At 44.4% G+C, this 71,625-nt stretch overlaps 2 protein-coding genes across 3 annotated transcripts; both read right to left on the bottom strand.

The window, feature by feature from the left end:
• Positions 1-13,686: 13,686 nt before the first annotated feature.
• On the bottom strand, positions 13,687-19,121 carry IL22RA2 (interleukin 22 receptor subunit alpha 2). The gene is made up of 6 exons (XM_009931989.2): positions 19,025-19,121; positions 17,967-18,117; positions 16,961-17,139; positions 15,506-15,675; positions 14,927-15,105; positions 13,687-13,838 (listed from the first exon to the last, which is right to left on the bottom strand). Exons 1-5 carry the CDS (start codon positions 19,119-19,121, stop codon positions 14,950-14,952), a joined length of 753 nt encoding a protein of 250 aa, XP_009930291.2. The 3' UTR covers positions 13,687-13,838; positions 14,927-14,949.
• An 8,607-nt stretch (positions 19,122-27,728) lies between these two features.
• On the bottom strand, positions 27,729-55,100 carry IFNGR1 (interferon gamma receptor 1). Of its 2 annotated transcripts, none has more exons than XM_075413958.1 (7): positions 54,985-55,100; positions 43,868-43,982; positions 43,285-43,457; positions 41,641-41,801; positions 40,730-40,907; positions 39,606-39,721; positions 27,729-31,754 (listed from the first exon to the last, which is right to left on the bottom strand). In XM_075413958.1, the coding sequence occupies exons 1-7, from the start codon at positions 55,070-55,072 to the stop codon at positions 31,260-31,262; spliced, it is 1,326 nt and encodes a 441-aa protein (XP_075270073.1). In that variant the 5' UTR covers positions 55,073-55,100; the 3' UTR covers positions 27,729-31,259. The 2 variants fall into 2 exon arrangements, with proteins under 2 accessions (XP_075270073.1, XP_075270074.1); XM_075413959.1 differs by having other exon boundaries at positions 41,641-41,792.
• Positions 55,101-71,625: the final 16,525 nt, after the last annotated feature.

Genomic DNA, 71,625 nt, shown 5'->3' with positions numbered 1-71,625 from the left:
CAATTTGTGCCCATTGCCCCTTGTCCTGTCGCTGGGCACCACTGAAAAGAGCTTGGCCCCATCCTCCTGACACCCACTCTTCAGATATTTATAAGCATTTATTAGGTCCCCTCGCAGCCTTCTCTTCTTCAGGCTGAACAAGCCCAGCTCCCTCAGCCTCTCCTTGTAGGGGAGATGTTCCAGTCCCCTCATCATCCTTGTAGCCCTCCGCTGGACTCTCTCCAGTAGCTCTTCATCTTTCTTGAACTGGGGAGCCCAGAACTGGACACAGTACTCCAGATGAGGCCTCACCAGGGCAGTGTAGAGGGGAAGGAGAACCTCCCTTGTCCTGCTGGCCACACTCTTCTTGATGTACCCCAGGATGCCATTGGCTTTCTTGGCAGCCTGGGCACATTGCTGGCTCATGGTTAACCTGTCGTCCACCAGGACACCCAGGTCCCTCTCCGCAGAGCTGCTCGCCAGCAGGTCCACCCCAAGCCTGTACTGATGCATGGGGTTGATCCTCCCCAGGTGCAGGACCCTGCACTTGCCTTTGTTGAACCTCATCAGGTTCCTCTCTGCCCAACTTTCTAGCCTGTCCAGGTCATGCTGAAAGGCAGCACAGCCTTCTGGTGTATCTACTACTCCTCCCAGTTTGGTGTCATCAGCAAACTTGCTGAGGGTCCATTCTAACTCTTCATCCATGTCATTGATGAAGAAGTTAAACAAGACTGGGCCCAGTACTGACCCCTGGGGGACACCACTTGTTACCAGCCTCCAACTAGACTCAGCGCCGCTGATGACAACCCTCTGAGTTCTGCCATTCAGCCAGTTCTCTATCCACTTCACCGACCACTCATCCAGCCCACACTTCCTGAGCTTCCATAGGAGGATATCATGGGAGACTGTGCCGAAAGCCTTGCTGAAGTCGAGGTAAACAACATCCACGGCTCTCCCTTCGTCTACCCAGCCAGTCATGTCATCGTAGAAAGCTATTAGATTGGTCAGGCATGATTTGCCCTTGGTGAATCTATGCTGACTACTCCTGATAACCTTCTTTTCTTCCACTTGCTTGATGATGGCCTCCAGGATAAGCTGCTCCATCACCTTTCCTGGGATGGAGGTGAGGCTGACCGGCCTGTAGTTCCCTGGGTCCTCCTTCTTGCCCTTTTTGAAGATTGGAGTGACTTTGGCCTTTCTCCAGTCCTCGAGCACCTCTCCTGTCCTCCAGGACCTCTCAAAGATGATGGAGAGTGGCTCAGCAATGACATCCGCCAGCTCCCTCAGCATTCGTGGGTGCATTCCATCGGGGCCCATGGATTTGTGGACGTCCAGATCGCTTAAGAGATCCCTCACACAGTCCTCCTTGACCAAGGGAAAGTTGTCCTCTTTGTAGGCTTCTTCTCTTACATCCGGGGCCTGGGATTCCTGAGGGCCAGTCTTAGCACTGAAGACTGAAGCAAAGGAGGCATTCAGTAGCTCTGCCTTCTCCGCATCCTCCGTCACCAGGACACCCGCCTCATTCAGCAGCGGCCCCACATTGTCCCTAGCCTTCCTTTTGCTGCTGATGTAGTTGAAGAAGCCCTTCTTGTTGTTTTTGACATTCCTTGCCAGCTTCAATTCCAGGTGGGCCTTGGCCTTCCTCGTCGCATCCCTGCATGCTCTCACCACGTTTCTGTACTCTTCCCAAGTGGTCTGCCCCTCTTTCCACATTCCATGGACCTTTCTCTTCTGCCTGATCTCTGATAGAAGCTCCTTGTTTAACCATGCGGGTCTCCTGCCTCCTTTGCTCGATTTCTTTCTCAGGGGGATGCATTGCTCCTGTGCATGGAAGAAGTGTGGTTTAAAGAGCGACCAGCACTCATGGACCCCCCTGCCTTCGAGAGCCCTGGCCCACGGGATTCCTCCCAGTAGCTCCTTGAAGAGGGCAAAGTCAGCCCTCCTGAGGTCCAGGGTTTTGATCCTGCTTATCGCCCTGCTTCCTCCACGCAGGATCCTGAACTCGACCATTTCATGGTCACTGCAGCCAAGTCTACCTCCAGCCTTCACATCCTCCACCAGTCCCTCCTTGTTTGTTAACACAAGGTCCAGCAGCACGCCTTTCCTTGTTGGTTCCTCCACTACTTGCATCAGAAAGTTATCGTCGATGCTCTGTAGGAACCTCCTGGATTGCACCTGCCTAGCTGTATGGTCTTCCCAGCTGATGTCAGGGTGGTTGAAGTCCCCCATGAGAACCAGGGCCTGTGACTGTGAGGCTGCTTGCAGCTGCCTGTAGAAGGCCTCATCAACCTCCTCCTCCTGGTCAGGTGGCTTGTAGTACACACCCACCGTAATGTCACCCTTATGAGTCTGTCCCTTAATTCTAACCCACAAGCTTTCAACTTGTTCCTCATTTGCCCCCAGGCCAAGCTCAATGCATTCTACTTGCTCCCTCACATATAGAGCAACTCCCCCACCTCTCCTTGTTGGTCTGTCTTTCCTAAAGAGTCTGTAGCCATCTATGACAGCATGCCAGTCATGCGAGTTGTCCCACCACGTTTCTGTGATGGCGACCAAGTCGTAGCCGTCCTGCTGTATAATGGCTTCCAGCTCCTCCTGTTTATTGCCCATGCTACGTGCATTGGTGTAAACACACTTGAGCTGGGCTGTCAATCTCACCCCTGGCCTTGGCACTCCAAGCCTAGGCTCATCCCTAGCGAGCTGGGCAATATCCCCTTCCCCCTTCGAACCTGGTTTAAAGCCCTCTCAATGAGCCCCACCAGCTCGTGGCCAAGAATCCTTTTTCCCCTTTGAGATCCAGCCTGTCCAGATCCCTCTGCAGAGCCTTCCTACTCTCGAGCAGATCAATACTCCCACCCAATATAGTGTCATCTGCAAACTTACTGAGGGAGAACTCAATCTCAGTCTCAATGCCCTCATCCTGATCATTGATAAAGACATAAAACAAGACTGGCCCCAGAACTGAGCCCTGGGGAACACCACTCGTGACTGGCCACCAACGGAATTTGACTCCATTCACCACAACTCTCTGGGCTTGGCCATCCAGCCAGTTTTTTGCCCAGTGAAGCGTACACCCATCCAAGCCATGAGCGGCTAGTTTCTGCAGGAGGATGCTGTTTGCAGGCCAACGTCCATGGACGCTGGGGGGATGCTGCTGCTCCCCTACATGCAGCCTTCAGCACAGCCTGAGAGCAGCTGCTGCCCTGCTGACTGCTCATCCCTGCACGGCTGCTTGGGAGCTAAGGATGAGTGTCATCGAAATCAGGCTACCAGTGCTGCGGCATGTGCTGGGTGGGCTGTCCCAGTCCCTGCTGGGCCCCCCGCCTCCCCGGGAGCAGCTCATACCCGCAGCAACTGGGACGGGAGCAGTGACTGGTACAGAGCAGGAGGGTTAAATGGGGCTGTGCTAACCAGGGAGCCATGTGGTGCCTGGGAGGGCTTTCTCTAGTCTCTGCAGTACATAAAACACAAAAATAATTACCAGTGCAAAGGAGCACAGTACTACATGAGCAGCAGAAGCATCAGTCTGAGAAATATTTTTTTTCAACTTTCTCATCTCTGGCCAAGGCAGTTGCAAGTAGCTTAAAGAAATGCTTATTTAAACCTTCTTACCTCAGGTGTACTTTGAGTGTTTTACAGGTACTGCTTTTTATTCTTCTTGTGAGTAAGCTTCAAGACATTTGGTATTTGTATCTGTATTTATTCTGACAACTGACATTTATGTCATGACAGAATGGAGAGTTGTGCACAAGGCAGTGGCAGAGATGTGGAACAATTTTGTCAGATGCCAGAAGCTGTAAAAAAATTATTCTTTTTATTGTAGTTAATAATACCTCATGTGGTTCACTTCCAGAAAACATTTCCTCAGTAGGCAGAACAGGCATTGTCTACTCGTTTCTGTAGACCACAGGTTTCCTACAGAAGTAGTCACAGCTCTTCTGTAGCCGTATGCTCCTCTGTGCCTGATGAGCCAAGTACTGTGTGAAGTAGCAACGAATCACAAAGCTAAATTCACCTAGACATAAAGTTCATCAGAGTCAAAACTGCTGCTGCTTCATGCAATTCCCTTCGTATGTAATAGTGTCATTGATAGGAATCTGGTTTTGATTACAACAGAAGTTAAAAATTCAGGACATAGCTGTGGTTAAAACATCTCAAGCTGTAGATTGAGGGTCCACATTTTTGCTGGCCTGAGAAGTAAACGAGTGGGTGTTTTTTTCTGAAGCAGAGAGCATAGTTTTTGTTCAGTGAAAGCATCTACTCCTTTTTTGGTGTTTTATTCCAAGTAGCAAAAAAAGGGATGCGTCTTTTTGGTCATTCTAAGGTGGACTCAGAGAAGGGAGCGTCATTTCTGCTCTAAGCCAGTTGTCCTGTAACTTCCTGCGTCTCTTGAAACGCAGCACGCCAGAATGGACATTCCCCCTTCAAAAGACCTGGCACTTGTGCTTCAGGCTGACCTTTAACCACTCAGCCTATTGACTGTGATATAAACTCCATCATTATCTCTACTGCAAATTTGGCATTCATGTCTTACTTTGATAATTATTTTTGAGTGATAGGCAGTGTCACAGCAGGTTAGCATTTGAGGTCCCCAGCGCAGAGAAAACAAGGTCCAGTTCCCTGCACTGCCCATAGTCTTTCCATGTAATCTTAGCAACTCAGTTCAAAGGTGATTGGATGCCTGTGTATCTTTACAAACAACTCTGAACATCTTTGTAGACCGGATTAGAGCCCTTCCCTATTTCACATGGCTACTGCAAAGGTAAACACATTAAGGATTTTAAGGCACTCTGAAACTAGGGGTATTCAGATGACTAACTAGGATTGAAGTCAATATTTTCTGAATGCTGTGTTCTTCATGGGAATATGTTTCATCTCACCTAGGAAATATGAGCTCTGCTAGCTGGCTTGCTGTTTAAATGACTGAGGTCTTTGTGGTCGTACAAAGATGCTTCATGTTTCAAACTTTCCTCATAGCCCAGAAAGAAGTTGCATCAAATAACTCTGCAGAAGTCTTCCAGCTTGTGCAACTGATGGCGTGGTGGAACTTTGGTTGGTCACCCTTGGTTCACATCACCCTTTACCACCCTACCACAACTATTCTCTCATTATTATGAGTTGTAGCTCTTTGGTACTAAGTCTGATTCTTGTGACTCCACGGACTGAAAGGCCTTCTAAGTCCATGCTAGGGGAAAAATTAGTACCAGAAGTCATTAGAGGGAGCTGACTCTATTTTATTATGAATGTCCTAGGGCATCTGCTGGGCAGACAAAGGAGGGGTTCTACCCAATGACCAAATTACATTGGGAAAGAGAGGTACACAGTGACCATGCTCATAATATATTTTCTAGCTGTCATTTCTAAAATGGCTGAAACTGTTAAAACTGCGATTCTGAGCTCTTCAGGCTGGGGAGGTCCTGCCTGCCTGTCACCATGGCTGAAGGGACTTTCAGTCCAGATGGCTTATTCATTGCCGCGGTTCTGGGAATTCTTTTTTCTGCGTGTTCTTTGTCCTCTGAAAATGTCGTGTCTCAGGGCACAGCTTATGCCTGAACTTTTTTCCAGAGCATCAGCGATATGGGAAAGATTATTCAGCTGAGTCATTCAGGGATAATGTTTTGGAAGAAAAAGAGCTTTCCGGCTGGCTGAAAGCTCAGAGGTTGGAGGCCTCCAAATGCACAGATGCAGCTGTGTGGGGTGTAGGGTTTTCAGCTCTGGGTTCAAAGACAGTGATGCAATCTGCTCTACCTCTCCATAACTAGACGAGACTTTGCACTATGCTAAGATGTGGAAATGACTCAGTTGTTCCAGATACCATGGCTGGAAGCATTGGAAGGATCCAGTCATGAAGTCTTGCTTATATATGTTCTCAGGTTCGTTGTCCCTGTCAGTCTGGGACCGAGGACCCTGGACTTCTTTCTGCTCATCAACCAGAGGGAGGAGAGTAGCAGAGTAGTTTATGGTCACCGAAGACATTAAGGCATTGCATTGCTACTGTCTTGCCACAATATGTCAGTATAATCCCATATAAGGTTCAGCTAAACTGTTCTCTTCACAGTTCCCTGGTTTATTTAGAAAATCGTGCCTTGGGATTTGCGATTTTCCTGTTGTTCTTTTCAGCTTTATTTTTTCCATCTGTGGAGAAACAGCTTTGTGCATTGAGTAGAAACACACCCCCTCCAAGACAATAAAACCAGATCTGTTTCAGGAACAAAAAACCTACCTGAATTTGTTTAATTTTCAGTTTTTTAATGCTTTTCTTTAAACAAATAAAGGGAGTGCAAACATTTATTAAAACCTCAGTCCTGAAATGCACGTTTCCAGGCACAGCTCATGCCAAGCAAGATAAACTTAGCAAATTCAAAGAAATTATATCTATAACTGTGGTTTGATATTTTTTCCTTGTATTTTTGGAATTGGATTCTCCATACCAAGCAATTCTGATTTTTCTGTGGCAGTGAAACATTTACATCTGGTGTTTTTATGCACACCATGGCTAAGATGCGGTCTCTAAGCAAGTGAATACAGATGGTCTGTGTCATGGCGTTAGCCATCACATTGTGAAAGCTGGTTCAAATTTTGGCACAGTCTACACCAAGCAAAGAGTCTATCCCTACTTGTGCTGCACTGCCTCTCTGCAGTAGCTGCGACGTGACCCCAGACTTACCACAGAATCACAGAATGGTAGGGGTTGGAAGGGACCTCTGAGGGTCATCTAGTCCAACCCTCCTGCCAAAGCAGGGTCACCTAGAGCAGGCTGTACGGGACCTTGTCCAGGCGGGGCTTGAATATGTCCAGAGAAGGAGACTCTACAACCCCTCTGGGCAGCCTGTTCCAGTGCTCCGTCACCCTCAGGGTGAAAAAGTTCTTCCTCATGTTCAGTGGGAACTTCCTATGCTTCAGTTTGTGCCTGTTGCCCCTTATGGTCATCCACACCAATTATGTCCATTACCGCTGACTAGTACCTGCTCGGTCCTTACCTAGAAGCTGTTCTTGCCACATGACTAAATTGCTCGTGAGGGTTAAGTATGCAGCCCCCTGAGTAACAGCAACTAATGCAAGATGGCCAAGAGGGAAGAGTGAACCTCTCACTCTGTTCTCCTATTTGGCCATTAAGAAACTGTAACTAGCTCTGGGGAATTCTGTATTCTCCATATCGCAAGGATGTCCCAGGACTAGCACTCACAGGACTGGCTGACCTTCTCTCAGTGAGTCTGTCCATGTTGTCCTCCATCTAACCGAGATGCTTTAAGGCTGGTAGGGACATAATGTGCAGAAGGTCTTGGTAAGTGTCTCAAAACCCATTTCTACTGACGAAATGTTACTATTAATATAGTATATTCATTAATTCAAGCAGCTAGTTTCTGTGTTCTGTTGTGCCTGCTTGCGGGTTGCCAGCTGGGTAACGTGGGTGTAATGTCTTCCAGTCCCTTCTTTTGGCCCACTGTTTGGTCACATTTCAGTCTTCAGCCTGCTCAAGTCTTAAAAGTCATTAGAAATACAAGCAGTGGCATTTGGATTGTAAACATCAAACAGATTATTTTAATCTTGATTGTTTATGGATGTACACCCTGTTCTGCACCATTCACCACCTAAAATGAAATGCAGAGTGGGGAGTTAATACTCGGTTTGCTACACGTAAATCTCAGCAAGCTGCCTGGACCCCCATGACTACATAGAAAACATTTCTTGGGTGTTGTTTCTGTTGTTCTTTTCTAGCCAGCACAGCAAGGAAATGAAGCGTTGTGAGGTGTAATTTGTGAAACTTGCATGGAGTGAGCAGGAGCAGAGCACCTGCAGTAGGGAAGAGGCCTGACCCAAGGCAGCGGTGGTTCTTTGGTTTCATGTCAATGTAATGCTGACACATCAGTCTTTGTTAGCGAAATCATGGGGGTGTGATTAATAAGAAGGAGAAGGTGACCAGAGCAACCTCAACTTCTGACGTGAGCATCCCTCTTAGGATTGAAGGCTGTGCAGAGTAATGTCCTCTTTCTTACCTCCTCAGATCACGGGAGTTGGCTGCGTTCCAGGAAGGGTTATCGAATTACTCTGTTTTCAGAGAAACGACACCTCACTGAAAGCATTCCCAAAGGTTACTGACTGCAGTATGAGCTCTGACTGGATGTATTAGATAAAGATTGATCAGAGTTGTCACAGCAAATTTCCATTCCTGTCCTACTCCAGGAAGTGTAGACATGGCATTGGACATCTTACAGCCTAGAAAATGAAGGACATGGGGTTTTGGCCACAGACAAAAGAAACTTGCTTGTTTTTTTCACTTGAAATACATAATGTATGAAAGATATTTTAGTAAGTGTTTTTTTTCTTTCAGTAAAATTCCAGTTTTCCATTAGAAATATTTGTCTAGAAGTGTTTTGGTTGATCCTATTGATATGCAGTGCGGGGGCTTAAGGAAAACCAGCCAAAGCTTGTCTGCTATTCATTTTGCCCTCCTCTGTTTGGCTCATTTCCCCACTTTATCCCATAACATGACTGGCTGTCATTGGACCGTGAGAGGTCATGTTTCTGGCCTCAGCCCACCAGGTAATGGGTTCACCAATGCAAGGCTCTTTCCTTTGAACGCATTCATGGATTAGCTCTACAATATTACTTTTCTGACTTTATCTGGAAGTAGCAGGATGTTTTTTGTTGTAATGGTCAGCCATGGGAAAATGAACAACATAATGTTCATTTAGATGGCTGCTGGTAATAAGATTCAGTGCTTTCAGCTGTCTGTAATATACAGCACGTACAAAAATTAGGGAAAAAAATCTATTCCGGTCTAAGCCATTTTGGCCAGCTTTACTCCAATGCATCACAGGTACTGTGTTTGCACACACTAAAGGAGTGCACAGCCACAGTGCTCTTGCTTGTTTGTGGCTCTGCTTCCTTTTTGAGGTGGCAGCACAACTTGCAGAGCAAGGAGGTGCATGCCTGGAACATACACAGTAAGAGATCTCCCTGTGTCTCCCAGCTGGACTTCCCAGTCTTGCGGATGTCCTGCTCAGTTCTTCCCATTGCTTCTGCTTGATCTCAGGCTCTTTTGTTTCAAAACTTGAGGACTCGAAGTACATTACACTTTATGTCATTGTGTCTTCTGTTATTTCTAGAAATCTATCTTTTTGTGGCAAACACCATTAAGGAGCAACTTGGCCAGAGATGGTGGCCTTGTGTAGGCAGGGATTATGATACGTCTTGTTGTGCACCCGAAAGGATTTAACTTCTTTAATCCTTTTATGTACTTTTGGCATCATTTTTCATGGTATTTATCAGAGTGGAGCAATAGTTCAGCAAGTGAGAGAGTCAGCTTCAAGAAGGTGTTCAGAATGAAAGTGCCGTAAAGCAGTACCAAACTGGGATCTCACTCAATTTCTGAAGTCTCTTCACATTTGCTTTTCAGAGTTTCACTCTTCCTACTCCATTTTCCACAAGATCACTCAAATGTAAAAGTAATCATTCAAATGCAAAACGAAGGCCCTTGGCATTAGCAAGGCTAATGCATCCGAGGCACCCTGCAACTCCAATGTACACATCAAGATTTTCTCATCTATGTTTCATCCCCATAACCAGGTTTTCTGTTCAGATTTGTTAGTGTGACTCTACAAATCACATAGACATTACTTCAGAGCCCGGCTTATAGCTAGTAACTACTCCCTTATTACGTTACAGTAGCATTGCAGTAACTGGAGCAGAGCTTCAGTCACCCAAGCATAGATGTCTGGCGCATGTCTGTGGGATGTACCCTCATGACTTCAGCTGCCACCCCGGGGAAGTGAGGGTCTCCCACAGATCCTTTGCTCTATCTGCCAACCATGTGCAAACATTCTGGAAACTCAAAAGTATCTTAAATGGCACTAGGCACCTATGTTGAGGTGGTGGAGTCCCAGTGTGTGTCTATGCTTTTTTTGAACAGTTGCGATGAATAAGTCAGTACTTGGTGCTGCTTCTTCCACTGACAAATTTCTCTCTCCAGCTTTTGAAATCCTGTTGGTAATGGCTGTTTGCCCTCTAAGATTGCTACTGAAATAGCTGAAATTGCCTCTCTGAGCAGAACGCATAAACATTGCGTCCTTATAGGTATATGCTCTCCTTGGCTATGCACAAGTATAAAATGGTTTTGCTCCACAGATACATAGCAGTCCTTTTCCGAGGCAGAAACTGCTTAGTGTTTGTGCCAGCAGCTATACTGTGCTGCTGGCTAAATTGCTTTGCTTGTATTTTGTAAGCTTGTTGAAATGCACATTTCTGCTCCGATGCTGCAGGGTCTTTGCTTCCCAGCCCCTCTCTGAGCGTACTTTGTCTTCTCTCCTTGTATTAGTTGCTGTGCAGCTCTTTCTAATTCATCAGAGTTTAAATCAGACTTTTCAAGCAATTTCTCCTCCAGGTTTGTCTCTCTGATTCTCATTCCACCCAGGTTATGAATAGTGACACCACAGAACCTCTAAAAGTGTTTAAGTTTGGTTTAATGGAGACAACCCTATTGGTTTTCTTTTTGCCGGTATCTTTTAGGAGCTTTATTCTTTCCAGCAGAAGAATTGTAGTGAGAATTCAGCCCAGAAATACGAGCTTAAGCCAGTCCTATAAAAGTCATGTGCTTGTCAGCTATTAAACAAACCCTTTTCAGGAATTCCTTTTCCTTGTAAGTGTCAGGGCTTGAGCTTCCCATTTTTCCCCATCACAAGCCAAAATTCTGGCAGCAACGACTGCTTGAGCTGGGCCTTCAGCCGACTCAATACCTAAGACTTGCAATAAAACAGCCAGTGATTTCATCATGTGGGGAATTAAATTTTCAAGTGCTTTTTTCCTTGGAAGCACTTTATAAAAGATTCTGAAAGCAAGTTGCAAAGGAGACTGTAGCTTTTACTGGTGAACATTGGTGTAATTTCTTTCCCTCTGTTCCTCTTCAGAAGTACCCTTGTTTTGTTCCCTGCATCCTTTGTGGCAAACTAACTCTCAGGGGCTTTAGTTTTATCTTCTTCTTTCTTCTTTTTTTCTTCTCAGAGAGACTTCACTGATTAGCATCTTTGATCATTGTAGTAAACATTGAAACCCATAGAAAATCCACAGAAAACCCACATATTTATGATTAATTCCCTGCAGTGTGGAATACTGGATAACATCTGACAGATCTGTGGCAAAAGCCAATGCCATTTCACAACAGCACCCCACCTCCGTGCCATGAGAGCAGTTCTTAGCTGAGATCAAGTCATGCAAGTAACTAAACCCCAAGTCCACATGTGGTTAGAGCAGATATATGGGACATATGAACAGGACTGGCCAGATGCTAGACCATATGATAAACACCGAGGATCATGGCATCATATAAAACTGGGCATTTATGTGGTACAGCTGGCTATGCATAATCTCCTCCTAATTTATAAGGCTGGAGCATCTGGTCCATTGCTGTTGCTCTATCAGCTTTTCCTGAGCCCTGTTCTTGAATTTCTGGTAGCTGGATACTGCTCTTCTGAGTGCCAGTGGAACGGGAAATTAAGACCATTTACAGTGGGAGATCAGCTCTTACTCCATCTGACAGATGAGATCATGTTCAGCCATGGTCATGAAAGAAAGCAGGGCAGGCCCTTGTGGGATGGTCTCCTCTTCACACGGAGATCAGTAACTGCAAACTCTAAAAGACAATATCTGTTTCTCATCGGCAGGGCCCTGTAGGGACACAGGGGCTTGGCTGGACGAGGCCACTGCGACAGGCCATGTCTGTGACTGCAGACATCCCGTGGTGACACTGCAGGCAAGGGCTTACAGAACTGGTTGCCAACGTCTTGTTTTGTCACACTTTTGCTTAATCTTCCCCACCCTATGCCACAGCCCTAGACGCCAGCATTTATTTCTCTCTTTCCTGAAACAGAAGCTGGCATTTGTCACATTGGTAGAAGATGCTCTGTATGTGACTGGAAAACCTAGAGGAGGGTGTTTTCAGCTGGGCCTTGCGAAATTATGGTCAGAAGGGGTCCAGCTGAGGACTTAGGAGTGTCCAGTGCTGGGCGGCGTGCAGGAGCACTGACCACCGCTGAGCCACGTGCCGCCTGGGCAGCTCTGGGAAGGTGGACACACAGCAGATGCTGTCTTCGTGCCCATGAGGAGGAAGGGGAATGAGGGCCAGAGCTCACCTTCCCAGGTATTTCCAAACTGCAGAAAAGCCCCAACTGTAGTTTAGAGCCTGGTAGAGCTTTTCGTCCTTACCCCCTTCATGGAGATGTAAACAGCAAAGCAGCATACAGGCTAAGGAACAAACAAAGTTGTTTTTGGAACCTACAACATTTCCAACGCTATCTAGAAGCTGTGGGTGCAGATCACCCAGCTGCTATGTGCTGCAGCAAAGTACCTCTCGCTGCAGGAGCCCCATCCTGCGAACCCAGTGGAGCATGTCTTGGGAACATGCCACTGCCACTGATTGCCGAGAAAAAAATACAGCACCAGTCATTTCACCAAACCCTTCCCCAGTAAAATTGCATGTCAGAACAGAGCTGGCAGGAAATTTGCATTTCAAATGGAAAGAGAAAATTGGCTTTTGCAAAATGTCGAGGGACTGGCAATAATAAATTCTGTTGCTGTCAGAATGTAGGTGGGCTGTTCCCGCAACTCGTGTGCTGCTTTCTGTAAGCCTGCGTTGTTGCTGAGGAAGTGAAAACTGGTTAGCAAACATCATAGCACAAGATGTCTTCAGACCTTTTATTGTGTTTTGCAGTAAAAGTGCTGCACATCTTGTATTATTTTATCAAACTGAAAAACTTCCAGGTTTCCAGCATCTCCATAGCTCCATAGCATGGCAGCAGCTATGTTTCTAGCCAAGTCTGAATGCTTCAGGAACCCTTATGGCTCTGCTGCTTCTTTTCTTTTTTAATGTATTCTGGAAGATTTGAGAGCCCTAAACAGTTTCATCCTCGGCAGCTGGCATAGGTACAGTATCAGGCATTGTCAGAGTCTGTTCCTTGACCAGGGTTAGTAGATGTTACCTTAATAAATGTTTATCTTCGTGTAACAATAGCAACGTGAGCTGCCCTAAGGAAAGAAGTGAACTTGAGAAAGAGCTTGAATTACTACAGATGCTGTTTTCCAGCTGTGATAACCCATGAGTGGATGAAGTCACCACTGCTGCAATGTATTGCAAGCTATTTCTTAATAGTTTGCCTGGACGGTTTTATTGTGGTTCTGCCCAGCACAAGAGGGGTGGCAGGGTGTGCCGGATCTGAGACTTGTTATGGTGCTAGGTACTGTACAGAGATTTAGTATCATTTACTGTGCGATGGTTGAAATAGAGGTCTCTTTAACTGTGTGTCATTGAGTGAAAGTGAGCATCTTACCTGTTTCAGTTTAAATGAGCTCCTGCTGAATCCCAGACTGTTTTCACCATAAGAAATGTTATGTTGATGGCACTAAGAAGACATTGTGAGTATGGGGTATGCTCCTGGACTACACAGTACTTATTTTAAAGAAAGGATGCTTTTTTCATCTTCTGTTGCAATCTTTGTTGTAGAAGAAATAAAATATCTGAAACTTTTATTTTATAAATTGTATTTTAATTCCAAGGCTTAAAATAGAAAATCCCTAGAAACAATCTTCAGGATATTTTCACAAGTGCTTTTTGTCTTCTTTTTTTATCACAGTACATGACTATTTCCTTTCTAAATGCAAATATATACCATTTTACATCGTAATATAGAACATAAAAAGTATCCTTGGCCTTTATGTAACATCAAACGATTATAATGAATCAGATCATTGAATGCAGCAAACGTTAATTTGAAAAGTATCCAAGTATGTATTCCAGGCATAGACCACAGATGTTGATCTACAGCTGGATCTGTGATGGGAGGCATCTTCTGCCATTATTCCTGTTACTGGGAATAGAAAGAGAATTGCCGCTGGAGTGTGCATTTAAGCTGGGTGGTATTCAATTTAACTGCAAATGCAACACATGTCATTTGCCTGCATCTCTCCTGTACCTCTGCAGGCTGTTCAGTAGTTCAGCTCTAACCTGAGCTTCCAGCCTTTTACAATACTGACAAAGCACGCAAAAATGCAGAAAAATCACCTGGAAACCCGCTCCCTCCTTAGCCTAAACCTACCGACTGTGTCTTAAGAAAGACCAACATTATGCATCATATTATGAAGCAGAAGAAAGAAAGTCTTTTGTAGTTCGGGTACCAAGCTGAGAACAAAAGCACAGGTTCAAACTTTGATGCTTTTCCTGTTTTCCTGTTCCCCTGAGAAAGGACCCAAACCTGAGCTTGCTGAGGCCAATGACACTGAAGTCAGCTTTGGCTTAGGTCTTTCTACACTCTGCCTTGGCACCCGCAAGGCAGGATTGATGGTAAATCTCTCTGCTGGGCATGTGATACATGAAGATAGTCTGGTCACTGAGGTAAGCAAACAAACAGCTTTTTCAGACCAGCTAATTGAGATAACTCTTGCATTTCGGCCCATGGAAACTCGTGAAATTCAACAACTCATTTACTTTTAGAGACGTTACACCTGAAGAATGGCCATGAAAAGAGGACAGGCTCATTTGAATTACAGACATCAGATAAATCCCTGGACAGAATTGCAGAACTTGCAGCAGAACTGCGTATTAACAAAGCTGGAGGTCACTCATTTTCCTAGTTAATTATTACTTGACAGCAATAAAAAATGATGACAGCAATACTATGTATAACTGTTTAAAGAAAGGGAAGAGGAAGGTGTTTCTGAGGAGTGTGCGAGCATGCAGATAATTACCCATGCCATTCCTCTAATCTCCTTAGCTGTATCATTCTCACCCGGTGTGAAACCAGCTGAGGTGATATAAGAATTCTGCCTAATACTGTTGGATGGGATGGCAGTGTTTAGGCCACACCTTTTTTTCTCCTCTTGGCGAGTATCTGATGCCTTTGGTGAGCGGATAGCCCTTGACTTCCAGAGTCATCTCCAGTTCCAGGTGGCGACTTACCTGTCGCAGAGGTGCCAGCCCAGTCACTGCAGCACAGTGCACTGCCTGCTGCTGTAGGCACTGCTGCGGTCCAGCATCGGCACGTACGTTTTAGCCATGACGCAGTAGCTGACTCCGGGCCTCAAATCTTCTATTTTAATAACCTTGTCTTTTCCTTCGTACACCAGGGCTCTGTGTTGCTTCAGACCAAGCAGAGTAAAAACAGCCAGTCAAGTACATTACCCTAGCAAGTCTGTCTGTGAGCAAAGTTTGATAAGAACAGAGGATGCAGAGCAGCAGGTGGACTTGCACAAAGTCAATAGCATTAATAATGTATTTATGATCTTTGAAGAAAATTCGCCTCCCAGATTCCCCTCCTGTCCCAACTAAGTTGATGGGAAAGAATTAAACAAGGAATTACAACTCAATTCAATCAAATTCCACTCCTGAAAAATAAGCCTACTTGGTTTTCAAATACTTGCACAGTCATCGATGCTCTCACAATCCCAGAACACTATTTCAACTGTAAATCAAGAATGCTGTGCTCATACTTTCCTGGCGTTTCAATGGTAAATGGTTCATATTTAAATATGCACTTACCTCATCTAGCAAGTTGTTAATTATGAAGACCTGATATAGCAGATCGTAATAATTTGTCATTGGTATCTTGCTGCCTGTCTTCCTCTTATAAGGAGAACGTGGAGCCTGTAGCTTTAGTATTATGGATTTGTTGCTATGAACCACTGTTACCGTTGGAGGTCCTATCATAGCTAAGGAAAAAAAAACAAAGCTATGAACATAATTATAGTTTATTAATAATGTTTCACAGAATGCAATTTGAATCCATTCAACAATTTAATGTTCTTGTTACCAACAATATATTATGCTACATTTACTGTTACAGTGCCACTTTGTAAATCCTTACTTCTAGGTGGTTATTGCTTAGGGCATTTGGGGGCTGACACTTCTTGTGTTTGTAAATCTATCTTTGAACCAGACTTTTTGAAATCTCTCAGAGCTACATGTTGCAGACTGCAGGCTGGTCAAGCAAAATGCTTTGGATTCTTTGCCCTGATTTCCTCCCTCCTCCCATTTTTATCTGCGTGCTTGAACTGGATAAAATACCTATTTGAACCATTTCAGTTATGCCAAGGATGCAGCTTCAGTCATTACTTTCAAGTTTTTTCTGCAATCTGCTTGGTTAAACACAGGTAGAGGTTCAAGCGAGTGCCTGCATACCTGTGCGTGCAGCCCCAGAGATGTGGGGAGACAGGACAGCCGCAGCCCCATGCGTCTCTCCAGGAGGAGGAGGTGGCACAGGGCAAGATGGGCTGTTGCTGCTGCAAGGTACTGCTTTATGTCAAAGCCCGTGGTTGCATCCCTACAGGAGGCTCAAGGCAGTTTGCACTTCAGGGATGTGAAGTGACCTGCATTGACATTCACAATTCAATTTTGCATTGACCAGTGAGGGAAAACTGATTAATTCACTGGCAGCTTACTGGTAGGTGCACTGGTACTGTGCAGTGTTTTGGCAGTCCTCCAATTTCTAACATGCTATGGCATTATAACAACTGTACTAACGAACAGCTTTGCGCACGTCCTTTCTAAATACACTGCAGTCAGGAAAACAGATAAATGTGAGGATGGTGGTCACACAGCTCTCAGCACTCTTCTCCCTTATCCTCCCAAGCAGAGAACATTTCCTTCTTTTTTCCACCTTGCGTCCAGTCCTTCCAGCAGCTCTGAAAACAGCTGAAAATGATTTGTGTAGTTTCATGCCTTGAGGAAGAGGTTGAATTAAAGGGACCCAGCACTTCTGATCCCCTAATTATTGATAAGTGGCTACTTATCCACAACCGATTGGCTTTCAAGTGTGGGGAAAATCATTTTATTACAACACTTCACCTGAGAGCTATTGACTTGCAGCTTCTTTCGGTACGGCTTTGTAGCTGGAAAAGGACTACTCATGTTTGCAGATTGGGAGCAGGAATGATGTATTCTGTGCCACAGAAAATCCAGTTCCTTTCTCAGAGAGACCCATATGTTTGCACTTACTTTCTCGCCAGGGAGTGAATCTGCAGCTGAGGCTCCAGTCGGAATAGATGCCAGCTGACGCGGCTTTCACTCTGCCGTAGTAAGGCTCTTGGATGTCAGAGGTCTCTCTTGTTAGGTCACAGACATGATTTTGAATCCCCCAGCAGTCATCTTTATTTTGCCATGTGGTCTGCCCGTACCTATGGAGAAAGAGGAGGAAGGATGTAAGCTTTAGCTATCGCCGACTGGGTCCGTACAAATTTTTAACCGTCTGTTTTAACTCGGAGGTACTGACAAGCCTTCTGCCATGGAAATTAACTCCCTTCGATTTGATGATGGGGAAGATAGATTCCACAGGTGTTTGGGAGCTGCAGGTTTCTGTCTTTTCTGAAATAAACCTGAAGCACAGATGTGGGTCACCAGCCCTGCAGGAAGCCACCGCATACTGGCCCCTTGGGAGAGGTGGGTGAGTTTTAGCTTAGCCAGTGTGTTCAATGCTGGGCAGAATGTCGGTTTCCACCAGCTAATTTCTCAAAGACAGTAGCTATTTCAGATGCTCACCAGGTGTGGCAGGGACGGAAGCATACCTCCTCGGAGGACCAGCTCCTAGCACTGCCTCAATTTTGCCAATTCAGGCATCCTGCAGCACTGTTGTGGGCAAGCTGGGCCACCAAAATACCTTGAATGTCCTAGCACAGAAGTACCTGACTTGGCTAGCCCTGCTTCAGACAGGAGGTTGGACCTCCAGAGGTCCCCTGCAAACCACATTTTTTTTGCAACTCTATGGAGCAACGAAGGTTCAGAGCGTATTGCTGGAGGCACTTGTTCCCTGCCTGCCTCGGGCTGCCAGCTGCACCCTATGGGCTATCAATAAGCACAGCAACAGCAGAGAACCGGCAGCTGAGCATGATGTGGCTGTTCCTCGGGCAAGGGGAGAATATCCCTTGTCACCTGAGAAATCCCTTTGACGTGCCAAGCAGGGATGGGACCCAGCCCGGTGGGAGGCTGGAGTTTCCCTGGTACTTACACTTTGTACTGCACAAAGTAGACCGTGTCTCTCGCCTCTCTGGCCCTCCCAGGCTGCCACTGCAAAGTGCTGTTGAAGTTTAACGAACGAAACTCTACCTTCTGCGGCTTAATCGAATCTTGCAGGTCTCGGTTTTCCAAAACTAAAATCGCTGCAAATAATGAGGAATGACAACATAACGTACTTGTCACAAACACGCTCCTCCGTATCGAAACTGGGGGATATCACTGCAGCTCGTTTGGTTTCATGATGAGCAGACTGCAGGGAAATTAAATTTCCTGGATCACATGTTCAAAATTTCCAAGTCAGAGTGACTAGATCTAGCAGCTACACAACAAACACATTCGGTATTATGAAAGGAACACTTCTCTGTGGTTTGGTTTTGTTTTTTTTTTTTTCATTTTTCCTTTGTGAGTTCAGTGCTATGAAAGATGCCTGATGGACATCCCAGGAAACAAACCCTTCGGATCAATTCACAGAGCCTGCAGCAAGCAGCCCCTTCAGCAGTTAAAGCTGAGTGGTCTTTCCTCCACATCTCAGCTTTAACCTGCAGGGTTTATAACTGTTTTAACTGTTGCCACAGCTGTGTTTATTAGCTGTTGCCTAATAAAAAATAACCTGAGATTCACTGCTTTTCCAGTCTGTACTACAGGAAAAAACTGCCTGAAAACTTTCCAGATAATCTTTTTTCAAACTGTGATGCTTACTGATGACAGAATCAGTTAACAACCTCTCTGAACCATCCAAATCCTAACATTTTTCTGGGTTTTGTGACCCCGATGACTGCAGCTTTATCCCTGGCATATCACAGAATTGGGTAAGACTTGTACTAGTTGAACTTAAACTGGTAATACAGCCATGAATAAACTGAATGAATAACACGCTTGTTTTATCTGCATTTCAGAACCTTGAAAAACAAAATAGCAGACTAATTCGGAAGTGACAGGAGTTTTGAAACCCACCAAAAGATCCAGAGGTTTCCTGACTCCTCCAGAGATTCAGTAACAGACCCAGCACCCCCTCCCCACATAGGAGAAGAGAGGAAAGCCTTTACTTACTTGTTATCTCATCCTGAAGCAGGTGCATGAGTAAGCAGAGGGAGGAAAGCGTGATCCCCTTCATGCTTAGGAGGGCAACTCCATGACTGAAGAGCATCTCTCTTCCTCTTGGGCATGTCTTACAAGGAAGTAATTGTTAAGCACACCAAAGTTCCCCTTATTTTAAGCTCTTTCCAAAATCCCCGGTTTGGCTTTGGTTTAATTTAGCTGAAAAACATATGAGTTACTCTAAATTAAACACAAGCAGTTGTTCTTACTTGGCAGCTGTGGTCGCTCTGAAATTTGGAACTAATTATGAAGTAAACCAGCATGAAAAAGGTCCTTTTTTTTTTAGGCACTAATTCCCAAATAATGTCTGGCAATATTGCTTTATCCCATAAACTTGTCACACAAGCTTGCTTGTTTGCCATGCTAAGATTTTTATTTGTTTATTTATGTATTCACTCATTCATTCATTCATTCATTCATTTATTTGTTTTCAGCTTACTAGTCCTTCAGAGCTGAAGAACACAAGAAATTTTGCTGCAAACAGGTAAAAGACCTACCCATGGGATGTCATCTGATTTGGCAGCCTGTCTCTGGGTTGAAAGCAAGCAGATAGAGTTTGCGGGGGTGCTCGCGGCAGGACGTCATCTAGGAATATCGCATCGGAGGAAGGGGGTCTGGTGGGCAGCGCGTCCACGCCACACTGGCTACTGGGGAGATGCTGGGAGGCCGGGGCAGGCGCCGGACTGCCAGCCTTGAGCAGGGAACGAGGAGGCGAGCCCAGCCCATCAGGCCAAAGTGCCGCTCTGCGTTGGACTTTCAGACTGCCAGGAGTCCTACGCCCCGGCCGATGCGGGTGTGCCACCACGCTGCCTGCACGAGTATCGGTGTTTGTCACCGCTGCCCTCTGAATCCTGCCTTTCTTCCATGTGCATCCCTGCGAGCCTGACCGCAGGGCTGGGGGTGCCGGGGGTCCCCGGAGAAAGCCATCTCACTTTGTGTTTGTAAATGATTTAATGCCACGTGTGCGCCCGCCTGGTGGGAGCCAGGTTTTGTGCTTCTGGGATGTACGGAAAGCTCAGCCGAGTCGGTCACTGGCAGCGAACGTGGTGCGGCGGGAGGCAGCTGGGAGCCTGCCGGCCTTCCTGCCCAGCCCTGCCCCACATTCTTCCCTCCCCAAAAGCTCCCCGACATCCATGTGGACTTTGCCGCTCACGCACCAGTGCATCTGGGCAAAAGTCAGGATGCATTCTCCTTTTGCACATTCATGTTGACAAGCAAGAAGAGCAAACCCAAATTTCGTGTGACTTAGCACAGCACTACGCCATGACGCCAACCAAAGAAATACGGGACATGAAGACTATCTGTCTGCAGAAACAAAAATTTGCCTAACAATCATCTTTACTTTGGGAAGAGGCGGAAGTAAAACCTCTGTCATGTCAAAAAAGTGCAAGTTCAAATGAAAGGTATTTTTTTATTTAAAGGCAATCGGTTATACTCAGGAAACTGGCCAACACCTAACCGAGAAGCTGGCCTCGGTCAGATTCATGGGCACAGGCTCTCGGTTCAACTGATCACCCATACCTCATTATCCAAGCACCAAACCTGCAGCAGATATATTAAAACACTAGATTTGTAGCTTTTAATAATTAATCAAGAGAATTACAGACCTGAGAAGAAACGCAGACAAAAAAAACCCCACCCAAAATGGAGGTAGAAGGCAGAAAGGCCACCCTGTCACCACCAGCTGGGAATTTTTTATCTGTCCGTTTCCCAAACACATTTTCAAAATCCAATGACCTTCACGTAGTTCCCCACACCAGACACAATTAGTATTTCATGCTGTTATATGAGCTCAAGTGCGGGAATAGGGAACTTCTATAACCCAGTCACCAGACTGAAATGTCATCAAAGTTTAGTCACAGGTCGTGTATTTGCTTACTCGAATTGTACCAACACACCTTCCTGTACCCTGCGGAACAGCCCATTGCCGGGAGCTGAAGCATGGAGCTTTGCCAACAGGGCTTTTGATGGCCGGTCGTCCTACGAGCGCAGAGCTGAGGGTCAGCCCGCCCGGCGCTGGTGGGTTTCGCTCCGAAAAGGCTGCTCTGCTGCATGGTGAAACGGGGAAAGAAACGCCTACCCTGTGGAAAAACTCGGGGTTTCCTGCGTGCTGCACTCTGATAGCGTTTAATCTGCGACTGGGCTTGGCACTCTGAAGTAATCGGTAACTCTTCACGTAATTTTTGTGATTATTGAAACAGCCGCTGGTAATCCCCAGGTTATTAGCATCCGTAACATTGCCCTGTTCATCGCCTTCAGTCATGCTTCTTCAGTGCTTTGTGTGGTAAAAATGGCTACAAACAAGTACCAGCTACACACACACACACATACAGACATGTACATACAGACATGTCTTGAGTTTCACAGAATACATATATAATGCTTTTAAAAACATAAACAATTGAGGAACACTATATGATGAGGTGCACTGCAATGCTATTTAAAATACGAATGAGAACTTTTAAAAAACAATATCGTTTAAGAATACTCTGAACAGGACTTTGTGAAGAAATGGAAAACGAAAATGCGTTACTTTCCCCAGCAGAGTGCATGTCAGCAGCGATGCTGCTAGCTCGTCCTGGCTTACACTGAAGCATCTTTTTGATCCAACCCTTTGTGAAACAGAAGTACTGATGCTTCTGCGAACTGACACAGAACCGTGGGCATAAGAACTTTTTCCATTCCTGGAATAAAAACCTATCCAAATGCTGGGTAAACAGATTTCTTGCTGTTGAGGATTGGATATTGCTACACTGAGGTAAAAGTCAAGAACATTCTTGCTGGAAGCTGCCTGACTCATCCAATCCAACAGCACCACCGCACTGGTTTGGGGTTTTGTTTTTCACTGAAGTGAGTTGTTGCCCACCCATAAAAGGAGAAAATTTAATTTTAATGGAACTGCTTCTGCGGTACCACCTTATGCTTTTCAGATGTGAGTCTCTGATATTTGCAGTGGATGGGAGCGTGGGTTTCGCTTAAACGCCTGGATGAGGGTATGAGGGTGCGGGAAGATGAAGGAAGGGTAGAAACTCCTGAAGCATACAGAGAATGCTGCCAGTACCTGGCAGAGGCCAGGCAAGCCTCTCTCTTGCGTGCCATTTCACACAAACTGACACTAAAAAACGAGTGGTTCAGATTATTCTGGACCCAAAGACTACGCTCAGCTGGAGCTGCAGTTTTCAGTCTTTTACCCCTCTAAGCAGCCAGCACAGACTCGCAGACAAATCTGTCTTATGAGGGGACCCTGGGTCATCCATTCCAGCCCAATGCTCAGAGCAGGGCTAAGGGCAGCGTTAGCCCACCATCAACCACTTTCAGTGTGAGCTATTCCCCCATGTATCCACGTGAGACTCCCCCACTGCAACTTATGAGGGCTGCTTTTTGCATTTTGATTGGAGGCCTCGGAGAAAAGTCTGTCGTTTCTGGAAATGTTTACGCAGTTGGCAGCTGCAATTAGGTCCCATCCCCAGCCACCACCTCTCCCAGCTGAAGGGACCCAGTCCCTCAGATTCTTCTGGTGTCCCACGTGCAGCAGGGCACTGGGAAAATGAATGAACACACACACGCACAAAGAAAAACCAAACCAAAACCTCACAGTCAGGCAGGGGGGACTTTCTGGATTTTTTTTCCCCTGCACTTCAGGGAAGAGGCATTGCATCACACGGGTGCTTACAGAGAAGTTCTGAGGAAGCAAGGCGGACTTTCACTGCGCCGTGCGTGCCTTCACTGCTTCCTGCCCACAGGTACGAACCGTTCGGCTCTCACTGCCGAGGGGCTTGGCTCAACAGTTTAATAAGATTGCGGTTAGCAATGCCCAATGCCACAGCTGCACCTCGATACTGAGACATTTGAACATATCAAAGACAAACGTCTGCTGAAAGCTCGCTGTGTAGCAAGTCATTATTTGCACATGATATTTATTTAACGATCTGCAAGTCACCGGATTGCACCAGAAAGTCAGTAACCAGCACTCACTACAGTTCATTAGGAACCGTAGGTAATACTAAACACCAAAATAGCTCAAAGCCTTTTATTTATATGATGAGTTTCTTTAGAATTATCAGTTTTTCTCCTTTGCAAAGCCATATGATTTTTTTTTCCCTCTACTGCTAAGAAGTGCTGTAGCCTGTTTAAGCCAACTGAGGAAAGACCCACTTTTGGTAGGTCCCTCACCAAGTCATCTACAGACAAAAACCCACCAGCTTAGAGACAGGTGGAATAAATATTCCACAGTTTGTTGGTTTCGTTTAGGTAATCTTAACAGTACAGCAAAGGTGCCAGGTGATCACACAGCCAGCAGAAACCACAGATAAGCCTGGAAAGGTACAACACGAGCATTGCTCATGCTTTCTTGGTCCACCTGCTAAAGTAAAGCAAGGAAGGCGTAAAGCCTGGTCGTGCCGATGCTTGCTCTCTCTGACACGCCGCCACCAGAGGCAGCTGAGGCAACGCCTGAAATATTACCAGTGTGGGCACGATATGACCCATGTGCTCATTTTTTTGCGGGCAGTGATTGGCAGTCTCCGTGCCTGCCCACCGAAGCCCCGTCCGTGCCGGGCTGAGTCGCTGTGCAGCACGAGCAGGGCGAGAGGTTGGCAGGCGCACATTGTGGGAAGAGACGGAGGGAACTGGGATGACTGTCTCCACATCTGTAATCAAGGCTTGGGCTGCAGGAGGAGCGAATGGTTCTGGTAGCTACTTGGTGATAAAACTTGGAAAGATGCAAGCTCCAGGGGTTTCCCTGGCCAAGGCAAAAAAACAAAAAGAAGGAAAAAAAAAATACACTGCCTTTCACTCATCTCTTCTGCAAGTGGAAGTCTGTAAGCATGCCACTTTCCAGCTGGTGGCTCTCTTCTGCGGTTGTCTTTCGAATTCTCAGTATCATCTCTTTTTCATCCAAGGAATGAGAACTCTAGAAAAGGACTCTGTTCTAAAAATCTTCTCAACTACCTCCAAACTCCTACTGCATTTGCAAGCATACTGTCATTTTACAAGCTTGTTTTTTTAAATGCAATGTCTCAGACCCTGTGTGGATGCAGTCCCCTGCCATTCAGGAATCGGCGTGCTGAGCTTTTCAGGACAGAAGCCTCCACACGCAGCGTAACTCGTTTTCACACTTCTCAGAGGTGTTAGTTTCGAGTTTACTGCAATGTGACCATTTAACCAGGAAATTTAGATCACCATGATACTTACTTGCCAACAAGCTTTGTTCTATATTCTTTTCCTTGCAGGAAATGAAATTCGGCGTCTCTCGAATAAAATTGCTAGTTTTGCTGCACGTCTTGGAAGCAGTTGATAAAGTCACTCAGCAATTAATCACCCAAATTCACAGTGTTTTGTTACAATTGCCATTCAGACTGGGGTGGGGCAGAACAGGTACTATACTACTGCCCGACATAAGGCCAGACTGATTCCCGGGATGAACCCAGTGGAATAAGGGACTGAGGGAGGGCGAAGGCGCTCTCTGCCTCTTTGCCTTGATTCAGGTGCTGGCACCACCCTCTACCCATTCAGGCAAGCTTTTGAGACTTTTCCTTACCTGTTATAATTTATCTCACATTTAATCACATTTGCAGCAGGTTGCTGCTGCTATCACAGGCCTCAGCTCTACCAAATCTGGTAGCAGAAAGCACACAACACTCCATACCGTTCCTGTCTTCTGCGATGGGACTGCGCATGCACTCCACCTTTCCTGTAACTAACTATTAACTCGCAAAAAAAACCCCAAAACACTTAAAACATCAAAAAACCAATCATACCCAGAAAGAAAATACAGTGTATTAGATTTTCATTCTTTTCACTGTATTTTCAATCTGAAAGGATTCTATATAGTTTTTGTGGAAGGGTATTTCTGAAGGGGCATAAGTTGTTGAAGCAACCTTTTCGAGTCTGTGCTACTCGAGATGTTGGCACAGGTAAAAGCCGGATCAGACTTGAAATGGCTTCCTGAACTACTGCACACCTTGCAAACATTTGACAACTGCAGGATTAATTTTGCAGAACACATAGCAAGCTGGCTGGCAGAACTACCTGGTTTGCCCGCTCATCATTTGCTCTGTGTGCAATGCATTTCCTCTTCTAAGCTGTGGCTGGACTGTAGAAAATAAAACTTCTTTGCCCCCAAATAAATGAAAAAATAGTTTTCAGCCTGATCAGCGACCCTGTCATTGTTCAGTTACACAAATGGGCGAGTTAGAAAGCATGAGGGTGAGAGGTATGTTCAAATGAGATAAAAAAAACCAAAACCTGAGGGAAGAAAACTGTTTTCACTGTGATTCATTCATAACAGGTTAACCAAAAACCTAATCCATTACTAAAACTCGCAGAGTCTGTGTTATAAATTTAAATGTAGTAATTAGTGCAGACATGTTATAAATCCCTGACTCTGGTCAACCTGCATAGCCATTTCTAAGAGAACCTGAATTCTTAAGGTATGACTCTTCTTACAGGAATCAGCACTACTCATAACCTTAAGAAGTTACTTGGAAGGAGTAACCACATCTCCTGGTTTCAGCTGGAATAGTTAATTCTCCTCCTAGCAGCTGCTGTGTTTTGGATTTAGAAGGAGAATAATGTTGGTAACACTGACATTTGCAGTGGTTGCTATGAAATCAAGGACTTTTTCCTATTTCTCACATGCAGCTGCTGAGCAGGTGTGCAGGAGCTGGGAGGGAGCAGAGCCAGGCAGCCAGCGCAAGGTGGCCAGCAGAAATATTCCATGCCATAGACGCCATGCTCAGTTTATGAATGGGGGTTGGCCAGGGGGCAGGAACCTGCTGTTCTTTTTTCCATGAGCTCAAACTTTTCTGGGAATTCAGTGGATTTTGGGGGAGTTGTGTGAAATTTGTGAGTCTGGGGAAATCTGTCAGCTCCAGGAAACACACGGGTTCTGCGATCACTGCTGTGGGACTGACTGCAAATCGGTCACCGGGTAGTGACAAAAACTGTACGTAGTTTGTTTTGCATATTCATTATTGTAATAATTCTTATTACTATTATCACCATTTCCTTTACTGTCTTATTAAACTGTCTTTATCTCAACCCACGAGTTTCCCCTTTTGTCCATTTTTCCTCCCCCTTCTGCTGGGGAGGGAATGGGAGGGATGAGCGAGCGGCTGTCCAGTGCTTGGGAGCTGGCTGCCGGGTTAAACTGTGACAAAGTGCTGATCGGGAATAGAAAATGTTTTTAAATTGCACATTCTAGATTTGACAGACAAGTGAAACCAAAATTCTTCTAGCAGTAGCCTTAATTTTTTTTTGTGTAAATTAGCATGACGTAAAGACAAATAATTGATTTTCAAGATACAGATAAGAATGCAGATGCTCACTAGTAAGAAGTAAACATCACATAAGTAAGACTTCTGTGATCACTTCAAATAAAGTAATCAGGAAGACTTTCAAGAAAGCCCAGCTTTCCTTGTTCTGTAGCAATTAATCCATTCATATTGTGCGACCATTTGATCCTTGTCCATAACTTTTAAATAGAACACAAGCAGAGTCCCCAGGCTCAAGCAACAGAACTGGACTGAAGTTACTGCAGGCTGCATCAATAGCGTCAAATGGCGAAAAAGAAATTGCAAGATGATGAAGTAGCCAGAATCAGTGGATCAAAGAGTTCTTTTCATTAGAAAATACTTTCTAGGGGTAAAGAACTCCTAGAATAAACTGCCTGATGGGGTCATGGTCTCTCTAGACAAATGCGTAGGAGGAATGATGCAGTTCTGGGGAGAAGAATGAACCACAGACCCCTGGAAGTTTCACCCAGACCAATGACTGCATCCATTTAGAGAACAGAGAAAGTGTATTAATAAAGAAAGGCTTCATAGTTGAAGAACTCATTTTTTAAAAACTACACTGAAGAAATCTATGCAGGTCACTTCTAAAATAAGAAGAAAGGTGCTTTGTGCTTGGTTTGTTGTTGTTTAGGTGTTTTTTTTAAGACATACTGAAACTATTAATTTGAACCTAGTAGAACAGCTCTTATTTATTAATACTGACCTGTTTACACGGCACCACTTCAAAGCAACCAGGTATTTCTAGTCTTGAGAAAAACAGCTCTTCTCACACACGCTTCTTTTCCTGCTGTCTTCCCTAGTGAAGGGCTACACACAAATGTGCATGTCTGTTCTAAGCAACTGGGACATTGCAAGATGTCGTTTCCATGGATGTCAGTAGATTTGACAAGAATGATTTTTTTTTTCTAAACCACATTATTGATTTATGTGGGAAAAGCATAAAAGCAGAACATTTGATGCTTCTGTGCCAGCATGTAGTATTACCACAATACTTTATTTTATTATCAGATCTGCAATTAATGAAGTTAACAACATCTACACAAAAATGAGAACTAAAAAAGTTCTTAGAAATGCTGTCAGGTATTAGGCCAAAGCTTTGTGACACAACTTCTCTTACACAGCATATAATGTTTTGAAGTCTTATATTCCATCATCTCCCAAATCACTTTTAGGATGCAGGAAGGGTGGAATGCTGAGCAGCCGTGACAAGAGTAAAAATCACCTGGAACAGCTCGAAGAGGCGAAACCTTCTATGTATCTCACACTGGACAGTTGATATGTCTGTAAAAGGCATTAATGTTAAATGATTTTGAACCTGTAAATGTTAGGCACTGATATCTTGTGCTAAGGTGCTATGGGTGAATATCAGAAGCTTAAGCAAACTACTTCTCCATTAGTAGAATATTAATTTATTAAACTCTTTCAGTAGTTAAGTGAAAATGCATAGATAAATACTGACAGCTTCCAAACCATGCGGCTCAGATATTTGGCACTACAGAACTGCAAAAGCAAGGCTAACTAGCTGTAGCTGGTAAGGCATTTCCATGTTTCCTGGCCCAAGAAGTCCTCACCCTGCAGGCTGCTGGATTGTATCCTAGCAGAAACACCACCATGCACTTGCCCTGTTTCCAGGCTCTCAATACCACTATTAGCAACTGCTGGAAACAAGAATGAGGGAAACAGAGTTTATTAACCCAGGGAACACATTGTTGTCTCACTGTGACCTCACGTTTTCAGCTAGTCACAGCTAATAAAAGAATCTGGTGCTTCGTGCACCCTTAAACTTTATTATTCCACAACTATACAACCTGCAAGTTGGCCCAAGCAATTTAAACATCTAAACTATCCCTGTGCTATTGGCTACTTGATAAATACATAGGACAAAGACACACCTGCAGAGAGGGTGATATTCAGTGGCTTTTGTAATTACAGTTCAGAAATTTTCATTAAAAAATACAATAAACCCCACGACAGTTACAAGAGGTCAGTTGTGTGCATATATATATATGTTGTGTAGCACAAAGTACTCATACCCCTGTGCTTGATTTTCAGTTTACAGAATAACAGTGCCTTTCCCTTGTATGTAACTACCTGCCATGCCAAATTCTTCCCATACGCTCATGACATTTTTCTGTGTCATTTCTGAACAATTTTAACATCCTTGTCCTTAATTATACCCCAGCACATCCATCTCCATGTGACTTGACAGATTCAGGACAATGTACAATGTAGCAGCAGTGCAGGGGAAAGAGAAAAGAATCTGAGATAGTCACTTGGTTTTAAAATGCATCTATCTGACCTCACACAGACGAAAAATATAATTCTTCTTCCAATGTAGTAGGAAAGGAAAACCTTCCAGAACAGAAAATACTTAGTGACCTCTTCTGTTCACACAAATCTAAGAGGCTGAGTCGTCTTTAACAATTTTCCGAACAGCACCAGGGTTTCAACAGGCACTGTTAGGAATGTAAATCTAACATTTCCAAGAAATTACATACTTATGACAGAATAGTTTTAAGGCAGATACACCAAATGGAATGACTACAATGGCTATCTCCTGACATTCCTGAAGCGCAGCAACAGTTTTTTCGGACAAAACTGACGGAAGGAAAACAAGCTACCAATTGCAAGCAGACGAAATACTCTGAGCAGTAGCACAGAAGATACTCAGCAAATTGTCTGACAGAAACTTCTTCCCAAAAAACAAGCTAACCTCACAGTTTCTAACACCCTGTTTCTCCCTTCCGTGTCATTTAACTTAAACACTTATCTAACATCTATAAAGTCCCAAGGTATTTATTGCAGTGTCTGTCAACAAACCTACTAAACCTGAAAGAAATGATACCAGCTTCAAGCTCTGCACAAGACACAGCTGCTCATCTCCTTCGCATACAGACTGCTAAAAGCATGCTTCAGCGGTGAACTGAGAAAAGTCAATTTAGCTGAAGTTTCAAGTGCAAGTTAATTCTTAGTTTTCAAAGCCTTCTTGTAACGCCAGGAGTTATTTTCTGCACTTCTGCAACGGAGATAACTACACAGTAATGGATTCTAGGCAGTAAGTCTCCAGCACTGCCTTCTACAAACTCAACCCAGATCCTGACACTGAAAAAGTTGCTAGGGGGTCTCCGCGCATTTGAACATAATGCAGAAACAAACCAAAGCCAGCTAACACATACTGAAATCTCTCTCTAGTTGCGCTTTCCATTACACCTTAATTACAAATTCACCTGATTTGGCTTTTCCTAAAATTATCCAAACCCTGCTAACAGATCTGTTTTCTTCCTGTGAGTAGAGAACAGAATAGCAGCTATTGTCTTTAAATCATTGGGAATTGAGTATCGTGGTTAATGTCTGATATCTGCAGGAATGGAAGCAGTTCACAAACTGCTCTATAAACTAACTTTATCTTAGGAATACTCACGTCACTAAGAAACTAAGTACAGAAGTACCATGACACAGGTTTTCCTTAAATCCACCTGCTATAACATGAAAACATTTCTGATAATCCTACAAAAATCTCTTTTAAAACAAAGACATGATTTTGTATAAATGCACCACCTTGTGTCTGTAAGCCATCCTTTTTTCTGAACTAAGCTTCATTAAGACCTATTGTAAACATTTCCTACAAACAGAAAATACCAATCAAATCTTGGCTGAAGGGCAATAACTGGATTGCAGGCATTAGACTCAGAAGTTTTTAAATATAAAAAATAAAATCCTCATCCTTCAGTTTTCAAAACTACAGTCTCATGCCACAAAATTCAGAGGGCTGTCAGATGACAGTAACTCACAAACTACAACTTACCACACTACCTTTTTATTGCCTTGAGATGTGTATTTCGAGGGAGGTAATTTGGCATAGCTCCTGAGTTATGCCATAGGAAATGGAAAAATGGTAGTCATTCTGAATATGCTAGAAAACATGTTTGGAAGAATTTCTATTAAAAAAATCATATTGGTCTGAGGATAAAAATGCTCTGGAGGAAAGTAGGCTTTTGAATTTTGAAAACATTTTCTAAAGAATTTGTGCAACCACTGCACACACTTTTTTTCCAATGACCAGCAGCCAGCATGCTAATACAAGAGTCATCCAGAATGTGACATGGTTACACAACGCATCTACATGATCCAAATGGATGCAGCCACACACAAATAACAGCACTTTTATAAATGGCTTTTTTACTCACAGGACTTCCATTACAAAAGCAAAAGTCTATTGTTTACTCACTGAAATGTACAAAGCAATGGTCCTGGAAGTACATATATCTAGTTGCAGAGAAGACTATAAATAACTGGTTCTTGGCCATGGAATCAAATTTTTAAGATATACACGAAAAGGTTATAGGCATATTCTTACTTAAAAGAATTAATAGCATTTCATTTAATGCAAAAATACTCTTCAAGAGGAAAAAGACAAGCAAGACAATACCTCCAATAAGGCAAACACTCTCAAGTATTTCTTGCATATCTCTATCATAACCAAGTGAAGGACTTCTTAAGCATTATGTTCGTCGAATTAATTTTGAAAAGGATTTGAAACAAGGGAATAATGATACAGCTGCTGTTTTATACTCCTTTATGAAGTCTGTTCTCCACGGAGTACTGTTAAAAAAACAGAGTGCTATTTCAAACAGGAAACAGTGAGTTATTTTATGTACACAAACACTTCTAAAAGTGATTACTATGAAGTGTCTTCCCGCTTTTTATGCTGTTTCCGGGCACTACTTTCAGTCCCCTTTCAGGATCCCACTGTACGAAGTTGTGTACTGGTTACTTTGGTTGCATCAGAACAAGCACAACTTGTAGATGTTCACACTATAACCCAGACTTTTCCATAATCTTCAGTAATGCTGTTCTTCCTGAGCTCTGGTTAAACACTGCAGCTATTCTGGTTAGTCAGTCGGCCTGTAAGCAATGACAGGCTGTTCTTCACCAACATCTATCAACATATCTAATGGAACATGAGGCTTATCATAGCCAGAAAACTTGAGACAGCTGCTTGGAATGACTGTTTGCTGTATTTCTGTGGCAGAAATCTGTGGACTGGAAGAGTTGCTGCATATATCCATTTGGTTACTGTCAGAAGTGAAATAACTCTCTTTTACTTTGTGATTCTGTTCATCATCAGAAGATAATTCCTCTGTGCTTTCGTGCACAGACACCTCTTCTGCTTTGGCTGGTGCCTCTGGGGAAGGAACAGAAGATGATCCTTTACTCGAATTCTCAGGACTAACAGTTTCTTCTTTTGACTCCACCTCCAATGAGGTTACTTCATTATTCACTGGCAACGTTGACTGGCCTGATGTGAAGCTCATTACAGATAGGTATTTTGCCTCCGATTTTGATTCTAGAATGCTGTCTGTGTTCAGGTTTCTTATCACACTGACCTTAAAGGGGGGGGGAAAAAAACAAAACACTTTTAGTTCCACATAATCTACTAATTCATTTGCTTTATCTTCTGTCAAAGTTTAGAGGTTAAAAAAAAGATACAAGTTCATAATACAAATATAATGTTATTACAACCAATCCCAACATAAATTAGCAAAATCAGAATCTGGTAAGGTCCTGTATCTACGACTTCAACTATTTCATTAACACTTTCTTGCAAGCTCTCAAAAATGTTTTCCATGTGCAAAAACATTTGCAAAGATCAAACCCATTTCATGTCCCTCACTGTATTTTAAGTCATTTGAAGTTTGCAACGTAGAGGAAAACAGCAAAGGAAGAAAAAGCTGTAATACTCTTCAACCTGCTGGGGAAACCTTTCATACTCTATAGGTAATAACTTGCAATAACCGTAGTATTTTGTGGCAAGTGTCTTAAGCGGGAGGGAAGTGAGCTTTGAAAAGAGATCTTTAAAATTACATGAGGACCTCTATGTATACCCAGTAGTCACATCTATGCTGAAGTCTTCCTAGTTATTTCTCCTGTGTCATTAAGCACCCCCTCAATGTTGTGACAAACTAATGTTTCACTTTGAAACCCCTCCACAGGAAGAACATATTAGTTCCTTCAGCGGCCAGACTCCAGTTTGCTTTAAATCATTATCTTCAGGCTGATAAATTCTTCTGATTTGTGGTTAGTTGGTTTTTTTTTAAAAGCTGTTTTCAAGAATATACATGAAAAACAAAGTAGGGTAAATTTTCAGCTGTATGATGAAAAAGCTAAGCAGAAAGCACCGGGACAAAGGGTTACTCAATTAATAGTGTCCTTTTCCACATGTCAAAATCCACTATATACGTGTATCACAGGCTATCAAGTACTACAGATAACCTAATTTCTTAATAAAATTTAGACAATCACTGTTTTTTGAGATTTTTATAAAAAAATAGACTGAAAACACAGGCTGAGGTAAATTTGGAAGAAAGGAAGATAGGTCGGAGGAGAAAAGGGGGAGAAAAATCACGTTGTTTAAGAAGAGCTATAAACAGGCAAAAAGAACCTCCTAGTCTGTGTTAGTGTAAGAACCGAGAGTGCCATCAAAACCAGACAATCAATTTTGACTGTGCTTTTCTAGAGTCTTCCTTGATCAGCAGGCTGTGGGGCTGTATTTTTACATTCACACCTTCACAGTGTGCTGACTTCATTAGAACTTGCCTTCATGTCTCACTTCAGCCTCTCCCCTCAGTTGCCCCGATATCTGTTGATGGTACTGTGGTTTAAGATGGACCAGTGAAACTATTTGTGCTGGTTTTGGCTGGGATAGAGTTAATTTTCTTCCCGGTAGCTAGTACAGGGCTATGTTTTAGATTTGTGCTAGAAACAGCTTTGATAATACAGGGATGTTTTTGTTACTGCTGAGCAGAGCTTGCACAGAGTCAAGGCCCTTCCTGCTCCTCACCCCACCCCACCAGCGAGCAGGCTGGGGGTGCACAAGAAGCTGGGAGGTGACATGGTGGGGACAGCTGACCCCAACTGACCAAAGGGACATCCTGTGCCATATGGTGTCATGCTCAGTGCAGAAGCTGGGGGAAGAAGGAGGAAGCGGGAGGAGACATTCGGAGTGACAGTGCTTGTCTCCCCAAGTAACGGTTACGCGTGATGGAGCCCCGCTTTCCCGGAGATGGCTGAACACCGGCCTGCCGCTGGGAAGCAGGGAATTAATTCCTTGTTTTTCTTTGCTTCTTTGCGTGGTTTTTGCTTTACTTGAACTGTCTTTAACTCAATCCACGAGTTCTCACTTTTGCCCTTCCAATTCCCAGGCAGAGTGAGTGAGCGGCTGTGTGGGGCTGAGCTGTTGGCTGGGGTTAAACCATAACACTACTGGAGTTTAAAAAAAACAAACAACCAAACAACAAACACCACCACAGCACAAACACACACTTCCTAGAGCACAGTTATTTGTAATCTAAGCAGGTTTTACAAACAGCTGTGTTGGCACCACTAAGGTGAGGTGATCCTCTCGGGAATCAAGGACTGCCACTGAAAAATTAGTCAAAAGAACGTTAAGGTGGCTTCTGGCTCTGAGAATATACCACACTACAACCTAGCTGCCATTCAGCCATCATTCTGTCTGGATGTTCATCTTCTGTGGAAACAGTCCCAATACTATATAAAGAATATTTAGAGTAATTTCCATGCATAAGTTTGGACACCACCCATTCAAAAGAAGCAGATGCTTAAAAGATAGTTGCAGAAACCAGAATACAATCAATAGTGCGCAGACACTGAAAATGTTATGAACATCTTATAGGATTAACGTACCTTTTGAAAACCGGTTTATATAGATACATGAAAAAATGCTGGATACTTATTCTGTACTGTCCTGGGTTTGGTTAAAACAAAACCAATTGTCTTTTAGTGAATTTTTCTTTCAGCTAAGTTCTTCTCAGTAACTGCATTCTTCTGAAGCTGGCTGCGTATTTTTCAGACAATGCCCGCTCCAGAGCTGGTAACAGCTGGTGTTTATAGTTTTACTGAGCTAACTGTAGGAATGCAAGGCAGAAAAGGCCCATGTTTATGATTATTATTATAGCAGTCAAGGTCACTGATAGACCTCTTATATTCCACAAGTGAGGGGTCATGGAAGGGTCCTGTTTGCAGGGAGGGGCGGACAGGACAGGTGATCCAATATTGACCAGGGAGGTATGCCACGCCATGCATATCATACTCGATTTAAAGCTGGGGGATCACCAGGGTCTCACTCTCTTCATCCAAGGCCGGCTTCTGAAGAGGACCCTGCTCCTTGTCCTGCCTGAGATCCTGATCCAGATCCATGCATTCCTGAGTCCAGTCCCTGTCTACTGAGAAGTCCAGGCTGGGACTTCCTGGTGCTGCCTGGCAGCCGCTGGCCCCATGCCAGCCCCCGGCACCCAGCTACGGGAAACTCAGCATCCATCGTGTGTATTCTGCATTATTAGTGTTCTTAGTAAAGCTGTTCTACTATTTGATTTGTACGTCCCTCTGCCTGTTCCTCCTCCTTCCCCTTCCCTGGTGGGAGGGGGGGCTGGCAGAGAGCATCTGCTGCTCTGCCCTTCACAGTCGTGCTCCGTGCAGTGACAGGCCTTGAAGGGACAACATCTGCAGCTTTTTTGGGGGTAGCAAAAATCTGATTACAAGAGTCATGCAGTAAGTGACAAGAAAAGATAATTCCCTGTGTAAACTGGAATACCTGAGGAACGTGAATTAAAACCAAATGCCAAAGAAACTACGGCTAAAAGCTACATTTACAACTTCCCATCTCTACCCATACCAATACTGGCTATACTAAAGCTAAACCCCAAACCCAACAAATTCTTGCTTCTGTCCTTTTAGGATTTTCACACAGCTCTAAAAATCATAGTCCTAAAATGTGTTAATGGAACGCCTTGTACTCTACGCAGGTTCTGCATTTCACAGTGCCAGCTGGCAATGCTTAGAGGCAGGATAAAATAAGTACTCTCTATACAACTACATCCAAGACTTTTGTTGCCAAAAGGAAACCCATTTTTCCCTTGTTGAGTTTTTGACCAAAGTAAGACAGTGCAAAGACACTCCTATTCCCATCCATGAAAGAAGGAAGCCACTGGAAGAAAAAACTCTTGTGGGTTTCCTGGTACCACATGTTATTTAAGAGTCACTAAGTCACGACTACAAGACAGTTTAGCAATTCATGCAGCTATTTTTAGCTTCAAAGAAAAGAATCACAGCTTACTACACTAACTGGAATGTATCTCAAGTAACAAGGGTAATTAAGATATGGTTGCTATTTAAAGCAGAGTATTTACCACAGGTAAGTCAATCTTTTGTGCACATCATCTGATACTAGCAAAGTGAAAGCCAGCGAGCTTAAGATGGATGTCAGCAGCCTTCTCTGGCAGTGCAGGTGCTCAGGTATCTTCCTGTCTCCAGTGGCAGCACCTCAGCTTTCAGGTCTTTCACTGTCTCAGCAGATTAGGGAGATACACTGGCGGAAACTAGGCTTAAGGATGCGTACCATAACATATATATAAAAATAACATCTCCTAAGTAATCCGTAACAGTTAAGGTAATCAACAGTTTAACTTTCTTTTCTTAGAGCTTGTCCATCTACAAATTCCGAGTAATTTTCAGGTGCACGTTTTCTGCAGTAGAGTTTGAGGAGTCCATTTTAAATCTTCTTAGGACCCTGACAAAATCTGCATTCCTTGGCATGGTTCCACAACAAATTAATGCTGTGTAAATGCATAAATAGGAGACTACGTCACTGCCCTATAGATGCTCACAGGAAAAAACAAATTCACAAAAGCTAACACAGCAGCTTCTTTCCTGTAAGATGATAATTATTTATAGCAAATATCAGTCAAAGTTTACAGGAACAGTTACAATTACTCCAAATCAAAAATGTATGTTGCATAACCAAATAAGCCAGAGTCACAAAGAAAATTCTTGAGGGTTTCATGAATATTCATAAGTGTTCTACAAATATAGTGAGAGAGCACAGCCTTGTCATTCCTGTCAGGCTTAGAAAAAGCACCAGCAAACAGCAGAAAAGTTGACTTAAGTATGAGCCAAAAACGAAAGTCGACGCTTTTCAATGAGTCTTTTATAGAGTCAGTGTTTTCTACCCACTAAAAGATTTGCCACCATTTAAAGGTAAGAGACATGGAAAAAAAAGTGAAATTAAAGCAGAGGGAGATGCCCACATTATATCAGTAAATTAAGTCCAGGCTCCTTTTAGAGTGGATAAACCCGTATCACCAATCTTACAAAAAAAAAAAATCTACTATAGGACTACAGTCACGCACAGGACAAACTGGAGTGACTGAAGATGGTGGGTGGAAGGAGATGGCTTCCTGAAATACTTTTTGGGAGATAAATGAGAGAAAATAAACAGCTCTAACTACAGCTGGACTGCTGAAACGCCAGGTTCCTGTGATCTAGCCATGATGAAGTCTTGTAAAGGAATTTGTCCCATTTCACTAGGTGCATATTCCTGGTAGGATCCTACTGTTTATTAGGATGTTTAAAACATTTACATGAACATTTTCTCTAATGATGGTAATCATTCAAAGCCCATACTGAAAGACAGCTACACTGTGGAAGTAGGACCTGTACATGACCGACATTATTCTTGGGAGTCACGAACAGCACAGAAAAGATAATATAAAAGTTCTTGAGATCTAAATGGCAATGGATTTTTTGTTTTCTTTCTTTGGGTATATGAGACTCTCAGCAAAGGCAGCTGCTTGATGGTTACTCTTTCTTATTTTTGCTTCTGTTGGAGAACTCCAACTTGCTGAAAGTCACTCAGATATGTTTTAGCATCTACTTTAAGCCACCAGGAAGCAGATCACTGGAGGGCAGCGGTCCTAAGGTAGGACACCTTGCCTAGCCTTTTAACAGATGGAAAAATTCCCTAGATGTTTCCTTTTCAGACAAGCTCAAGTAAAGCACAACGGTCACAACCTGTACGGAAAGAAAACGTCTACTGCACATTCAAAGGTCAATGACAGGCTCTCAGCTCCAAGAAGTCTACAGAGAAAACTTCATATCATTAAACTTCTTATCCATATTAATTCTTTACACTGTTTATTCATTATCTTAAATGATTAATTATAAAAATAATCATTAATCATAAGTTATTAATTATTCATTTTACATTCCCACATTATTCATATCACCTGTACTGAAACTATCCTCATGAGCTCTGCAACTTATGTTTGTCACTAGAGACTTCAATGGAAATGGACAGAATCACAGAATATCCTGAATTTGAAGGGACCCATGAGAACAACAGCAACTCCTAACTCCACTCAGGGCAGCCTAGAGGTTAAACCACACATCTCAGAACATAGTCGAAATGCTTCTTGAACATTGCGAGGCTCAGGGCCATGACCACTTTCCTGGGGAACTCCTCTCTGTGCTCGACCACCCAGGTAACAATATTTGTAAATAGTTACAGGTTTCATTCAGCTCCTTAGCAAGAAAGCACGATGTGGAATGTGAACCAGACTGTGGTACACTGGAACCTAGGAATCACAAGACAATGTACAGCCCAGTAAACTGAGAATACGGGCACACAATATGTTTCTAAAGGGTTAGCTGAAGTGTGAACTTGGAGCATGAATCAGGAAGCTCACCAGAGTTAAAAACCACACATTCTATTTGTGCAATATTCTTTTTCCTGATCCCTTAGATGTTATACCACAGTGGTACCGGGAAGCCAGAATAACTATGGATCCATTGAGTATAGCACTGTCATTCTGGATGAGCTGTCTTTTGCCATAATGAGTGGTCTTCACAAAAATTACTCTGCGTCTCTGTAGGAAAGAATGTTACGTATGTGGACAGTTACATACTGATGTGAAGACGAAAAAAAAGCTCCAGTGTCTCACTTTTTCTACAGGCCTATGTGTTTTGATATTGGGGGCCTAACTGCAGATTCCATCAGACAGGTTTCTCTCATGATTTTTTAAAGTCTACATTGTGAATGGCTATCTCTGAACTACTCTCATGGCTCCATCACACTTCACGGAAAGAAACAGGCATTTTAGAGAGTGTTCCATCTGATCAGAAATGCACATTATATTAGAATGAGATGAACCATTTTGTGCTGCACAAGTTGATGGATTAGATTCCTGCCGACTACAAAGGGCATCACTGGTTGGATACCTCCATTTAGCCAGAGCAATCTCACCTCCTAATGTTCTATTCCAAAGAAAGCAGGGTCCAGAGGGATCTTAGGCATTGAGCTACCCCTGCACTATGAAGGAGTCACTTTCAAGGGTCTTGAAGTCGAAGAACATGGAACTGAAGATAATTGCCTCCTCTCTCCAGAAGTCTTATGAGACTTTGTGCATTTGCTGAGAAGATACACTATTGATACTATAGCGTATTTACTACTGCCTCATATGGCAGTTCTTGAAAGCTGTTTCTACCACTGCTGCTTGTTCCGTTGCTGTGACTAACGAGACACCAGGAGGACCCTATAACAGTACTGATCAAATACTGCACTCTTGCCTGATGTGAAAGCAAGGAGTGCTGCTGCTCTTTAAGGAACATCCACTCGGTCTCCTAAGGATGGCTACAAGGAGCTTTGAAGGTAGAGCAGCTGCTCTTCCCTGTGACTGCTCAGTGTGCAAACAGATTTCCCCTGGTTGTTCTTCCCTCTTCGTACAGTACTACTATTCCCCCCCCCCCCCATTCTGCACATCACTTTAAAGACCTTGTAGCACTTAATAGTATCACAGTACTACCACGTAATGAAGGAAGCTGGCAGGTGTCCAGTGATAGGGCAAGAGGAAATGGACACAAACTGAAATACACAGAATCCTGTCTAAGAAAACAGTTTTTACTGTGACAGTGGTTAAACACTGGAATAGGTTGCCCAGACCAGCTGCGGAGTCTCCTTCCTTGGAGGTATTCAAAACCCAACTGGACAAAGCCCCAGGCAACCTACTCTCACTGACCCTTTTTGAGCAAAAGGGTTGGACTATACCATCTCAAAAAGTCTCTTCTAACTTCAACAACTCTGCGGTTCTGTGTCTAAGCTAATAGAAGGAATACAAACCTGTCTATGTACACACACATTGAGTCTTTAAGAACAAAGTTCTCAAACTAGACAAACTACTGTTACTTCAGTTAAACAGAGACTGAAGTCTAGGCCTAAAAAAAAAAAAAGAACTAATCTGGTTGCAGAGGCTGTCAGAATATTAGACTGGTATAAACCCCAAACATCTGAGACCACGGTAAAAAAAAAAAAAAGACAGGCATAAAGATGTTCTAGCTATAAAAGTTACCTAGTTGGATATTAAAAATCTGATGAAGTCTGAACTTACCAAAGACTTAGGCAGCTTTATGTTTTTCTTCCTTAGCCTCTTGCAGCCGAAACATACTGTCAAAATTAGACTCAGGCTCAGAACAACACTACACAGAATGATGATACCTTGTGTGCCTAAGAAGTTAGAACAAAATCTGTTAGGAAGTTTGGAAAAATAAACCACTGTTGTATCATTTAGAGTAACTTCACAAACTGTAATAGCTCAGGACGCTTAGCTGTAATGTGTGAATTTGCCAATTTGCCACATTTTTTCACTCAAAAAACCTTTATTTATAAAGCACAATATCAAGTAAATAAGAGTAAGAAAGACATAAGATTTTCAATTTACATAAACACAATCATGTTTTTAGAGGTAAAGGAATTCCATAATTATTTTTTTGTTCCTCGGAGATGACAGATGGGGATGAAGAGATTTGTGCATTTTCAATGTGATAGCATATTGGCTGACATCTATTACTAGTAAGATTCCACTAGTCTGATTCTTGTTAATGTCATCCCCCTCAACCACACCACTTCTCTTGTGCATAAAAGGAAGAACACAACTGCTTTTATCAATTCTCTTTTCTCTAGTGAAGTTTTAGGCCATAATGAATAAACATTAAACATTTTGTACGAGGTTATCAGAGATACAAAGTTGGGTCACTAGCTGCCTTTGTTCTCTCCAATTAAGAAAAAGACGTCAATCTCTAAATTTTATGATTACAGTTGCTTCAAACTCAAGAAAGCCTATACACATTTTCCTCAGTGATGAGACTGATAAAAGTCATCTGTTGGAAGAGAGAGACAATGCTTCTGAAAACTATGTAACTTCATGAATGATCCATTTATTGTTTGTTAATTACACCAATAATCAGGTGCACTAGAAACAGGTTTTGTAATACCAAGGAAGCAGGAAAAGCACCTCAAAAAAAGTCAGGGTTACTTGAAAATAATACATGATCTTTCAAAATCTTTAGAACTGGGAAAGTGCATTTGGAAATGAATAACCATGCTTTCCCTTTTTTCATGTTCTCGCATAGGCATCCAAGTCATCCCATGCCTGTATCACAGCTCAGCTACGTAGCTAGAACAGATCTCTGGTCAGACTCAGTATGTTCTTACTAAGTTTTAGAATCCTCTTACTCAGTGTCTGCTTGAGAGGAACATGAATGCAGCTTTCTTCTGATGGGGCGCCAACCATCAGATCGCCGTATAAACTTCCCTTTGCTGAAACACAGTAAGTGGAACCTTCAGCAGGAACTGGGAGGTTGAGGCTACATTTATACATCGTACAGTTGTCTTCAGTGAACACTTCTTTACTCTGCAAAAAACCACATTACATCATTTGACTTCATGCAATAATGTAAGAGTTACAGTACCTTCCCACACTTCCAAAAATGTTAACACGCTATTAGATGTAGCTCCTACATCATCTATATGCCTTGCAAAAGCTATGTGAACTTCAGCTGTGAGCTTATGAGCTATGTTAAGATGTTATATTTGATCAGACCATGGTGCTTTCAGCTGAAGTTTGTGCCATTCATAGTCTAGATTCGTATTCACTTAATTCACTTATAAAGCTTATAGCTCGATACATATGACAAGGTAACTGTAAATAAACATACCTACTATCGCTTTCCTCAAGATCACCCTCCATGATTACTAAACAAAGTAATATCAATATCTTGAAAGGTAATCTTCTTAAATGAAAGGTCTATCTCGACAAGCAAAAGAGGCACAAGTAAAGCTACCAATGTTTTAGCATGAATGCAGAAACAATAGCATGGGATCCAGTAACTGTATCTTGTGTACAGCTAATACAATAATCTCGTTTTTGTTATAAGATGTCCATCTGGACAACAAAAATCCAGACGTTTCAGTCAAGCATCTCACCGTGACCCTCTTGACATTTTAGGGCTTCAGCAGTCCTCTGTTACATTCAACTGCTTTCTTGATACCTTTTGGCTCTGTATGTCATAGGACTGAACCCCTTGTTTATGCGTTTAAGGTAAAAAAAAGTATTTTTAATTTTAAGTTTTCATTTTGGAACGTACCTGATTTTTACTATCCCAAGACGTCACCGAGTACGTGAGCTCTGAATAAATGTCTCTGATCCAAGGAAGAAGCTCCACAGATGGGAATGCAGGATGGTAAATATCAATCACGATTTCACCACTGTGCCTTGAGAGATTCAGTTTTGGTGGTCCTATTTTTCCTGCAACACATTACACCTTTTCCATTGGGGCAAAGCTTTTAACATAAAATACACTACTTATAGTTAACCTTCCAAAATTCATCAGATATTTGAGAAGAATTATGTTTACTTCAATACTGTTAATATCGCATAGCTGTGACTTAGAAGTAACAGAAACATTTGCATACATTTGTGAATCTACCTCAAAAATGGAAACAGATTGTCTGTGCAGAAATTCACTGTTAAGCAACCCAACTTTCCTATACACATAAGGCCATAAAAACTCAGCTCACTGACAACAGAGAAAACAAAGCAATTAAACATATATATATGTGTGTGTGTGTGTGAAGGAGAACAGAACACAAAATACTGCTGACTAGATCCCATCATAAATCACACTCAGCTAAAAACATACACTACTGAAACAAAGGCGATCTGAAAATCTAAACAAATCTCCTCCTGATCAACAGTACTTAGAAAGCCTGATTTCCTATGGCAACGGCATGCTAATTATTGGTCTCTAACGATCTGACTGAACATATGACTTTGACTCTCTCCTCTACACGTCTACCAATTTTCCGGGAAGTGTCAAACTCAGCAGTATTGTTAATGACTCCTGTCCCTTTGTCAAACACTAGAAACTAGCCGCTGATTCCAAGTCATGGTAGCGTTGTGTGGGGAGGTAATCACAGCAGAAAACAAAGACGGACTCCACTTCTTCAGCTCCAGCAATGGGGAGATCCAGCTCCAGCTGTAGCACAGTCCAAGTAAGGGAGAATCCCATGGGCAACATCTTGCCTGAAAGCTGTATGTTGAGAATAGAGCAAATACAAGAGGAAGGCTCACAGTCTTTTCTCACTCTCTTGTGTCTGCTTCGCACTGTCCATGCCACACTGGGGCCTGCCCCACTGTTTTGGACAGGTTGGCCTGGCGTCTAGACACACAATTTACTTCCACAATACTGATGTGAAAAACCGTGATTTCTTCAGTAGCAGCCCAAACGATTTACATGAAGAACAAATAACTGTTAGTTTTCCAGCTACAGTGACTCCCATAGCTTCCAGATAGTATCTGAACAGCTAAAGCTGTCAGTACATGGGATAACAGTGTCAAGCAAGGCATCACCAATCACTTGAATACTACTTCAGTGATGCCTAAAGGTCCACAGCTTCCAGTGGCAGTTTCCTACCCCGAATTGGTGACTGAGACACCTGCCACGAATATGGGAAGGATGCACAGAGTGCACCGTCAGCATCACTTTCTTGACTTTACAAGTTTTGAAAAAAAAATATTCAGATACCATAGTGACAGGGCTAACCAGTCCCTACAGCGGCAGAACTACGGAAGTTCCTACTGAACAACCATCTTGCTTCATTTTATCCTGGACTCTTGACTTTATGATATTCCTAAATGAGACACAATAAGGCAGCAAAAAGGGTAATTACCATCTTTTTAAATTTTGGGGGAAAAAAAAAAAACGGGCTTAGTTTATGATGGAACTTACCGTGCTTTTGCAAAATAAACTCATTTGTCTCAACATACTGGGACTGTCGTGACCCAACAGCAGCTTTAACTCGAAGCCAGTAAGAGGCAAAAGGCTCATGTATTTCCCTTGAGAGATCGCAAAAGTGAGCCGAAATGTTCACACAAGTTGAGACGATCTTATAGTAACCTAAACTGTAAGAGATCAGGTAATAGTTAATGCAATGTCAGTTGCACAGTATTGTACAATACACTATCTGTGACAACACATCTGTGATGGTGACCATGCACTGGTACAGGTTGCCCATAGAGGTTGTGGAGTCTCCATCCCCAGAGATACTCAAAAGCTGTCTGGACACGGTCCTGGGCAATCAGCTCTAGATGATCCTACTTGAGCAGGGGGGATGGACCAGATGACCTCCAGATGTCCCTGCCACCCTCAACCATCCTGTTATTTGAAACCTTTGCCTGAATTTACCCTTAGGCAACCTCTACCCTATATGACTTCACCACACAGAAACAAAAGACATTACCACGGACTGATTACTTTTATGTGCTTCTAGAGCACATTAGGCACAGGAAATCACAAAAGAATAAGAACTTACTTGTAAGGTTTGACTTCCACAGTAAAATGAGGCATTTCAGACATAGGTGGGTACTGCCAATGCAAGACAGTTTTGAAATTTTCGGATGTTACTACAATCTGCGTTGGTGAAGGAACTAGAAGAAATAGAACAATTGCACTTTGATAAACAGACCTAGTCAAACATAAGAACAGCCAAATATATTTCTAAATTATTTGGATGACTGGAAAAATTAGACATAAAAATCGCAAATACCTCCCCCCAAATGGACTAGTTTGTCACCAGTACAAACACCTGAGCCCTGCAAGGTGATTTACTATTCTTCTCTCCTACAGAAACAGCTTTCTTCCCGTCTCCAACCCAGAACCTCAGCTAACCCACGCCCACTGAAGCAAGTCCATCATATAGCCCATATCAGGTTCACAAGCTGTGATGGTTATACCCCGGTGACGGTATTACATAGATATACTAGCAAGACAAATAGTATGAATTTACTGAAGTTAGAATAGATTAGCCCAGCTCCTGTAGGTTTCTCTCGTTCTTCAGAAAGGGAATCAGAGGCGGCAGGGGGCACAGGGAGGGAGGATGTCAAAGCTGCCGTATCAGGGTCTCTGCTCCAAGGGAGTCCCACTGAACCCTACTGCCTCCAGCCTTGCCAAAAGACAACAGGCCTGCTGCCGGAAGCCTGGATTCAACATGAATTTCTGACAAAAGCCATTTTTACTACTCCAGCACTATTTTTAGAAAGCTGTGATTATAATAATAAACTATTAACTTCTGTCAGGAATTTGAACACTGAAGCTGTAATGTAGTTCCATATACAAGAAAGCATTTGAAGTGCATTTAGTAAACAACACCAGAGGTAACATAGTAAGCAGTCAAAAAAAAAAAGCAGCACAGGTAGTTTCCTCGTACATCGAGCTTCTGTTCTAAGCACCAGCCATAGGAATATTGGGAGAGCATCTGCAGAGGAAGGAAAATTGCTCGATTGAAGGCTGTTGCGTGGTATTCAGAAGGAGAGAAAAAAAAAAAAGACGATTACTCAACCGACTTTAATTGTTACTCCTTAGCTTCTCAATGTCTGGCTTGGCATCCTTCGTATTCTCTTAGCACAGCTTTTGTGAAATACTGACAGCTAACGCATATTTGACTTGGTCTAGACTGCTGCTACTTCACAGAACAAGTGCTCCAACTTCACTCTGTGATGTACTGAGGGAAAGTAAACAATTTTCACATCTTGAGAATAAGACCACAAAGATAACACTCTACAGAAAGTAACACACGGAGGCTGAGAAATGCTATTAACCACGAAGATTTGATACACATAACATACATCACTCTGCAAATGGTGCTGTGGTTTAGTTATGTTTTAATATGTACAAAAGTGGTATTTCAGTTATTGGAAAAAAGGAACACAATCATCAAGTTATAAACCACAAGAAAAAAAAAGGTGACAAGCTGACAGAAAAGGTGTTAAAGCACACAAACATTATTTCAAGTATTTAGTTTTAAGGTATTGTGTAGTAAGTCTTATAAAACTTTATTGTTGTGTACTATTACACAAATAAAACTACATTTAACAAGAGTGGAAAATGAAATCCCAGAAGATATTTGAACTGCCAGTAGAAGCTACGTGGCTTTTAGTTATGCAATCACATACCATTTTGCTTTCTCCTCCCTCATTCTTCGTCCCATCCCCGCATTTTATTTTGTACATAGACATATGACAGAGTTGCTACCCTGGATTTCAAGACAGCAAACTTTAACAGGGAGCTACTTAGCAGTATCCCCTGGGAATCTGCTTGTTGAGGGATTAGAGGTCCATGAGTGCTGGTCAGTTTTTAAGAACCACCTTTTAGAATCAGAGGAGTAGGCAATCCCATGATGCCGTAATCAAGCAAGCGGTGCAGAAAACCAGGTTGGCTGAACAAGGAACTCCTCTTGGAACTCAGGAGGAAAAAGAAACTGTATGATCCCTGGAAGCAAGGTCAGGCTCCGCAGGGAGATTACAGAGCCATGGTTCGCCTGTGCAGGGAAAAGACAACAAAAGGCCAAAGCTGAGCTAGCGTTGAAACTGGGCAGTGTTGTGTCAGACAGTAAGAAAGGCTTTTTTAAGTATGTCAGTAGCAAGAGGAGGTCTAAGCAAAACACTGGACTGATACTTCTTGAAGATGGCCATCTGACTAATAGGGATGAATTAAAAATGGAGATATTCCATGGATTTTTTTGCTTCAGTCTTTGATAATACTGATAGACTTGGGGCTGCCCGGTCCTCTGAGTCAGAGGACCTCAAGGGCAGGAACCGCGACTTCCCATTTGTGGATGCTGAAATTGTAAAGGACCGGTCATATCAACTGAATGTTCATAATTCCACGGGACCTGACGGGATTCACACCAGAGCACTGAAGGAGCTAACAGACGTTACAGCAGGACACCTCTCGACCATCTTGGGAGTCTGAGGAGGTCCCTACTGACTGGAAGCTAGCCAGCATTATTCCAGTTTACAAGAAAGGCATGGGGGAAGACCCAGGAAACTACAGACCTGTTAGTCTAACCTCAGTACCTGGAGAAATTATGGAGAAGATCATACTGGGTGGTACTGACAGGCATTTAAAGAACAATACGACCATCAGGCACACAGGTTCACAAAGTAAAAGTCCTGTTTAACTAATACCCTTCTACGATAAGGTCACCCGCCTAGTGGATGAAGGTAAGGCAGTGGATGTAGTTTTTCGGGATTTTAGTAAGGCTTTCGACACTGTCCCTCACAGCACCCTTCTGGACAAGTTGTCCAGCTGTGGGATGAGGAGGTACCTGGTGCACCGGATAAAGAACTGGTTGAATGGCAGGGCTTAAAGGATTGTAGTGAATGGAGTTACATCTGGCTGGCGACTGGTCACCAGCAATGCTCCTCTGGGCTCAGTTCTAGGGGCTGTTCAATATTATTACCAATTATCTGGATGCAGGAGTTGAATGCATCGTTAGCAAGTTGGCTGATGACACTAAACGGAGGTGCTGCTGACTCTCTCAAGGGACAAGAGGTCTTGCAGAGGGATCTAGACAAATTGGAGCACTGGGCAATCAATAAAGGCATGAAATTTAACAAGAACAAATGCCAGATTCTGCACACAGGGTGGAATAACACTGGAGACAAGCATAAACTGGGAGAAAAGTGGCATGACAATGTAATACTAGGAAGCATTTGTGAATGCTGAGCAACCAAACAGAACTAAAAAGAATCTACGAAAGAATCAGCTCAACGAAAGACTATTCAACGTAACTCTCTGCTCTTCCATCCAGACAAGATTTTTAACATGCTCCAGCTCTGAGACTACAAAGGAACTAGCAGAAACCAAGCTTTCCTCATGAAAATACAACTTTCTTCACAAACTAAGCCACCATATAAACCACTTACCAGCCACCAGGAATGTCACCACCAATATGTCAAGATCCCTAATGGCACTGCAAGTTGACCTTGATCACTTACAGGAACAAGTTTAGACAACCATCAGCTCGTTCTTTTCATTCTCCCTTTTAACAACTTTGCTTTCAGCGATCAAGTTAGTCAAGCACTATCTCCCTCTCTGATCTTTCACTCCATATCCTCAAAACACACATGAAGGACACCTTTCAGCAGGAGCTGAGAAGCTGAAAGTCATGTCATAACTATACTTACAAACAAAAGCCAGTAAAGAAATAGGCTTATAGCATACCTCCTCCCACCTCATTAACCTCTCCATGTTTCACAGGCCAAGAAATCTCTCCTCCTCTTTTTCTAAGGGATGACATCTTTTTATTCCTTCTGCAACCTCCCTTACCTCTGCAGGCACCAGCCATATTGTTTCTCTAGTGATCTAATGGATATGTAGCAAAGTCAAAAGCAAATTGTTCACAGGTCATATTTATTTTTGAGGTTTGCTGGTTCTACTTTAAAGCCAAAAGCCTGAAAGCTCATCTCTTTTTCCCTAATTACAATGGTTATTTTAACGGAAGACTATCTCTACCTGCAAACCTTGCCTAACCAATCTGAGTCACCGAGGACCTTACTCTTCAAGTCATTTAGCAATAATACAAAGAAAATTAGCGCAAGTCACAACAGCTTAAGATGCAAAGGTGAGTGCTCAGCACTGCAACAGCTCAGCCCAAAGGACCTCAAAACAGGCATGGAAAATGGTTCAGCTTGTGACCACCTATGGAAATTCTACATTTAGTGCCTTGGCCAGAAAATTCAAGTCCCTTTCTTCAGATTTACTATCCCCACCCCACCCTGCAAATGATCTTCACTGTCCAGCTCACAGCCCCTTTACCCAGGCTGTTTATATGGCTTCTAATGATCTCTCCTCCAGCCTGTTCCCCATCTTGTGCCTGCGAAGAGACAGAGCTTTGGGACACTCCTGCCTCATTCCACTCCAGCATCAAGACTACAGACCACAGAGAACATTGCAAATTTTCAAAGTGCTAATATTTAATCTTTGTAGATGCTATTTCTGCATACTGCCAGTTACAATGTCATCATACTTTCATACTTATAATACGGTTTTACTTAACCCATAATGAAGTGTTATTTTTTTAAACATGTTACACACTCTTGTATGTTGTTCAACAAGCGCAATGGAGGAAGGTGACAGTGGCTAGTAGGCAAATTTTAATCTTTGAAACATAAAACTTCTAATTTATAACAAACATAAATGCAGCAACATTCCAGGTACAAATTCAAACAGTGAGAAGCTAAGTGTGGAAAAAGGGAGAAGAGAACTGATCAGCAAAGCACGCTGTGATGCATGATACAGGACATTCAACAAGTTCTAGTTTGCTTCCAGTTCAAATGCAGTGACCTCCACTGCAGTTAGCCCCGTTCACCTCACCCTGTAAGACAGCGATACTGGCAGACACAAAGGCAACAGCGACATCAGCAAAAACAATTTTTTCACAGCAGTAGAGAAACTGAATTGGGTATGTGCATTGTGGAACAGACAAGGATCTTCATACAGTAGTTCTATGTCCAGAGAATAAAGTAATAAAAGACGAAGCCAGGCCAGTCAGATTTCGTTTTTTTAAGATTACTAAAAGAAATTAAGCATGCCTGGATTTTGAGAATAAAGAACTACAATGTTGGAAAGCAGAGGTAGGCATAAAGGAGGGGTAAAAGCAAGTACAAGTATGATCACAGGGTGACCCAGAAGTTGAGCATTTAATAGAGAACAGACATGGGAATGCAGCCACACAGTTTACCTTGGCAAACTCACACCTGCATCAGTTTTTAACCAACATGCACAACTCTCAGAGAAATGTATTTATTTGTTCATAAACAAACAGTCCAGACTAACTACTGCTGCCACACTGGTGGCAAAGATCTCAGCAGGTGTGACTACTGTGATGTGTGTATATCTAAGTAATCAAATAACTTCTTAATATGCAATTATATTCACTAATTCTATTTAAGTTCTGGAGACATTTACATCTTTGGCAAACTTGCACAGTGGACAGGAAGGAAATACGTGTGGGAGGAAACTAAAACCCAAATGCCACTGAAAGACTTTTGTTTTACTGCAAATATCTACTGTTTGGTTTCAGGCTGCTAAGAAATAAGTGCTGGGGGGGGGGGGGGGTGTTCAAAGTAACAGAAACAAGTGTACCTAGCTGCATCTTCTAAGATTAAGGAACATACCTTATAGAACTAATCCACTAGTTGCACAGAATGTATGACAATTCTGCTTCAAAAACATCAATCAAACCAGAAAATACTTGCTTGTATCTATCAGTCTAACTTGTCTTGTTTTGTACATTTGCTTTCCCAAGTCAAAATCACCACACTGCACATCTTTCACAAATTTCAGCAGGGTCATACACACGCAAACTGAGAAAGATTTCTATACTAGCTTGAAACTAGACTATCTTGTTCACTACTATAAATGATCCTGAACAATACTACCTATAGGAAGTATTTGTGAAATACAAGTTTGAAGCAGCCATATATTCAATAAAATCTATTTTTAAAGCATATACAGAAGGACTGCTTTTTTTTATATATGCAGATGTTCCACCTGTTCACTGAGCCTCAGCAATGCATAGCCCAACAGCAACAAATAAATCAATGGAGAAAGGGACCTTTCAAAGATGTAAAAGTCTGACAGCCTTTAAACTGATGTTTATATCTTGTGCAATACCAAAGTTCCTTCTCTCATCCTGGCAGAGGCCACGAGGCATTACTGTATACGCAGAGGCAGCACTGTTCACAGAGGCGGCCTTTAACTGGAAGTGCAATAATGCACGTAACAGAATAGGGCCTAAATGCACGTAACAGAATAGTCCATGAAGCAGACTCTACGGTACAGCTACCTGAGAAAACAGTGACTTAAAGAACCACAGAGATCATTCAAGTTGCATGTGTCTATTAAACATCATTTAGGCACCGATATACAGATTGAAAGCATAAACTGAAAGCTTAAAAAGGCAAACTGTGAAAAGGCAAGTAAAAACTTCTCTTGAAAGTCTGCTCCTTTTTAGGTTTTCCGTGAAAAACAAACAAATCCTTATAATCCCCAAGTGATACATCACAAGAAAACAATTTTAAGCCATTTCAATTGGCCAAGGGGGACAACAGTGTGAACTTTGCTGTGGATTCCTGCCAAGTGGGTAACTCATCATTTAGCGTGTTGAAAGACAGCCAGATACAATGCTAACAAATCAGCTGCTCCCAGGCCCCTGACTGGGAAAACTGTGTGCCTTCCTCATGCCAGCCCCGTGCTCCATCTGGGCTCACACAGCCACTTTAACTGCACCCAGAACAGGTAGCAGCTTTGGTGACTTCACAAACGTAAAACAGTGATTCTCCTTAGCTTTTACCACCACTGAAGGAGAAGACAAGGGAAACAAGATCAGATAAATCTGCACTATCCGAGAATGTTTCTGCGGGACTCTGCAGCAATACACAAGGCCGGGGTGGGGGTGGGGGAACATCTGGCAAAAAAGCAGCCAATACCCAGGAAAATGGGTTCAGAGAGTAGCAAGTCTGTGCTAAGGATGAAAAACAGCACTTAAAAATAATTTTGCCTGTTTCTTAAAGCTGTATTTCCTTCTAGAATGGACCTCTTTAATCATTTAGAGTCTCACTTCATTACGCTCCGAATCAAACAAAATTGGCATGTACTAAAGCAGAGCACAGCCATCTGGGGACTAGAGGAGAGCCAGGAGCACTGCCCCAGCAGGGCAGAATTTCAGCACTCAGCAGCAAGAAGAGCACCAAGCATGTGCCACGGGGCGAAGTGGGAAGTGGCTGTCAGAGAGCAGTCTCTGCCTACTGCACGCCCGGGTCAGCACGCACCCATCTCTGCCGGGCACCCCTGTCAGGCCAGGCACTACAGATCCACAGCCCGGCTCCTATACCTTGATGGTACTTGACAAAGTTATTAAAAACAATCTTCAATTAGTGCATGTAACAGCAATTCTATACAGAAGGTTCTCCCAGAAGTTCTCCAAATATCTTAAATACAAAAAGGAAACCACAATGAATTTACAAATGAAAGGAGTACGAAGGCTAGGGGTAAAATTTAAAGCTATTATTTTTTTTAATATTTAGTGAAATTAACTTAAATCATTTCACAGGAATAAACGCTATACACAGTGTCTAGTGCATTTTTACAGCTTCTATTTATAACAGGTTTTTATTTCCTCAGGCCTCAAAGGTTTCACATTGTTCCACAGAGCTTTTAAAGTCGTTGCTTATAATAAAAATCTCCGCAAGGTGGTATGCTGTACTGAGAGACAGACCTAAATCAACGTCTTAAAAAACACACAGTAGGTTGCACAAGATGGACATTTTAAAAACTGTTGTAATAGTAGAAGCTAAATATTGTTTTATTTATTCCTCCCTTTTGTCATAGCTGAGAAATCATTATAATAGATGATATCTAAATACAGCCCTTTCTATCATCTGCTTTGATTTTGTTTGCAGCTGGACAGAAGAACTGCTATGACTGCCAGCAATCTGAACCATAAAAGAACAAATCAAGACCACCAAGATCATCATGCACAACAGGAAGTCAGCCGCAAAAACGACGTACACACATTGCCTTGCAAATGTGGCTTTCAAGGTGCAAGAAGCACCTGAACCTCTGTCACAGTCTCTACTTCTTCTTCTGCTACTATAACCTTGACGAGGGACCTCTTCTTCCAGGATACCCAAACACAGACTGAGAGTTCCCATCAGCAAGGGCCTGGCTCCACCGATGAGTCACAGGCCTCTCTCTGCAGGCATGCGATGCACCCAGCTGTAGGAAAGGCAGGGGGTATCCAGCTATGCAGACAACTGCCGTTAAGTTGTCTGGCTTCTCTATGGAAAATTGTGTCCTACAACGGCAGGTGAAGATGACTGGGCTCATTACACACTCAGCCTTGAGATATGTATTACACTACTGGCACAATGAAAGCTCTACTAAGACCTAAGGAAAAAAAAATTTTAAAATCACTGTACCACTGCAAAGGAAAACAAATCATAAACATGCTTCAGAATTCCCCTGCTACTTTTATCCTTCCACTCTAAGCCAGCACGTCTGCTCGCATCAATGGAATAATGAAGTAAGAATGCGGTATTAGCTCATCGTTACAGACATAACCAGCACTTTCATTCAGCTAATAGACAGCAATATCTACTTGAAACCCTCTCATCACGTTTTTGTTCAATAAAAGCCTAAGTTTCTGCTTAAATGATGAAGTCTCTGAAGGGCATGGTTCTAAAAACGCTGTGGCCAACCCGAGTGCCAGTCACCAGGAAAACTCTGCTTGTGTTTTCAAAACCTAACTCATAAGTAGTATATTCTGCCCCTTTTATCTGAGGTTTGCTGCACTCACGTACAGAAAAATAGGCTTTCTGCTTCTGCACCTTGCCATATATCAGCCACACCACAGCATTAACTGCTGCGCTGGACGAGGCTGGATTATGGCAGGTTTGTTTTACAAGTGATTTACTGGTACTGCATTTTTATCTTAGAATTGCTTAATGCAATCTAAAAGTAGCATATTCTATTAGCAATAAAAGCATGCCCTTAAAAGAGGTGAAGTCAGATCTCGAAACGTACCAAGCCTCCTTACTGCTAAAATGTGAAAAGGAGGAGTTTCCCTGCAAGGTTCACTGGTTAACAATCAGCCGCCAAGTCAAATAAACTGGATACTCCAGATGCAAACTACCAAGGGACAAGTCAGCAGGCAGATCACTATTTTTACTGCTCCTAATCCACATCCAGTAAACGTCAGCAGTCTTCCAAAGTCCCAAGCAGTGTGGCCCATCCCCAGGGGCAACCGAATTGAGTCACTCCACCTGGGCACCAACTCACTCCACCTGGGCACGGATCTAAACTGCACAAAGTCCCAGGGAATCTGCATTACGCATCTGCACGACCCAAGGAGCCTGGGCGCATCGTCATCAGTGTTTCCGCGACCAAGCGCAAGCAGCATTTTGGGCAAACGGAATGTGCTTTGCGGGTGAAGCTCAGGAGAGTACTGCTGCTTTTATCTGAGCTGTGGACATGCTTCCTGTTATAGAAAAAAAGTAGTCGAAACATAAAGAGTCACTGTTTTGTGTTCTGGCATACTACTCACACACATCTACACGTTCGTATAACGAACTTGCTTAGCATTAGTGGCTAACTTCCCCGAAGCCCTGGGCCGCATGTTGTGAGTCTGCCACCTGGATACAGAGAACCTGCGCTGAGCCGTTGCCAAGCCCAGTGAAGGAGGGCCCCAGGGACTTGGTTGCAACTAGAAGATAAGGGAGTTCAGTCATCCACTGACAGCAGCAGGGCCTCTCTGAAGATCAGGGAGGAATCTTCCGCCTGCCCAGAGACAACGGAGGGCCCCAGTGAGGGACAGAAGCCCTCAGACCCAAATAACACCATTGGATCAGCTGCCACTTGGACGCCACGCGGAGAACTCGCATGGGGTGGGAACTTAGACTGTAAGGGTGTAATTGCCATGGGGTTTCTTTGTTCGGGGTCCAGAGGCACCCAGCTCAAGCCATTTCACACCGCTGTCCTACTCAATAAATTCATCTGGCGCAAGTCATGTCGGAGACTCTGCTTCGGGCAGCTGAGGTCAAGCCTGAGGGATGAGGAAGTGCCAGAGAGTGAGCGTGTGGTGGTGGGGGGAGTGGAAAAGGGACACCCGTGGGCTCGCCGGAGTCACCTGCTGCGAAGGGACTCTGGGCTGCTAGCTGAAGTCTTGGGTGGTGGGTGCGCGACTCCTTGGCTGGTGTATGGATGCTCAGGCGGGGGCTTCTCCCTTAACACTTTCCAGTGCCCCTCACGAAGGGCGCAGCGGGCAACACCCTGTATGCAGCTCCCGATGTTGTCAAAAGCCAAACACACATTTGCAACTGACGGTAGTCTCCGGTTCTGATGTGCTGTCCCAGTTTGAAGCGAAACTTGTAAACCAGACCGGGCGTTTCTTTCATAACCTACTTGCAACCGCTCTGCCCCAAGAGCGACCCAGCCCCGCAAGGTGCCGGCGGCCACCCCTGCTCCCCACCAACGCCGGCCCAAAGATGCCCCCACACCAGCCAAGGCCATCAGCCCCACGCCCCGCCTGCGCTCCCCAGCTTCGCTGCCGGACCCCCAGCTTCTCTGTTCCTTTGGCCACGCAGCGCGGCGGAGCAGGCCCGCTCCGCGCACCCCCGACCCTCGCCTCACACCGCCGCAGGCAGCGGCACCGGCCGCCCCACCGCCAAGGGCCGCGGCCACCCGTTACAGGCGCGGTGAGGCCAGGGGCTGCGCCGGTGACCGGGCCGCAGAGAGGCTTCCAAAGGCACCGGCGGTGCCAGAGCCGCCCCGCACGCCGCCCCGATCGCTTCACGGCAAAGCTTCGCCTCGCAGCCCCCCGGGGAGAGCCCGGCCGGTGCGGGGTCACCTCGGCGGGAACACACGGCGCGGCGCGGCACAGCCCCCGGGGGCGGCGCAACCAAGCCGGGCTCCGCTCGCTCGCCGCCGCCCGGCCGCTCGCTCTGCAGGCGGCGAGGCGGGCCCAGCCGCTTCCCCTCCGGCTCCCCGCGCCCCGGGGGGCGGCGGCAGCGACGCGGGTACCGGGGCCCCCACCGCGGCTCGTGCTGCCGTCCGGCCCGCCCATCCCATCTCGTCCCGTTCCGTTACCTGCGGGCGGCTGCTCCCCGCGGGAGGCCGCGCCCCGGCGCGGTGCCAGCAGCGTCGCCAGCGCCAGGAGGGCCAGCGGCACCCGCATGGCGGCGGCGGCTGGGGGCCGCGCCGCGCTCCCCTCGCCTCAGCTCTCCTCCGGCGCCTGCGCGCTGCGCTCCCCGCGGGCACGGCCGGGAAGGGGCGGGGCGGGCGGCCCCGCCCCGGGTCACTGCCGGGCAGCGGCGGGCTTCCCGGGCGGCCCCCGCGCCGGGGCGGAGCGGCCTGAGGCGGCGCCGCACTCCTGCCCGGCCCGGCCTGGCGCGGCGCCCCGCGGAGGGGGGGATGTGGGCCTCTGCGGTGCCCCGGCTCCGTTCGTTGTTTTGAGGGCCGACAGCGTGCCATACGTGCCAGCCCCGGCCGCTGAGAAAGCCTCGTCCTCCTCCTCGTCACGTTGGGGCTTCTGCTCTCTCCCCATTTCTTAAAAAGACACAAAGCGTTCGTCACGTGGGGTTTTTCAGAAGGAGCACTTTGAGTTTATACGTGTGGAGGAATCCTGACTTACGCTGAGAGGGTTCATGCTTCCTTGAGAATAACTAAACTTGTAGGCCCTGCAGAAGATGCAGTGAAGTGCTGCCAGGCAAGATGGAGCTGGCAGCTTTCCCGCCCTCCTGTCCCTCTGCCCCCGACCCCGGTGTCCCCAGTGCCAGAGAACCCCGCGCCATGGCCGGCCGACCTGAGGGCCATCCTGGGCCAGAGGAGGAGGAGAAGGGCACGGAGGAAGCCTCTGCTGCTGCACCCCTCCCTGGCTGCTGGGAGGCCATGGCAGCACCTCAGGCTCCTGCCAGAGATTCTGCAGATAGCTCTTTTTTGTTTTTTTCCCCCCACACCTAAAATGGAGGCAGCTTGAGGGATCCTTGGTGCCCACGCGTCTTCCCAGGCTTTCAGAGAGAGAGAAAGGAAGAAAGAGCTGCTGCTCGGGGTCATCGCGCTTCCCCTTTTTCACGCCGCTCTTGGGAAATGTTACCTCAGCCGCTCCTTTGCTGTTGTTTCCTACCCCAGGCTTCATCCCGCTTCCCGGGGAAAGGTGTGGAGGAACTGCTTTTCCTGCCGCCCGCCACCCGCATCTGCGAAACCGAGGAGGCGGTGCGACGTGCCGCGCGGGAGGGAGCAAGCGGCTGGGAGAGGGGAGATGGCAGGCGGGCAGCACTGCTGGAGAAGATGGGGCCTCCGAAGTGTCGCTGTCCCCACGGGCGACGCGGTGGAGATGCGGGGTGCAGGGTGGGCGCGGGTTAGAGAGCCAGCGTCTCCTCCCAGCTGCACTGAGGCTGCAGAGAAGAGCGGGTCATGAAGCCACGCTCACATTACCTAGCAGCACTGCGCTCACAAGCTGGACTTTGTGCTTAGTGCGAGCGCGGTAATGAGCTTCACAACCAGTGAGTGCTTAGCTGTCTGGGTTGAGACATTGTCCGCTCACTGGCGTGTGGAGTTTTGCTTCCTGAGTGGTGGCACACTTACGTGATATTTTCTGGCACATCAAAATAATATGTTACACAAAAGTAAGTGAGAACAAGGAATCATCAGCCCTGGATGGAGGTTAGCTATTCCGACAGTCATCTCAAAGGCTGACAGTGTGCCTAAGGTAGGTGTCACATCAACAGAGCTTAAGAAGGTCGGGGGTTTTTTACGACAATACTGCACAGACTTGACGGAACCTTACAAAAGGTGAAAACAATGAATAAAAATTAAGTCAGCTCTCTACAGAGAAATTAAGGAACTGTAATTGCGGTTATGAGAGCTGCACCTGGCAGACCTTCTGCCTGTGCCACTAGACCCCTGCACACAGCTGCTGGCAGGGGCTGCTCTCACTGTGCAACCAGTGGAGACCATCCCCACCCAAGCATTACAAACTTGCAAAGAGTCTTCTTTGTGTTGAATTGTTACACACTGGAAAAGAGAAAAAAAAATTGGCAGTTATCATGTAAAGCATGCTGTGACTTCCTCCTTTGCACTCCTTTTCATGCTCAGCCCAAGCAGTGGTCACATGCCTCTGAGAAAGGTCTTGAGAAGAGAAACAACTTCTCACATCGTGGGACAAGTTTCCACAGCTTGCTTGTTTGTTTGCTTGTTTGTTTTTTAGCTATCACTTAATTGTGTCACAGAGTTATTGTGCTTTCATGTGCACGTGCAGTAGTGCTCCTTGGGGTTTTGCTGTCCTTGCAGAAGCAGGAACAGGATCTTCACCTTACTTAGTCTGAAATGCCTGCTCCTCTGATTCTTGATGATAGCTGTTGCAGTTACTTACGTGCTTTCTCACAAACCAGGCTACGTTCTGGACCTTCATGGTCTTGGCTTTGAAATACCACCCAAGGTCCTTTGAAAAACTAAGGTAGATACAGGATCAGTGTGGGAATGAATTTGGAGCCTGTATGAGGCTCAATAAGAATAATCTTAGGAAAGGCATGTTTCAAAGGTAGCGCCACCTTTTGTTTAAATCCTCTTACAAAGCAAAATCACAGACACGAAGTTATATCTAACCACAGCTTTTCCCCAGTGATTAAAAGCACTAGCTGTGTTCACCTTCGAAAGGTATAAATAATCAGACACCCCCACCCCAGGAAAAAAAAGTGCTTATTAGCGATCATTCAACTTTTATACATCCCGTCAATCTGTCAGGAAGTTCAGTGATCTTCTCATACACACTTATGGTAAAAATACACATTTTGATCTTCCAGGAGCATCATCCTTACTCTCTAACAGTCATTTCAAATTTCTGCCCATTTTGATTCTCTTCGGCTACCCATTCTTTTGAAATTCACTGTTCCAGGAACCGGAAAACTGAAGCGATGAGACCTGAAGCAGTCTAAGCTGTGCAATTATCAGAGGCTTCTATCACTTGTTCCAGAAAAGAAAGAAATTGTTCCACTACCCAGGACATTATTTATATCCTAGGATTAAAGTGCCTTTAAACGCCCATGCTGCATATCCTGTAGTTACCCTTGCACTGAATCCTGAAGGAAGTAGACAAATAATGCACCATGGAAATTGTGGTATCACCAAACGCTGTTACTGGTCTAGCAGCAGCTGACTAGGATGGTTGCCTGTCCGATAGAGCAGCAGCAGCGATGATGACTACTTGGAAGTCAACCACCAAAACAAAGACAACAGGTTTATTTGAGGCTGAGAAAGGTACCTGCCTGAATCATAAGGTGAAAGAAAGCAAAGAGACAAAAGTAGCAAGGACAGATTAAGAAGGTGGGGCTGTGAGCCGATGAGCAAGTCTGTAAAAGGCTGCAGTGTTTTCAGTGTAACCGTAACTGTTTTCAGTGCCATAGCCACTGCGTTGGCAGATGACCTCTCGTGCTCTGTTATTTGTGTTTGTCTAATGCATGTGGGATCTGATGTGTAACCTGGGACAAAACTGGCCAAATGGATAGTAATGCAGACCAGCTTCTTCATGACAGCTGGTCTGCTTTCAGGCTGGGAGAAGGACCCTGATGGTTCAAGACAGGAAGGAGAGTCAATAACCTTCATCAGTAAAGGAAGGGGGCCTCAGTTTAGCTGGAGCTCTGAACGAGGTAAAAGAAGAAAAATCAGGAGCTTCTCACTTTCTTAAATGCATTTGAACATTCTGAGACCCTTAAGAAAAGAGAAAGCTAGAGACAGCTACAGCATTTGGGTTGTTTGTTTGTTCTCCTAGTACTGTAGTCTTTTGTGCTTTATACATGAAGTTACAGTTCAAACCTTATTGTGTGTTAGTGCAGTTGCTGGTCCCATCCCCAGATGCTGGTCTGAGTAAAAGGTTAACTACCCTGCTTGGCGAAAATAGCACCATTACAGAAATGAGACTGAACGACTCTTTTCATGAACAGATAAGGAAGGGATATCTACGCATGTCCTTCCCTGAGCGTGGGAAGGACAAGCATGATAAACAAAATCATGGTGCAAGTCAAAAGCTCTGCACAATGTCATTGTGAGCTGTGTATTTACATCGGGCCTAGGCCTTGTAAGAGTTAAAGTGTAGCCCAGACAGATCGTATCTTCTATAACGTTCTGGAAAAGAGTGCCATTAACCTAGGTGCAAAAATGTCTTCTGATAAAGAGTCCCACTTCATAAAACAGGCTAGCACCAGAATCAGTCTCAGAAGAAAAAATGTTGGCTCCTTTGTTCTCTTTCAGTAATCTAGTATCTCTGTCTGATGTGGAAAGTCCCATGCCAAAATCACCGCCAAATATTAGTGGTGTTTTAGAGATACTGCATATAGTGCATATATAGTGCCTTTAAAGACCCATAGTTACTCTATTATGCAAATCAGTCTTATACAGGCCACACTGTTGTTTGACAGACTACTGGGGACAAATTGAAGAATGGAAGTTGCCTGTTTTGTTGAATGTTGTGAATTTCTAAAAAGCATTTTCATAGCAAGAAGAAAGTATCACAATGGGAGATACTGCCATTCTGCATGGTACCCAGTGATTAACAATGCATAGCAGAACCATCATGTACAGTCAGGATAAACATTAATCAATTCAATCCAAATTAAGTATTGTTTCTTGTAAATCTATGTAGGGACTATTCAAAAGCAGAATGGAATTGTAAATAATGAGGAGGTCTAAGAATGGGCACAGATACTTTCAGCAATGCACATAATACAGAATAACATGTTTTATGGGGAAAAAACCGTAAGAATCGAACTTTCAGGTTTTTTTTAATCGTCATGATTAGGTGGATTCTAACTGAAATTTGTGTATGCTCATAGTATTTGTTGTGATTATAGCGATACTATTACTTCATCAGAGGCTCTTTTATTTGCATTTTAAAGTAATCTATGAAACATTTCCCAGTGAGAGAAAGCTACGCAATATATCTTCTTTGGCAGCAACCAGAATAACATGACATCTGACTGGTTGTGCAATGCATGCAGACTGCTGAGCCAAGCAGGAAGTGTATGACTCATACTGGGCATCCAGAGTGCTGGCTTTGCCTAGTCAAGGTATCGTGGGGAACGTGATGTGAAGATGGCACTTGGGAATCAGCAGCATAAATCCATAGAAAATCAGGCATCATTAATTCTGCTACTCACAGAAAATTTTGTTATGTGAATATGTGTTTCCTGAAGCAAGTTCTGTTATCTGGAAAGGGAGGAGCCCAAAGAAACTGTAACTGAAATGAGTGCCAGAAAAATAAGGCGGAGTCAAAAAGAAAAATCAACATATTAAAAAGGCAGTGTGCGTACTGGTACCAGCCAAGCTGTCGCTGCTTTTTCATGACCATCTGAAGAGAATTAAACAGCCATTGCAACAGTAGATCTCCTAGGGTTGATTAGCGACAGGAAGAGGAAGCTGAGGATTTCCAGCTACTTGTTTGTACACAATGTGATGCTGTTACCCTTACACAGAGCTGAGATGGGGTAGAGCGCAGTTCAGGATCCCACAAGGAAAGTGAGTATTCCTGAGCCAGGGTACTGTTGGGCTTGTCCATGGACATGTGTTGCTGAGAGATGTCTCAGAGGAGTCTGAGATGACAGAGACTAGTTAAATTTTTTTAACATCTTTTACGTTTGTACCTGCCTTGCTAAATTGATCGACAATCCTTTGTTACCTTAACCCTTTGTTAGATATAATTTGTTGGTTTTATGATTCTTCTGTTTAAAAAGAACTGCAGCCCATTTGATAAATTAGCAGTGGGTCAGGAAACTGGCCTATCAGCTGAAGCCAGAACAAACACGTGGTCTTTATTCTATACAATGGTCTATTGTGTTGGGAAACTTGCTGTTATTGAGCTGTGTGCTAATTAATAAGACTCTGGGCAATGGTATCAGATTTTTTTCAATCCGTTATCAGGCAAATTGGAAGTATGTTGAATCCAGCAGAGAGAGGGAAACATCAATTCCATCGTTTGAGGAAGCAGATAGATGCCTTCTGCAGCACTGCACTGGACTGCTCACCTCTGTCCCAAGAGGACAAACACAGCCAGGAACAGGTGCTGAAAGGAGCTGTTCCCATCAACAGCTGAGAGTGGGTATCCTCTCTTCTGAGAAGAGGCTAAAAATTCCTGTCTTGCCTAGTCTGGTAAAAGAAAAGGCTGAAAGGGGAGCTGCTCCTCCCTGTAAATATGTTCACGGTCTAAGCAGTCCCAGGTTTTTAAACCAAAAGATACAGTTTACACAAAATCACAAAGTAGAAAATGTTCCTGCCTGAATTAAGGCTGAAAATTAGAAGAAGGTTTCCAATTTTCACAAGGTTAGAGCTTGGAACAGTGTTCTGGTAAGATTAATAGGAATAAAAATATGGTTAATGTTAATAAAGGATGTGATCATTTGAGAAAAAAATTACTTAACAAGACTACCTGCTATAGCACTGAAAGGTATTCTCGTAATATATATGGATTACTAGTGAACTAAAGAATGTATAAAAATATTAGCTGCTGAGTATATTTTATTCTGGAGCATATTTTTCTTGTAAAGTATATTACTGATATCCTCTCAACCTTTTTTTTAAGGTTTTGTAGGACAAAAATCAAACCATACTCTCATAAGAGAAAAAATCTTCTGACGGTACTATGAAATAGTACTGCTAAAAGGGGAATAAAACCTGGTGAAAGGAGAAAAAAAAGCACTTGATTTCATAAGGAATCCTTCTGATTTCAACTGGCCATGGGTTTCATTTGTAATCATATCAAAACAAAATGCCCAGCAGATCTACACACAGGCTAGGCAGTTCAAAGATCTGGCACAATACTGACCGTAGTAAGATTAATAAATGAATGCATACATCCACTGTATAAGCTTCAGTCTAAAAAATGAGTTAAGAACATAAATGTCAAGACTGTTTTAGATTTTGTAAGACAAAATGAATTCACTTTTGTAGTACATGAGACTGTTCTGCAACAAACTTACATAGCATACTGTAGAATACAGGTGGAACATAGTGATATCACAGAATCACAGAATCACAGAATGGTAGGGGTTGGAAGGGACCTCTGTGGGTCATCTAGTCCAACCCTCCTGCCGAAGCAGGGTCACCTACAGCAGGCTGCACAGGACCTTGTCCAGGCGGGTCTTGAATATCTCCAGAGAAGGAGACTCCACAACCTCCCTGGGCAGCCTGTTCCAGTGCTCCGTCACCCTCAGAGGGAAGAAGTTCTTCCTCATGTTCAGACGGAACTTCCTGTGCTTCAGTTTGTGCCTGTTACCCCTTGTCCTGTCACTGGGCACCACTGAAAAGAGCTTGGCCCCATCCTCCTGACACCCACTCTGCACATATTTATAAGCATTTATTAGGTCCCCTCGCAGCCTTCTCTTCTTCAGGCTGAACAAGCCCAGCTCCCTCAGCCTCTCCTCATAGGAGAGATGCTCTAGTCCCCTCACCATCCTTGTAGCCCTCCGCTGGACTCTCTCCAGTAGCTCTTCATCTTTCTTGAACTGGGGAGCCCAGAACTGGACACAGTACTCCAGATGAGGCCTCACCAGGGCAGTGTAGAGGGGAAGGAGAACCTCCCTCGACCTGCTGGCCACACTCTTCTTGACGCACCCCAGGATCCCATTGGCTTCTTGGCAGCCAGGGCACACTGCTGGCTCATGGTCAACCTGTCGTCCACCAGGACACCCAGGTCCCTCTCCACAGAGCTGCTCTCCAGCAGGTCCACCCCAAGCCCGTACTGATGCATGGGGTTGTTCCTCCCCAGGTGCAGGACCCTGCATCAAACAGGCAGCTAATCAATTAGTAGTTTGTGTGATTCTCTTTTCCTGGATTTTTGCTGAAAATAAACTTTTCTACAGTTTTTTATGTTTTCCTTGAAAAACAGCATGAAATTTGTGGTTTTTATGTTACTGGGAGGTAGGCCATATACACCCAAGGAGTTAAAAATTACCCATATGCCAGGAAACAGGGAAGGTCTCTGAAACAATCTGTAAAGATAAAATCAGATAAAATCACTCTGCTCAAAAATGTAAAGTTGTCAGGAATGTACAGGTAGAGTTTGCCCAGAATACATAGGTATAGTTTTTTAGTGCTTTTTCTCTGAACTACTGATGTTTGGTTGCAGACCTAATAGCGAGTTTTCCAGAAAAGACAGCGGGAGACAGAGGTCGCAGAGGGCTGTATGTGTGCTGCAGATTTAACAGCACCAGGGTGTGACTGATAGGCAAAACCACAACGTTTGCATTCCAGTGCATTTCATTTGGTAGAACAAACTTCTATAGATAGAACAACGGACTTGAAGACCGTGGTGGCGAGCAGCTGACCACATGCATGGACTATTTCACAATTTGGTTCCCTAACCATCCTGTTCCCAAAACAAAACAGAACGCTGTCGTTTGGGCAAATCTTTGAACCTACACTGTGAATGTGTTGGAGACAAAACTACCCACAATCACATCAGAACATCATGTACCGCTCTTTGTTGTCATCAAAGGTATTTATTTTTGTGGAAGTCAACCAGGAAGAAAAAAAAATCTTCAGGTGTTGTAGGTAAGAAATAAACCTTTGAGCTTCTTTGTTTCAGTAGAAGTATACAGTATACGTGTATGTGCATCTGTAAAAACATGTGCAGGTCCACAAGCATACGGAACAGCTTGTCTAAAAGCATCCATTCTTGGCCTGATGATCTTAGTTAGGGTAGTTATTTTCTACTTTTCTATTTTCCGTCTGAACATGAGGAAGAACATGAGGAAGAACTTCTTCCCTCTGAGGGTGACGGAGCACTGGAACAGGTTGCCCAGGGAGGTTGTGGAGTCTCCTTCTCTGGAGATATTCAAGACCTGCCTGGACAAGGTCCTGTGCAGTCTGCTGTAGGTGACCCTGCTTCGGCAGGGGGGTTGGACTAGATGACCCACAGAGGTCCCTTCCAACCCCGAACATTCTGTGATACTTTTTCTATAACCATCTGCTGAATAAAAAGGAAAAGGAACGTGGAAAAACTGCAAGTCAGATGCACAAATCACTAATTCCTCCTGCTGTCTGGAAGGAAAGCAAGGTGTTAAAGGATGTCGAGAAAGTGGCCGCCTCCTCCAGACCATGCACTGCCTCCAAAAGCACCCACGTGTAGGGCTCAGGTAAAACGCAGACGGCCAGGTCCCCCGCCGCAGGCTGGCAGAGGTGGAAGGTCACTAGCGCAGGCACACGCGTTGCACTCTCTGTGTTCGCAAGCACACATGTGTTTGCAGATCTCTGAGCACCAGCACGGCCCCTCTGCCCACCCGGCACCCCTGCCTGCATCCCAGCCCCCCCTACCCGCCCCACAGGTCCCCACGCACCAGTTGGTCCAGCTTGAGGCTCACCGCAAACACCCAAGCGCTCACACACTCATCCCACAGACACCCCATGTTCACAAGCCCCCCCAGGCACAGCAGCACTGACCCCCTGACACCCCAGACCCGAGCCCCCCTTGCTCGCCAGCTGGCCCAGCCTAAAGTTTGCTGGTGAGCACACACGCATCCCCCTCACACTCCCGGCTTGGGGGAGATACAGACCCCAGCAGCCAGCACCAGGCACTCAGGCTTTGACCCACATCACATCCCTCCGGCAGCCACCGGCACAGAGCCCCTCGCTCGCCTCCCTCGCCCCGGTGAAGGACAGGCTGTGGGGATCATGCGTGGGGCTCAGCCAGGCAAATGCGCTGACTGGACCCGACTGGACTGGCTTGCTACCCCAGCCATTGCAAAGTCCAGGCTGATCTTCCTGAAAGTGGTGCCAGTAGTTTCTTGACAGCCCATCAGTTAGTGTGGTTGAGTTCTGTCATTGTTTTGCCCGGTCTGCATTTCCATTTTTTTGTGGTTCTCACCTTTTCTCTTTAGTTTCCTGATTAACAAGATCGCTGACAGGATAACCTCACTGGAACAAACCTTCCCACACTCTCACTCGCCTTCATCAACTGGTGTGACTGACCAGGTTTGGTTCCCATCACTGCCTCCCTTACCATTTGTCGGTCAGGTTTGTGTCCCTGTGTGTTTTGTTCATGGCTTCATCCTTCTCTCGTTATTCCTTTTCTCCATTGAAGCAGGTCCTTGACCTTCTGCCCTTAAAGGAGCAGACACTCTGTTCCCACTTACCCTTATGCAAGGATCAGAGTATACATTGGCAGACCTCCAGGAGATAGAAAGTAATTATATTTTCCATTTCCAAACTAATCCTTGTTCTTGTTATTCTGGAGTGATCTTCACAGTTACTATTTTTTGAGTACCAACTGAAGGAAAACCAGTATGGCCTGAGGAATCAAGTACTGTCATAGAAAAGCTTCAGGTCTGTCTGTGTGAAAGGGAACAATGTCCCAGTTTGTGGGTTTTTTCCCCCATCATTTGTCTTATATTGCAAATATGTGGCAGAAATGTATATTCTTTATGTTGTAACATTGACCCACTGTTTAAGGTAATTCCACATGTGCTGAGCTTACACAGGAAAGGCAAGGACCTTGCAACATTTTAATAACTTGGGTTGGTGACTGGTTTCTGTGGCAAGGACTTACAGAAGGGGCAAGTGGAGAAAAAGATCAGAGAATGAAAAACCAGTGCAGGTGCCACCTGTACTTACAGGAAATTGGGCTAGCCAAAGACATTACTTAAGACCTTCCAAGAGAAAATTTGATCAGTTTCTCTTGAGCTCTTGCCTCTGAACATCCTGTTTCCCAGCAAAGGTGGGCCAGTTCGCCTACACTTAATTAATAGAAAAGTTTGTTAGCACAGAGAGAATTCCTCTGATTCCTCTGTGGGGTTTGTTCAGCTTGACTCAACTTTATGGTACAGATAAACAGTGGTGAAAACCAAGAGGAAGATTCAAGCTGTCAGCTGGAGAGATCCAGGAGAATTTAACCTCAGAGAAGTATCTAGCTTATCCAGCCTGGGATGGGACTTCAACAGGAACTAGAAAATAATCTGAAATCAGAAAAAGAAAAGGCATAACCTGGAAGTGCGGTTGATCTGTGGAGAATTTTGCTTTTCTGAGACAGCATATAAAAAATGAAGATATCCAGATGGGACTGGCAATAAATGAAGATATATAAGCACAGAGCTACTCATGGACAGGTGCATTTTGGTCTGCTGACGGACGCTGGCAATGTTCAGGCAGGCCCTGCAATCTGTAGCAAACAGAGTGGAGAACGAGAGAGTTTGAAGGGTATCCTGGGGGATGTGCTGCTACCAGATATTTAAAAGACACAAGGCATAGCACTGATCATCACTGACCAAAAGGGTGGCTGACTAGGTTGCTGCCACACTGCCACTCTGCCACCTAGTCTGCAAATAACTGGATAATAAGTGTAACACTGCTACCAGTAAGAACCAGAGCCCAGAACTCCCCTTGTCCTGAAGAAGCCTCAGCACTGGCCTTCACAGCCAGGCTGCCTCTCCCCCTGGCCAGATGCAGCTTCAGCATGGGGAACGGGGACCACCACCCTCCTGAATCCTTCTGTGTAGGTGCCCTGTTTCTGTCTGTATTGGAGCCCCTCAGCCAACAACAAAAGTTTTGCTCAGGAAAATGTATAATGAAAGGCTGGGTATGGCAGGATCTCCACGTGTGAATGCTCTTCTGGGTTTTGGCCTCTCTACATAGCGACATTCGTACTCTTTGCAATCTGTCATTATTTGTTTTCCCTTCACTTTTCTGGGCCATACAGAATGTCACGCTTTTGTACTTCTGCAGGAAGATGGGCAGAACTGAGAGAGAAGGTATTTTAATTGCTGAGTCTGTGAAACTTCCCTGCAGCTGGTGGACACGACTGCGGTCCTGCGTTGAGGGCATGCCCGCTTTTTACAGCTGAAACAGCAGGAGCTACTGCTTGAACACAGGGCACTACGCAAGTCAGAAGCTGAGCTTTGTGAACGCGGAAGCAAGGGCTATGAGCAGATATCCCTGCTGAAACAATACTCAGAAGCACATGGAGAACAGGAAGGAAAAGTAGCAAAGCCCCAAACTATGAAAAAAAGAAAGAATTAATAGTGAACAAAACAAAGAACAGGAACGTTTTAGGAAGAACGCTGCTTTGGAAAAAGCTTGACGATACTAGAGAAGACATTTCTTCTTGTTTGTTTTTTACAATGTCCAGGTTCTGCTAAAGAAACCATGACAGTCTCAATTTTTGCTCATAAAGGAAACCAAAATCACTATAAGTTTCTTGAAGTTCGAATCAAAAGGAATAGCAGTATGTTCAGTAAAGAACAGCAGATATAAGATAAACAATGAAGACCTGAGACAGCCCTTCATACACAGTGGATCTTGTTAATACAAAGTAAATGTGACCTTGCTTTTACTTTACAAATCAAGCTGAAGTCTTTATTTTCATATTGGTGTCAAAACGCCAATAACATGGTAAAGAAGAAAAAAAAATGCTCTTTTAAAATTTTCTTCCTTTTTCTCCTAATGCGAAATTTAATAAATGTTAAGACATGTCATGAAAACCCACTCAGATGTGAAGCCATGACATAAAAGTGCCCCAGTAGATACTCTGTTTCAGAGGATTTTCTTTGGCAGTGCAGAGACGTTGGGCTAAGGCTGAAGTTTATCAGCATTTTTGGGCTGCAAAATGGTTCCTGTACTTTCTGTTAACTTTATTGAGCTTCTGGGTGGAGGCCAGAAATGCGTCTGTCTTTTTTGATTTTTTTTTTTTTTTTTTGGCAGCCCGCCATGTGCTGGGATGTTTTGCCATGTGCTGCAAGCCCAGCCTTGATGCACTGGCAACGCACTGTATGCGCCGGAGTTCCGAAGAGGGGAGCATGAGGCGTTCGCGTGGTGCCTGCTGCGGCTGGGGGGGGGCTGGCTTTGGCTGCTGGTTACGGAAAGGTGGAGTGGGTCTAAAAGGGAGCCAGAAATAATTACTTAGTTTTTAAAAGCAGGAATGTGCTCCCAGAGGACTGTGTTCACTGCCAAGTCTTTGAAAGATTTTGACGAAAGAGGAAGTGGGTATTTTTTCCTCAGGACATGAAAATGACAAACAAGCACTTGCCTACCCAGTTTGCTGCTATTTTGAAAGATCAGTAATTTTGCGGGCAAAACGGAGTCCAGAAGCTGAATGTTATTCTTTGTGCTGACACTTCAAGATATTAAGTTTTCTGTTTAATCGTAAAGCAGATGATTAAATTGCTCCTGTATTTAAATGAGTGGTTGTGAATGATGCCCCAAGAGCTATGGTTTTGCCAGTTGCAGTTGTTGGAAAAGGGATGCAAGCAGGTAGAGTTTAATGATTAAAACAGCATCCAGATTAGCATGTCTCTGCAGAGGAAAACAAACACAAACATAGTAACTGCTCTTCTTTTTCTGTTCGAACACATGATGGAGTGAGCTGGCTTGCAGCCAAAATGCTCCTCACAATTGACACGTGAATGTGTCTTGGAGGATAAACAGAACTGAGCGGCTGGGAAGAGGGAGGCCTCTGCATTTTCACGTGTCTCTCTGCACGGCTGTTGTGATGACTGGGCAAAATGTCTGCATTCTTTTCCTTAGGAGCCTGACGAATGAGTCGTATTTCAAATTAATAAATTTTCAAATTGGTGGCTGCCAGGCCTATGTATGATCTTCAGGACAAATAGAATTAAATCAGAGAAAGCTGTAAAAAGACTGCTAGAGAACCAACAAGGAATACTAACACAATAATACCCAAACCAGCCTCAGGTGCACAGTTTCAGAAGAATTAAGATGAAAACAGCTGGCAGTGTATTGACTAAAACACTTCACCCTTCTAGAGGCAAGAAATGCAGAATAGAAACATTTATGGGTTTTCAGGAGCTGCCCAAGTGTGCCAGTGACAAAGCTAACTTACTGATTTGACCTGTGAAAAGAGAGATAATGTTGCAGGCAGTAAACAGGTTTTTGTTTGTTTGGTTAGGGTTTTTTTTGTGTTAGTGGGTTTTTTTCCCCAGGAGATGAGGAATGTCAGTGTGGTAAGAAAACTGACGGGAAAAGACCCGTCAATCTGTTTGTTGGCTTCATGCTTTAGTCTTGCATGCTTTGTAACTTTAAGTGGAAGGATAAATAATGCTTTCATCTGGAGAAATGGATAGCAAGTCCCTCTGAAGAGCTGTGTCAAAGGTGATGAATCTGGCTACAAAATGAAGGGGTGGCTGGTGGCTCTGGGACCTTCAAAGTCAGAGTCTTTGGGACCACGTCCCAGGACAGGCACAGATTTGTCACAGATTACAAGGACTTTTGCTCGTTAGCTAGCATTTCACCTGACTTGATCTCCTTCTTCCTGTTGCGGTACAGGCAATTCATCCCACGGCACTGCTCTGCAAGCCCTCCAGCTGCCCCTCCGCTCCTCCACAGCTGCCAGCCTGCACAGCGGCTTCTGCCAGGTCCAGTCCCCGTGGTTTCCCCCTCCTGCTCCTAAAGCCCGTTGCTTTGGCGTAGTGTGTCTTATGGGAAGGGAAAGGGGAATTTAAGCCCCTTTTTTATAATTCATCAGTGGCTACAGTAAGCCTGTGGAAGATGCCCAAGTCCTGACTCCTGTGAAGGTACCCTCGGAAAGGCCTTCAGGAGCGAGACAGGAGCAGCTAGCCCAGCAATCATGTCGAACACAGCACTCCCATTTTTATTTCCTCACCTCCAAGGCGCTTGGGTGGTGACATGTGGAGCACGTTTTTTTTTTAATCTCCTGTTGTAGTTGTTTAGAGGTATCTGTGCTAAGGAATGTCGGGGTTGCAGAGACGTGGCTGGTGTGTGCAACTGTACAGCTGGAGCATCCTTCCCCCACCTGTGACTCTTTCTCTCAGGCTGCTTTGCTGCTACAGCCATTTGTTCAAGACCATTCCGCTAACCAGCCACACACAGCTAGGTACAAGCACACAGGAGAGAAGATGAAACTGTCTCCTTCCTTGGCACTCAGACCCCGCAGATTAACCCCCCGTCCTCCTGCATAGCCACGAAAGGCTGTGAGTGTTGCAGAGGTCTGTTCTCTGTAGTCTTAGAAGGACTCCTAAGCCCTGATGTGAAATCTGCTGCTGCTGAGAGCGACCGTGCACTGAGTGCATCATTATGTGGTTTTCTCCAGTACCATCCTGTGCCCCCAGAGGCATCTGTCAGATCAAGCTGCAGAGCTATTTATATGCGATAAGATTCTGCATGTGGGATTGAGAGAGTATTAAAAGCCAGAGTTCTAGAGTTGCAGCATTGCTAATACGTCCAAGTAGAAAAGCAACAGCTTGATCTTGACAGTAAAGGAGGTAGCAAAAAGAGGGCAAAAGAGGAAAGCACTGGCCTAAGACTTAGGAGTCAGGGATCCATTTCTGATCCTGCTGCTGGCCTTGTCAAATGACTTTTCACAAGTGACATCTTCTAGCTCTTCCTCAGTTTTCCCTCTTTCTAATGAGAGGAACTAATAGGTAGTACTGTCAGCACATATGTCATGCAATAGCCATAGAAGAAAACACATCTGTGTTTAAAAGGCTGTGAAAAAAACACTGAATTACATTTCTGTCTACAGCTAAGTGCCCTTGAAGTCTGCATTAAAAGCACACATGCAGGGAGAAATGGATGTAGCTACTTCACCAACGTGCATTTTTAACATTGTAAAATCTGCAAGTTAGGCACTGAAGGGCTGCTAAGTCTGACACAAAGGGCTCTACATCACATTTGAGTTGACTGACTATGGTGTCATTAATGACATATAAACATTCTCAAGAAATAGTTTCTGTTCTCAAAACAGGGACTGGAAGACTAATAACATCTGATCTATATGGTCTTCTGAAGGTAGATGTATGTTTGGCTGAGATTACAGCAAGCCTATTTTATTTTTACTGGCTAAATGGCTAAGCGCAGAGAGTGGTGGTGAATGGAGTTAAATCCAGCTGGCAGCCGGTCAAGAGTGCTGTCCCCCAGGGCTCAGTTTTGGGTCCGGTCTTGTTTAACATCTTTATCAATGATCTGGATGAGGGGATTGAGTGTTCCCTCAATAAGTTTGCAGATGACACCAAGCTGGGTGGGAGTGTCGATCTGCTCGAGGGTAGGAAGGCTCTGCAGAGGGATCTGGACAGACTGGATTGATGGGCCGAGGCCAACTGTATGAGGTTCAACAAGGCCAAATGCTGCTTCCTGCACCTTGGTCACAACAACCCCATGCAATGCTACAGGCTTGGGGAGGAGCGGCTGGAAAGCTGCCTGGTGGAAAAGGATCTTGGGGTGTTGGTTGACAGCCAGCTGCACGTGAGCCAGCAGTGTGCCCAGGTGGCCAAGAAGGCCAACGGCATCCTGGCTTGTATCAGGAACAGTGTGGCCAGCAGGAGTAGGGAGGTGATCATGCCCCTGTACTCGGCACTGGTGAGGCCATACCTGGAGTACTGTGTTCAGCTTTGGGCCCCTCACTACAAGAAAGACATTGAGGTGCTGGAGTGTGTCCAGAGAAGGGCAGCGAGGCTGGTGAGGGGTCTAGAGCACAAGTCTTATGAGGAGCGGCTGCGGCAGCTGGGGCTGTTTAGTCTGGAGAAGAGGAGGCTGAGGAGGAACCTACAGCTACCTGAAAGAAGGTTGTAGTGAGGCAGCTGTTGGTCTCTTCTCCCAGGTAACTAGCGATAGGGCGAGAGGCAATGGCCTCAAGTTGTGTTGGGGGAGGTTTAGATTAGATATTAGGAAAAATTTCTTTACTGAAAGAGTGGTCAGGCATTGCAACAGGCTGCCCAGAGAGGTGGTGGAGTCACCATCCCTGGAGGTGTTTAAAAAATGTATAGATGTGTCACTTTG

This window comes from Opisthocomus hoazin, chromosome 2, assembly GCF_030867145.1.
Source record: "Opisthocomus hoazin isolate bOpiHoa1 chromosome 2, bOpiHoa1.hap1, whole genome shotgun sequence".
Taxonomy (NCBI): Eukaryota; Metazoa; Chordata; class Aves; order Opisthocomiformes; family Opisthocomidae; genus Opisthocomus; species Opisthocomus hoazin.
The sequence above is the reverse complement of the archived record's forward strand: the minus strand, read 5'-3'. Positions and strand labels throughout refer to the sequence as shown.

Coding starts and splice junctions, on each gene's coding strand:
- IL22RA2 (XM_009931989.2), bottom strand. CDS start 19,121: ATGCTCTTCAGTCATGGAGTTGCCCTCCTAAGCATGAAGGGGATCACG. Junction 18,118..19,024: donor GCTTCAGGATGAGATAACAA/GTAAGTAAAGGC, acceptor CATTATTTGCAG/CGATTTTAGTTTTGGAAAAC. Junction 15,676..16,960: donor ATTCACTCCCTGGCGAGAAA/GTAAGTGCAAAC, acceptor TTTTTTCCTTAG/CTATGATAGGACCTCCAACG.
- IFNGR1 (XM_075413958.1), bottom strand. CDS start 55,072: ATGCGGGTGCCGCTGGCCCTCCTGGCGCTGGCGACGCTGCTGGCACCG. Junction 41,802..43,284: donor GTTTATTTTGCAAAAGCACG/GTAAGTTCCATC, acceptor AATGTGTTGCAG/GAAAAATAGGACCACCAAAA. Junction 31,755..39,605: donor TAAAGCTGCCTAAGTCTTTG/GTAAGTTCAGAC, acceptor CCCCCCTTTAAG/GTCAGTGTGATAAGAAACCT.